General features: G+C 36.8%; 1 protein-coding gene across 3 annotated transcripts; it reads right to left on the bottom strand.

The window, feature by feature from the left end:
* Positions 1-22,107: 22,107 nt before the first annotated feature.
* On the bottom strand, positions 22,108-47,329 carry Rnpc3 (RNA binding region (RNP1, RRM) containing 3). 3 transcript variants are annotated; one of them, XR_012911397.1, is made up of 16 exons: positions 47,031-47,329; positions 46,218-46,265; positions 43,244-43,362; positions 39,590-39,673; positions 39,077-39,188; positions 38,190-38,258; positions 37,142-37,284; positions 33,965-34,090; positions 31,542-31,690; positions 30,045-30,206; positions 28,677-28,771; positions 28,508-28,566; positions 25,701-25,833; positions 25,009-25,080; positions 22,804-23,969; positions 22,108-22,254 (listed from the first exon to the last, which is right to left on the bottom strand). XR_012911397.1 is itself a non-coding variant. In XM_075981556.1 (15 exons), exons 1-14 carry the CDS (start codon positions 47,214-47,216, stop codon positions 25,024-25,026), a joined length of 1,542 nt encoding a protein of 513 aa, XP_075837671.1. In that variant the 5' UTR covers positions 47,217-47,329; the 3' UTR covers positions 22,108-23,969; positions 25,009-25,023. The 3 variants fall into 3 exon arrangements, 2 of the variants coding, with proteins under 2 accessions (XP_075837671.1, XP_075837672.1); XM_075981556.1 differs by having other exon boundaries at positions 22,108-23,969; XM_075981557.1 differs by lacking the exon at positions 22,804-23,969.
* Between the last annotated feature and the right edge of the window lie 24,760 nt (positions 47,330-72,089).

Here is a 72,089-nt window from a genome sequence, read left to right as displayed (position 1 = left end):
CTTTTTTTGGCTGCTTTCAGCAATACAATGGGAATCAGAAACATAAAGCAAAGCGGGATTCAAAAACTTTCAGTTTGGTGAGGAAAGAAACAGCTTAAAGTTGGGACTTAAAAAACTAGTAGCTAAAGCAATTAGCAGCATGAGAAAATAATGAAGACATTCACCTTGAAGGTTTAGTAAAAGTGCAATGAAGGTTTCTCAGGAATTGATCACACATATCCAGAACAAGCTACACTAACTAAAAATATAGAATCGTTGGGAAGACACTGATTTTTAAAGAATTTATCTTTAGATTGCCCGTCTCAAACTTCACATCTCCACACTGAGTTCTCCTGGTTCTCCATGGCTACTGCAGCAGTGACTAATGAGGGAACACATATTGCTCAAGTTTTTAGTAGATATTCCTGCCATCCATATGACAATGGGGGTCTTTGGGGTATAGTGATGGAGACTTGAGTCATACAAACTTCAACCAAACTTTTACAAGAAAATGTGGGAGGCTAGGAGAATCAAAATTCCTCTAATGTAATGATTCAAAAAACATTAAAAAATGAAGTTAAGATGTTATTTAAGAGTTACAGATATTTATGGATATTGAATGTCTGGTGAGGAAAGCACAGGGCATGAACAGAGCCAGGATAAGTTAGTTTGTGTCTGCTGTATCTGGCGAGATGACGGAGATGGGAATTCCCAAGATTTGGAAGTTCACACCACAGTGCAATGTGGTCAAACTGCTAGGTGTAGAGACACAGGATTTGGCGTTTTCTTATTGGGTCTTGTTCTTTCCTTGGTTTTGCTTTCACTATTTTCTATTCCTCCTCTTAAAAATGAACCTTTCACCCCATGGCACCTTACACTGAAAGCGCATAGAGTAAAATTTTCTACAGAGTATCACAGATCAGATGCTTTCTTTAGTTCTCAAAGGAAATTCAGGACTTGAATTTTAAGATATACAGGATGACTGAGATGTTCGGAACTCTTATAGTCTGGCTAAATGTACTTTGAATTTTGATGTGCATATGAATCTGTTGAGGCCAGAAGAGGAAGGTTGCTATTTGAACATATGGCATCTTCCAAAAATACACATATAGTGGAAGTTTCATCCCCAACTTATGAACATATTAAAAAGTGATAAAATAAGTAGGATGGTTACTACACAATGAATTAATCTAGTCATTAGTTATTATTGACAGGTAACATAAAGGATTGCACGGTTGAAGAACAACGTCACTGAGGACATACCTTTGAAGAATGTTTTGTCCGACTCCCTCCTATCTCTCTCCACTTCATGAACATGAAATGAAAAGCTTTACTTCAACTCATGATCTCTGTCATTATTTTCTCCCTCACCACAGTTTACACATAATAGAGGAAGCTGATTATAATGAAATCTTTTAAACTGTGAAACAAAGTAAATCTTTCCTTCCATTTATATCTGGGATTTTTTTTACAGTGATTGAAAATTACTAATGCACTTTTATTATTGGAAATTGTATTTGTATTCTATATTTTTAAAACGTGTTCCGCCAAATTCCGCACTGCATCATTGAAAAAGAATAATGTGTGGTTTTTGTCACTGGGGAAACTTTGGGCTCCTGCTATCAAGAGTGACAGCGAACACTACCATGTATTGAAGTACTCTCTGTTGGAGAGAAGAGAGGCTTAAGTTTGTACATTGTGCTGTTTTATTCTACTGAAAGAACCAGAAGTTTCTTTGTACACATCTGAAATACAATAAAGAATGAAAACTCTAGCATGTTAAATTATTACTTGAAACTTTTAACCAGACTTCACATCTAGCACTAAAACTTACATATTAAATAGTATAGTAATAGAATGATTTCATTTGCTTATGAACAGAAGAAAAATAGGAAATTTTCAGTTAAAAAAAACCCTCACCTTGAAACATATTTTAATTGCTTACTCTAAATGGGCCAATGTGATAAATATCCTCAGCAACTAGTGTGTCTAATTCCTATTGCTTAATAATCAGTAGGATTAAAAGAAAAATAAACTTTCAAGGTCATTTCCTCAAAACAGTGACAAAGAAAATTCATATTTGATTCTTTGGAATAGGAAAATAGTATTACTTCTTCAATACACAGAAAGTTGAAATCACACATTCATCATGATGTGGTGACTATAATGGAACTGAAATTAGAAATATCTTTACATACTCTTTTATAATTCTTGTGCCTTTTTTCTATATTCCATTCTTTCTTATCACCTCACGTTATACTGTCTAAGTCTCCTTTCTAAATTTTTAAATTTTACCTATGTGTATACCCATTTATACACATTCATACACACACACACGCATATATATATATATATATATATATATATATATATATATATATATATACATACATATATACAAATATATCGATTTACATTAAAGGCTGGAACAGAATATGACAGAGAATTTGGTGGGGTTTTTTCCTATTCTTTCTTCCTTCTGAGTTTGGGTCATCTCACTTAATATTATACTTTCTATGCTCAGGCATTTTCTGCAATTTTTATTACTCCATTTTTCTTAACACTTGGATAATATTCCATGATGTATGTATGACATTTCATACATACATACATGACATTTTCATTATTCATCAGCTTTTGATTGAAATCTAGGCAATTCCCTTTCGGTTGTGAGTGTAGCAGTAATAAATATGGATGTGCAACTCTCTCCATGGTAAGAAATGTCACTATTGCCCTACATGCCAATGAGTGGCATAGGTGTAGCCTGCACTAGTTTGACTTTTATTTTGTGAAGAGTTTTCAAGTTAATTTACCTACTAGCTACATTGATTTGCAATCCTGCCAATAGTGAATAAGAGTTTTTCTTTCCCTTTATCCTTTGCCACATTTATTGACAGATTTCTTAATGATCGCCATTCTGACTAAGGTGAGACTCTGTAAAGTTTAATTTATTTGAACACTGAACACTTTTAAAATAGTCTTTGGCCATTTCAGTTTCTTCTGGTGAGAGCTATCTATTTTATTGGCCCATTTGTTCATTTTGCTTCCTTGGTATTTAATTATTTATAAATTATGAGTTTTGGACCCCTGTCTTTTCTCCCATTCTGTGAACTTTTTAAAACTGTTGGTAGGTTTTTTTTCTGTTTTGTTTTGTTTTGTCTGCTGTACATAAAATTTTTTAGTATCATATATACCAATCTGTTGATTCTACTGCATTTTGTATAAAAGTTATAAACATAATCTGCCAGTATACCACAAGAGTAACTCGATCACATCAATAAAAAGTCTGCCTCTGAATATGTCGTCATCTCTGAAATGCCATGCTGTGAACTGATCCATACCTCATTATAATTCTAATAGCCTAGACTATAAAAAAAACTGGCCCCCAACAGACTTTATAGCATGTGACTAAACAGGCATTTGTTAGGGAACTCTTTTAGGAAGATCACCTGAGGACAAACTTATGACTGTCCCTGGATCTCAGGTCAAGCATACTTTCTCCTGACCAGGATACATGGTCCATTTCAAGAAGATACTCCAAGCTGACACTCAAAACTGCCTGCCAAGTAGATTTGTAAAGAAATGTTCTATTCCTTGGCAGCCCCATATCTGTGTCTCTGAATCCCTTATCCAGTCATGGGAATCCCATTTCTCCACAAGTATCTACTTTATCTTTTCGCTTTCAGTATTAACCCTTCATATTCTACAGCCTCAACCATTTTTTGGCTGATTAGAAACTGGCATATCATATTTTTAAGTGAAATAAGACATGTCAACTGTTACTGATTTTAGCAATCATTTTTGGGATGAATGAAGATGGCAAGTTCGAATATTCTGCATATGATGAATGAATTTTAAAAGAATTACAAATATACACTGTATCCTAACTAGATATTTTGAAAGAGTTTCAGAAATCACAGATGGGATGATAAGACATTGGGAAAGTGCAGAGAAACAGAAATCTAACTCAGTACAAAGTGCAAATGCCCCTCAAGGCTTGGCTGCCAAAGGGTTGTAGGTGTGAATGAGATATAACAGAGGCTTCTCGTTCAATGCCAAAGCACATGTTCCTGATGAGAAGCAATTGGCAGTCATGCCCACACCATAAGCCCGAAGTTCTTTAACACCTTGGATCTAGTTCGAGAATTTGATGAAACAACGCTTATTCCTTCAAGACAGTTCTGCAATAAATAGATCAATTTTTTTTACTCCTCTAGTTCCAGAGAGCTGTAGGAGAGTACCATCTTCAGCACAATGTATCATTTAATGTTATACTACTCTAAGACTCTGAAAACAGGGAACAACCACAAGGTAATAAGCACCTGGAAGTAATTTAAATAAAATAAACTTTAACCAAGAAACTTCTAACATAGTTGAAGGTCATATTTGTCCATCAACTTTAAATACTCTAGAGTCTATACTTTATATGAATAATTCACTTGACAGTTGAGATATAAATGGCCATCATCTATTTTTGATGGCACTTAGTTGAGAAAGACATCCTTTTTGTTTTACTGCAAAAGCATAATATGAATGGAAAAATTTTCAGGAGGGCTCAACCTTAGATGAAAAGCTAAAGGCAATTAATGGCAACTGAGATAAGGAAAATTGAACTTCTCTTGTGACAAGTCTCCTGATAGATTAACAAGTGATCAATCCGAAGGACATAATCAAATGAACTCTCTCTCTCTCTCTCTCTCTCTCTCTCTCTCTCTCTCTCTCTGTGTGTGTGTGTGTGTGTGTGTGTGTGTGTGTGTGTGCGTGTGTGTGTGTGTGTGTGTAACAATATAGAAATAAGAGAACATACATTTGAGAACAATATAGAATATACGTGGGGCATGGAAAGAGTTGATGGGTTGAAATGACATAATTACAATAATGATGCATGATATTCTCAATTTTTTTAAAATAAGAAAAGATTCAGCCCCTCACCCATGTTCCTATGTATATGTGTCAAAATAAAGAAAAAGAAGAGCAACAAGGGAGAGGAGATATTTCAGGACTGGGAATGTAGTTCAGTTAGAGTAATGGTTGCCTATCACATTGCATGAGGCCATAGATAACTATCCCCAGCACCACAAAGACTATTTTAATAGTTAATTAGATGAGATCTCCTATGTATACCAGGGACAAGGGGGAGTGGTAAATGGGAGGGGAAGTGGAATGAGAACATGAGGCTATGGGGAGTTGCTGTTGGGGGGAAGAGTGGGAGAGCAGTGAATGAGATACCTTGAAAGAGCCACTATGGAATTAGGGAGAAACCTGGTTCTAGGAAAATTTCCAAGAATTAATAACAATGACCCCATCTAAGACTCCGAGCAATAATGGGAAGGGTATCTGAACTGCCACAACTATACCATAATACTATATACCACAACTATAATCATAGAGCCTCCATCCAATAACTGATGGAATGAGATACAGACATAACCAAGCATCCGGCCGAGCTCTGAGAAACCAGTCAAAGAGAGGGAGGAGGACTGAATATATGAGCAAGGGAGGTCAAGATCATGATGGAGAAATCTACAGAGACAGCTAAACCATTCTCATGGAAAATCGCGAACTCTAGGCTGACAGCTGTGGAGCCTTGACCAAACTAGCCCTCCACTTTATGTGGAACACACTGGTAAAGCTTGAACTATATGTGAGACACCTGGCAGTTGGACCAGGATCTATCCCTGGTGCATGAACTAGCCTGTTGGACACGACAAAGTGGTGGGTAGAATGGTGATGGAGGATTGTGTATGTGAGAACCATGGGAGTGTGAAGTTCTGAGGTTGGATGTCTTATCTGTTTTTCTAGCTGGCATGGATTGCACCTTAGCAGGGTACGTCTGTCCCAGTTGGAGGCTGGGATAGGACAGCATGGGTCAAGAACTGTGAGGGAAGGGATGGCAGCAGATTAAGTCTGTGGGAAACAAGCAGAGGAAGTAGGAGATATCTGTGACTGAGTGGCCTACCTGTTTGTCTGCCTGGAATGCCATGCTGACACACCTCATCCTGTTGGGCTCCACTTACTACCCCACAGGATTAATGTTGTCTTTATCTAAGAGATGAGTTATCTGAGTAGGTGAACAAAGTATCACAAACACGGAGCATCTTAAGACAGAATTCTAAGGCTTCAGATCATGTATTTCTGGTGAACTCTGGGAATTATAAAGACTAAACCTGTCTGCTTTCCTTGCCCCAGGATCTTCCATCTCATGCAAAAAAGAGAAGGTATGGGACCAAGATGGCTTCAGGAACTCAAGCACTACACAAAGACTTGAGTCTACAGAGATCCCCCATTCAACTTACGATGAGCATACCACTTTGAAGTCCCCTGCCCCATGAGGCCAACCACAGGCATTCTGAGACCAAGTCTTTGGGTCTAATGATTCAGACTGCAGCTGCTCAGCTAGAGCCCTGGCCATGTAACCACACCACATAAGCTTCACGGAGTCCCTGTTCTTGTATTCATGTGCACAAATGGGTGCACCTAGAGTTGGAAAAAGAAATAAAGTAAAGGGACTCAGAGGAACCAAGGAGGACTGAGGCTTTTCCCAGTGTATTATGGATCAATTTTAAGCAACATCAGTGGCCTGAGGCACTCTGATGAGATGAAAGGCTGACAGGAGAGCCCCAAGGGTCAGATTCCTGACTGCTTGGAGGGACAGAGGCTTGAGAACTCTCATAAATAATTCCACAGTCTCAACACCCTTGCAAAGGTTGTGCAGGTAGACCTGCGCAGTCTCGTGGCAGGTCAGGCTCTGTTACAGTGGACTGTGACAGGTTTACAGACGGACAGCCTACATTTAGTAACCTCAGATCTCTCCCCATTCTTTGAGGGCAGGGAGAACTACAAAAGACAGTGTGCAAGACCTTAAATCACCTGAAATGTTATCAGAGGGAATGGAGGAGCAGGGAGCAGTCATCCCATCCCCAGGCTGGGGCTTCCTGCTGATTCCTCAAATTACCAGCCTTTCTAGACTGGGATTTACAACCCTGAAGTTTATTGGATCCAGGATCCAGGATCCAGGAACTGATTCAATAGAATAAGGTACACTGATATTGCCTGAGACTCTCATCTCTCTGCCTGCTTGCTCATCTTTCCATAGTGCTGTTTGTGAAGACCTTATATAAGCAGAGGTCTGTGTCCTTTGTGTGTGCATCGTCTGGAGATAGGCATGTGCTAACAAACTGACATATGTATGAAAAGAAGCCATTTCTCACTGCACTCCAGTATCAGGCGGGGCCTAAATACCTATGGATTCGAACTGTATATATATATAGGTAGAAGGAGAGGATCAGGGACATATTCAAAGGTCATAGGTTCAAGATCCCTGTCCTTGCCAGCCTGATAAATAAGTCTAGGGCAATAAAAGAGAGTTCATATACTGAAAACTACTGCTGGTTGTTTTTGTCTTATTTTGCATGTTTTTGTTGTTACTATTGTTTTGAGACAGGGTCTACTACTGGCCTAGTACTTATTGTATAGCTCATTCTACCTCACACTCATAATAATTCTCCTATCTCAACCTCCAAGTCCTGGGATTACAGGCATGCTCTGCTATGCCTGGTGGCTGATGTTTAACAGAAAGACAACTTCTGCAGATTCAAAATGATGGGAGGGAAGAGAAGCAGGTATGAATAGAGAAAGTAGTAAGAAACAGAAGGAGATGGAGAAAGAATCCAGATGTCCATAGAGTATAGTCAATTTGACCCCAAATGAGGTCAGAGGGAACAGCAGGATGTACATGTAGTATAGAAGATGTCCAAGAAGAAAATCAAAACGGAAAGAAGGGAAGATGACCCAAGAAAGGAAGGGAGCCAGAATGGGAGGTGACCAGCGGGGGGAACCATCTGCTCCAGAGGGCACCAGGACCTAGGTTTGGTAAATGCTTCCAACTTAGCCACGTCAGTGAGTGACAGATGGCTTTCCAGCAGGATCCAGGGCAGCCTGCCCTCTGGTCACTCCCCTACCATAGACTGGCAGCCACCCAACCCCAGTCCAGAGCACAAGAAGCCAATTCAGGTCAGGCACCCAGGAGTAAACTTGTCCCCTCAGAAGCGTGTGCACAGAGCAGGGCTTCCATGTGCAGGCATGTGTGAGCTGATGTATGTGAGTAGGCACCTGACAAAGTCCAGTTGGGACCACTGTAGAACTGTGACACCCTTCACATGCCCGGGGCTCCCCAGGAACACTTCTGTCTTGGCTGTATGCTGTATCACTTGTGGGGAGAAAAACTGGTCTGGTTATCTCTTTCTATAGCCCTAGCAGTTCCTCCACTTGACTCTGCAAGGCCTTCCTGTGTGTCCTTGACTGTGTAGCATAAACTCTTTTGACAGACTGGCTGGATTGGACTGGACTAGGTCAACTCGGTTCTAGCAGCCTGAACTCAGAAAGGCCATACATATCTTGCCCTGACAATGAAAGTGGACATCAGCTCACTTCTTCAAATCAGACTACACTGTTGACCCCACTCTATGATCTGAGGTGTGGTACAAGATAGGAGAATCTTTATGCTTATAAGTGTGCATCTTGGAAGTTTCTGTGTCTCTAAGCGTCATGGATGTCGTGAAGCATCCAGAAAGGTGAGATGTGCAGGATACTCAGCCAAGTGTCATGTGGACCCCAGGTGTCATGAAAAGCCACCTGGTGGCTGAAGTGACTACAGTCCTTCAATTCCAGACTTTACTAGCTCAAATGTATCCTCCTCCGCGAAGCTTCCTTAAGACATAGCTAGGAATGAGCACTCTTCCTCTGTGCTCTGCTAGGATCAACAGAATACAGCAATTGGCTCATTTCCAGTGATTTTTATGTATGCAGAAATGCAGTGACGTAATCATATCATCTGCAGGGAGGTGTGAGGGTCCCGATGATCTTGACCTCCTGGTTTTCGTGACTTTGTATAATGGCCCCCAACTCAGAATGTAGATAGTGTCTCTAACTTGCTTTAGTTACTTCATTACATCAGGTTGAGTAGAGCTTGGTCAATTTCCCTCTAGAAATTCTCCTTGCAGGCCTGAAAAAGGAAGCATCCATGTTGAAAATTCTGTGTGATGAGGACAGAAGGCAGTTTTGAGAAACTGTGGATGGCCTGCACCAACATCCCATTAAACCTAGGCCCCTGGGTCCTATGACAGCAAGAACTCCAGTGAATCTCTGCTTGAGTTTTTTGCCTGATCTGACTGGTGTGGCCTGCAATTGAGCAAGAAACGTCTGCCTTAGTTGGGAATTGTGACTTAGCAGCTGAGTTAGGGGTGGGGAGGAAAGTGGCGGCAGCTGATCCGGTCTGTGGGAACTGAACCAAGGGAGTGGGAGAGTTCTGTGTGCAGGTTCCCTACCTGTTCTTCTGACTGGTATGGCCTTGAGCATGGGATGTCCACCCAAGTTGGTGGAGGGGAGCAGCAATTTATTTACTGACCTCTCAAGCCCCTCTTTCAGTACTTAAGGCATATCATTATACGGCCTTCAACAACATCAAATTTTTGCTCAAAAATTCACTTGTAACCTATCAGTAGGTTAATTTTACAAAAGTCATTTATTTGATGCTAATTTTAATAAAGTAATTGCAACATGCCTCAGGGTAGGCTTGTTATATTTAAGTTCACTGGATTCTTTAAGTTTCCTGTATTGGACTGTCCAGTTCTTTCCTTAGGTCTAGTAAAGTTTCAGTCATTGTTATATCAAATATGCCCTCCCTCTATTTCTCTGCCCTGGAAATTTTGTAATGTGCACACTGCTTCATTTTATAATGCCCTATAAGTGTTTTAGGACACATTTACTGGCATTGCTGAAATATTTTCTGAATGTCTTTAATAAATCAATTTCATGTGTGGCCAAGAGACTGCAGATGAATATGAGCAATTCCATAACAACCAGATCAGATTATGAAAACAAAAATGCACCTTGCATTGGCATGTAACTGTGGCAGAAGTGTATTCATATGTAGTTCCAGTTTGTTGACTTTTTCAGTTCACAGTGCTCTGAAATGTTATAATTATAATCTGATCTAAAACATTATTTAATAAATCAAAATTAACGATAAAATAATATTGGATTAAATGAGATATAAGAACAAAAATTTCTACTTTTACTTCTAATTACAATAGTTCTTACTTTCAGTAGTTTCAGACAGAGTGAATCTGTTAATAAAATTACTCTACATTATTAAAATTATTCCCATAATATTTAAAACAGCTTGACAAATCCATTTTTAGAAATATGAATCTTGTCCTTGCATACACACTATAAATTCATTTTATATTATCTCTAATGTCTTTATTTTAAATTATCTACATAGTAAAAATTTAATTTCCATGAATTTGAAATCAAGACATTAAAAGGTTTGATATTTGCAATAGGCATTCACTTTGTCATATCCTATTAATCAGGCAATACTGTTTGACCAAATGACAGAATGTGGAAAGCAAAAGATTTTGGCACTTTACCACACAATATGAATACAAGCCTTTTATGACAGTCATAAAACGTACCTTGGATTAATATCACAATGGAACTAACTTTCAGTACTTTTTTTTTGAGACAGGGTTTCTCTAGGTAGCCTTGACTGTCTCGGAACTCACTTAGTAGACAAAATTGGCAGAAATCTGTCTGTCTCTGCCTCCCAAGTGTTGGGATTAAAGGTGTGCACAGCAACCACCCCACTCAATACAATTTTTTTAACATGACAATTAATCAAATCTTGATTAGACATTTTTGAGAAATAGTTTTTTAAACTATTCTATTTTGAAATTATAAAATGATTATATAATTTACCTATTCAATTTCGTCCACTCAACCCTTCTATATACCGCTGCTTGCTTCTTTTCAAATTCATGGCTTGCTTTTTAAATGCATATATGTACACTCACACACATCCATCTCAGTCTAAATAAAGTTACTTGTTAATGTTTTATTCAAATATTACTTTTCAGTTTACATACAAACCCCAGTTTCCCCTTCTTCCACCCCCTCACTTACCCCTTAACACCTCCCAGCCACTCCTCAGAGCTGATAAGGTCTTCCTTTGAGAGTCAACAAAGACAGGCATACCAGCTTGAACCAAGCACCTCACTCATGTATCAAGGCTGAGAAAGGTATCCTACCATAGGGAATGGGCTCCAAAAAGCTTGCTCATACACATGGAATAGGTCCTGATGCCACTACCAAGGAACTCCCACCACAGATCAAGTCATATAACTGTCACCCACATTCTGAGAATCTGGTTTGGTCCTTTGCAGGCTGCCCAGGTGGCAGTCCATAGTCCCTGAGCTCTGACCAGCTTGGGTCAGCTGTCTTTCTGGTTTTGTCCTTCATGCTTTTGAACCTTGTTTATATGATCCCTCCTCCCTCTCTTCACCTGAACTCCAGGAGCTCAGTCCAGTGCTTCTTGGCTGTGGTTCACCACATCTTCCATCAGTTACTAGATGTAGGTTCTATGACAATTAGGGTAGTCATTAATCTGATTAAAAAGGAAACATCCCTTCCACTATTGCTAGGAGTCTTCTCTGGGGTCATTCTGTGGATTCCTGAGAATTTCTCTAACACCAGGTTTCTCTCTAAACTTATAATGGCTCCCTTTATCAAGACACCTCTTTCATTGCTCTCCCATTATGTCCCTTTGTCAACTTGGTCTTCTTGGTCTCTCACGTTCCCATCTCCCATCTTCTCACTTCTACACCACTCCAGTTTACCCAGGAGATTTTATCAATTTTTTTCTTCCTGGGGCCCTCCATATATGTCCCATTTAGGCTCCTCCTTTTTACTTAGCTTCTCTAGGATTGTGGATTGAAGGTTGGTTATCCTTTGCTTTACATCTAATATGTACTTCTAAGGGAATATGTACCATGTTTGCATTTCTGGGTCTGTGTTACCACACTTAGGATTTTTTTTCTAGGTTCATTCATTTTCCTGCCAATTTCAAGATGCTGCTGAGTAGTACTCCATTGTGTAAATGTATCTCATTTTCTTTTTCCATTATTTTTGGTTGAGGGGCATTATAGGTTCTGGCTATTACAAATAAGACTGATATGAACATGGCATGTCTTTGTGGTATAATGTAACCTTTGGGTATATTCCCAAGAGTAGTATTGCTGGGTCTTGATGTAGACCAATTACTAATTTTCTGAGAAACCATCATACTGATTTCCAAAATATCTGTACAAGTCTGCACTCCTACCAGTAATGGAGGAGTGTCCCCTGTCTGCACATTCTCACAAGCATAAGCTATCATTGATGCTTTTTTTTTTTTTTATCTTAGCCATTCTGACAGGTATACGACGGTATTACAAAGTCATTTTGACTTGCATTTCCCTGATAGCTAAGAATGTCATGAAATTCCTTAAATTTCGTCCGGACATTTGAGTTTTTGTTGAGAATTCTACTTAGATCAGGATGCCATTTTTTAAAATTTGATTATTTGGTATTTTGATATCTACTTTCTTGAGTTGTATATTAGAGATCATCCCTCTTATTCTGTGGGCTGTCATTTTGACAATGTCCTTTGCTTTACTGAAGATTCTGTTTCAGGAGGTTCCATTGTTTGTTGCTCTCATAGTCTGTGCTACTAAGGTTATATTTAGGAAGCAGTCTCCTGCGCCCAATGCATTCAAGGCTACTTCACACGTTCTCTTCTATCAGGTTCGGTGTATCTGGATTTATGTTGAAACCTTTGATCCACTTGGACTGTGTTTTGTGCATGGGGAAAGATATGGATATATTTGCATTCTTCTACATGTCAACATCCAGTTAATTCACAAACATTTATTGAAAATGCTTTTGTTTTACCACTGTACAGTTTTGACTTGTCAAAAATCAGGTGTTCATAGGTGTGTGGATTAGTATCAGGGTCTTTAATTCAATTCCATTGATCCATGTGTCTGTTTTTATGTCAATATCAAGCTGTTTTCATTACTATAGCTCTACAGTAGAGCTTGAATTCAGAAATGGTGATGCCTTTAAAAGTTCTTCTGTTGTACAAAATTGTTTTGCTTATCCTGGGTTTTTTGTTTTTTCATATTAAGTTGAGTATTGTTCTTTCAAGGTCTGTGAATAATTATGTTGGAATTTTGATGGAGATTACATTGAGTCTGTAGATTGCACTGGTAAAATGGCATTTTTTACTATGTTAATCCTACCCATCCAAGAACATGGGAGATCTTTCCATTGTCTGATATCTTAAAGTTCTTGTGATACAGATCTTTCATTTGTTTGGTTAGAGTTACCCCAAGATATTTTGTTATTTGTGGCTATTGTAAAGGGTGATGTTTCCCTAGTTTCTTTTTCAGCCCACTTATCATTTGTGTATGGGAGGACTACAGATTTTTTTGAGTTCATCGTGTATCATGGCACATTACTGAAGGTGTTTATCAGCTGTGAGTGTTCTCTGGTAGAATTTTTGGGGTCACTTAAGTATATTATTATATCATATGCAAATAGTGAAAGTTTGACTTCTTCCCTTTCAATCTGTATCCCCTTGATTCCCTTTGTTGTCTTATTGCTCTAGTCAGAACTTTGAGTACTATTATAAATGGATATGAAGTGAACAAGCTTTCTCTTGTTCTTGATTTTAGTGGGATTGTGTTGATTTTCTCTTCGTTTAGTTTGATGTTAGCTGTTGACTTGCTGTATATTGCCTTTGTTATGTTTAGGTATGTTTCTTGTATGTCTGATCTCTCCAAGACCTTTATCATGAAAGGGTGTTGGATTTTGCCAAAGGCTTTTTCAGAACCTAATAAGATGATCATGTTTTTATTTCTTTCAGTTTATTTATAGGGTAGATTATATTGACAAAATTTTATATGTTGGAACATCTCTGTATCTCTGGGCTGAAGCCTACTTGATCATAGTGAATGTTTTTTTTTATGTGTTTTTGAATTTTATTTGCTGGTATTTTATTGAATATTTTCAAATCAATGTTCATGAAGGAGATTGACCTGTTATTCCCTTTTCTTGAATCTTTATGTGATTTGGTTATCAGGTAACTGTAACATCATAAAGCGTTTGGCAGAGTTCCTCTCTTTCTATTGTGTGGAACAACTTGAGGAGTATTGGCATTAGCTCCTCTTTTAAATTCTGCATGGAAACCATCTGGCCCTAGGGTGTTCTTATTGTTGTAGTTATTGTTGTTGGGAGAATTCTGATGATGACTTCTATTTCCTCAAGGGTTGTAGATCTACGTAAATTGTTTATTTGGCCTTAATTTTGGTATGTGGTATCAAATCCAGAAAATTTCCCGTTTCTTTTAAATTTTCCAATTTTGTGAAGTACAGGTTTTCAAAGTATGATCTAACTGTTCTCTGAGTTTCCTCAGTGTCTGTTGTTATGTCCCTGTTTTCATTTCTGATCTTGTTAACTTGGGTATTCTCTCTGCCTTTTGTTTAATTTTGATAAGGGTTTATCTATCTTGTGGATTTTCTCAAAGTACCAAAACTTTATTTCATTGATTCTTTGTATTGTTTTTATTTGATTTCATCCTTCAAATTGATTATTTCCTGGAATCTACTCCTTTTGGGTGAGTCTGCTTCTTTTTGTTCTAGAGCTTTCAGATATGCTGTTAAGTCATTAGTGTGAGATTTTTTCATTCTTTATGTAGGCACTTAGTGCTATGAACTTCCCTCTTAGCACTGCTTTCATTATGTCATAAGTTTGGTTATGTTGTACTTCTATTTTCATTTTCTAGGAAGTCTTTAATTTGTTTATTTCTTCCTTGACCCAGTGCTGATTCAGTTGAGCATTGTTCAATTTCCATGAGCTTGTAGGTTTTCTGCAATTAGTGTTGTTGTTGAATTCTAAGTTTATGCCATGGTGATCTGATAAGATGCAGGAGGTTATTCCATTTTTTTAAATATCTGTTGTGGTTTTCTTTGTTACCGAGTATGTGGTCAATTTTTGAGAAGATTCCATGAGATGATGAGAAGGTATATTCTTTTATGTTTTTTTAATTAATTTATTTATTTATTAAAGATTTCTGCCTCCTCCCCACCACCGCCTCCCATTTCCCTCCCCCGATCAAGTCCCTCTCCCTCATCAGCCCAAAGAGCAATCAGGGTTCCCTGACCTGTGGGAAGTCCAAGGACTACCCACTTCCATCCAGGTCTAGTAAGGTGAGCATCCAAACTGCCTAGGCTCTCACAAAGCCAGTACATGCAGTAGGATCAAAAACCCATTGCCATTGTTCTTGAGTTCTCAGTATTCCTCATTGTCCACTATGTTCAGCAAGTCCGGTTTTATCCCAGGCTTTTTCAGACCCAGGATGGCCTTGGTGAGTTCCTGATAGAACATCCCCATTTTCTCAGTGTGTGGGTGCACCCCTCGCAGTCCTGAGTTCCTTGCTCGTGCTCTCTCTCCATCTGCTCCTGATTTGGACCTTGAGATTTCAGTCCGGTGCTCCAATGTATTCTTTTATGTTTGAATGAAATGTTCTATAGATATCTTTTAAGTCCATCTGAATCATGACATCCATTAATCCCCTTATTTCTCTGCTATGATTCTGTCTGGAAGACCTGTCCAATGGTGAGAGTAGGATATTGAAGCCTGCCACTATTAGTATGTGGGGTTTGATATGTCATTTAAATTTTAGTAATGTCTCTTTTGTAAATGTTTATGCACTTGTATTTGGGGTATAGATGTTTAGAACTGAGACTTCATCTTGACAAATTTTCACTGTGAATATGAAATGTCCTTCTTCATCTCTTTCAATTTTAGTTTGAAATCTATTTTATTAGACATTAGGAAAGGTACACCAGTTTGCTTCTAAAGTCCATTTGATTGGAAAGTTTTTTCTTAACCCTTTATCCTGTGTTTCAAGGAGCAGGGCTCCTTGTTTATTCCTGCCACCCAGCTAGCTTGGCCCCTAAAATAACAACATAGAAACTATATTAATTTAAACACTGCCTGGCCCATTAGCTTTAACTTATTAGCTAATTCTTACATATTAGTTTAACTCATTTCCATTAATCTGTGTATCGCCACATGACTGTGGCTAACCGGCAAGTTTCTAACCAGCGACCCTCTCAGGCAGAAGATCCGTGGCATCTCTTACTCTGCCCTTCTTCCCAGCATTCAGTTCTGTCTTCTCTGCCTATCTAAGTTCTGCTCTATATACCTAAGTTCTGCTCTATCAGGCCCAAAGCAGTTTATTCATTAACCAATGAAAGCAACATATGAACAGAATAACCTCTACACCAATCCTGAGGTAATGGTTTGTCTTTGAAATTAACATGTTTCTTGCATGCAGCAAGTCATTCCCTGTTTTTCTATCCATTCAGTTAACATGTGTCTTTTTAAGGGTTGAGTCCATTGGTATTAAGAAATTATTAATGATCATTGATTGTTAATATGCTATTTTTGGTTTTATTGTTGGTGGTGGTATTGTGTGGCTTTCCCTTCTTTGGGTTTCGCTAGTGTGGGATTATCTATTGCCTGTATTTTCATGGGTGCAAGTAACTTTTGGGGTTGTAGTTTTCTTTCTGGTAGTTTCTGTAGGACTGGATTTTTTTTAAAAATCTGGTTTTGTCATGGAATATCTTGGGTTTTTTTTTTGTCTATGGCAATTTAAAGCTTTGCTGGCTATAGTAGTCTGGGCTGGCATTTACAGTCTCTTAGTGTCTGCAGAATGTCTGTCCAGAACCTTCTGGCTTGTAGAGTTTCTGTTGAGAAATTGAGTGTTAATTATAATATGCTTGCCTTTATATGCCTCCTAATCCTTTTCAAAATCCTTTTATGGCAACTTAAAACCAACCTTCCAAACGCATTTCTATGGGAATCATTCTCACATTTTCACTCAACCACAGGTCCTTGGTTCTTAGAATATTGTCATAACAAATGAAAAGTGTTCATTAAAACTGTTTGTGTTTTATACATACTTACATGTATTATAGGGCTTTAAAATAGTTAGTAGTATGACTGTATGTGACTTTTGCAGATATTGTTATAGTTATTCTACCATGTCCTGTACACTTTTCTCCCATCTCTCTTCCTAATGAACCCCCCCCCCCACTTTTCCTACTTTGCTAATCAGATCATTTGTACCATACTATTCTTTTCTATTGATCCCACAACAATGTACCATTGCAATGGTCTCATTTCCTGGTTTCTGTAGTTACTTCATTATCATTATTTGTACTCACATCTAGACTTAGAGCTAGGAGACTCCCAAGAGAGAGAACATGTGACATATGTCTTTCTGAGGGTTGCATCACACAATATGATCCTTTCTAGTTCTATTACTTGTAAATTACATGGTTTTATTTTTTTAACTGAATAGTATTCCATGGTGTATAGTCACATTTTTATTATCGACTCCTTGATTGAAAGACATTTCAGTTGCTTCCATTTGCTATTTTGAATACAGAATTAATGTAAATATGTAAAGCTATAAATTTCTCTTATGAGTTTGCTTTCAATGTATCCCTGAGGTTCTATTTCTATTCATTTAGTTCCAGGAAACCTTTGCTTTCTTGATTTCTTTTTTTACACTCATCATTTGGTAATATTTAATCTCCAAATATGCATTTATTACAGATGTTTGCTGTCAATTTGTTTAATTGCACTTTTGCCAAGTAAATCATTTCATTATCTTTGAATTCATAGCAATTTGTTCCAGGATGTAGTCTATTATAAAAGTTTCTATGTGCTGCTGGAAAGAATATATATTCTTTGGTGCTTGGGTAAAATTATTTTGTAGACATCTGCCAAGTCCGTTTGATTTTTGTCAGTAAGTCTAATATGCTTATTTTTTTTCCCACATGATCTGTCATTTGGAGAAGGGAATTGAAATCACCTATTAATGGGTTAGTATTAATCTTTGTCTTTAAATTCAGTACTTGTATGTTTTTAATGAAATTAGGTACCAAAGAGTTTGGTGCAGATATGTTCCGGACAGTAGTATCTTTTTGATTAACTGTGCCCTTAATTAGAATGAAGTTTCTTTATCTTTCCTGATTATAGTTTGAAGTCTATTTGTCAGATAAAAGGATAGCAACACCTACATGCTTCCTACTCCCATTGTTATCCACCCTTTTACTCTAAGGCAGTGCCTATGTTAAAAGCAGTGGTAGACAGTATATGGATTTTTCTTTCATTCCTTATAAAATTTAGGTTAAGTATAACATTCTCTCTGAAATTTAGTAGTTGGGGAACATTAGAGCAATAATAAGTGTGATTCTTTTTGGTAAAGTGTAACTCCTTACTTTTTCTAAATTAAAAGTAGGACACTGCTATATTTTTCCCATAAATGACATATGTTCTATATTAGAAATTACTTTGTAAATTTTGTCACACAGAAACTGTAGATTTGTGTCATTTAATAAGTAGCAGTAGTAACAGATGTTTTATAAATTTATGTGGACAGTTCACACCTATTAATATGGAAATAATGGTTCAGAGAGGTATGAAAGGAAAGAATTAAGACCAAAAAAATTGCATTGACATCTGCAGATACAGGCAAAATGCTCCTATTAATAGCAATAGTAACGACAAATATCCTCAAATGGGCTTACAAAAATAAAAATCAGTGATCAGTCTGCCTAGCCACCAAAACTGAAGATACTTCATATATAAAATAAATCACAGATTAAGAAAATCCTTAAAAGGTATACTTAAAATTACTTTAAATGAGGGAGAAAATTATGTTTAATAAGCTTGGTATCTCATAACGATATCCAAGGCAAATCAAAGGTTTTCATGGGAAACTCTATACTACTTAACACAAGCATATACACAAATCACAAAAGGCATAGAACAGGACAAATGAACTTTATTACGTATATACATATTAAAATACTGTTTGATCTAGTTTCGATACAGTACCTTTATAAAGAGAACTATAATATAAAGTTATAGTGTCCCAAACTCTCAAATAATTTTACACCCAACTTGTTCATCTACATTTCAATTGAGTAGTTATGACTTGTGTATCCTAGAGTCAGCCTTCACAAAAATTTTTGAAAATGCTATGACAGTAAGTTTTAAGCTTGTTTCCTTTATAGTTACATTTTCCAAAGGCATGTGATGTTTAGAAACATTGCGTGCTTACTTGCTGCAATTAGCCCTTGGATTAAGTGTCTATTAATTTTGTTCCTCAGTTTTGTATGTGTTGCCCATTTTCTGTTCTTTCCTATTTTGATTCCTTTAATGTTTTAAATAAAATTGCCATGAAATGTATGCTTTACGAAGATTTTTTTCTCTATATCAATTACATTTCCTTATTAAGTGCTTCTGCAATGCAAAATTACTGTCTGAAATTCACATCTTAAAATGAATCAAACAATTGGTGTTGTATGACCCATTGCTTAACTGGAGTCAGTGATTTTTATCTTGTATTTTTAAGTTTTAGTCTTCCATTCTACAATAGGCACCATCTCTTGAATATGTTTTTGTGTGAGGGATATATATGTTTTTTATATGGGTGTTCAAATATTCCATTTGTGCATAGATGTATTTTAAAAACAACAAAACACAACTTTATGTCTACTGAATAGGCATCTCACTGTGTCAAAGTCCCAATTGACTGAATATATGTGAAATAAGTTCCTGAAATTTTATTACTTATATCTTTTATTCTGAAAAAAGTCATGTGGATGACTTTTGGACTTATTTGAGTTATTCTGTCAGCATAAACATAGTATCTAACTAATATTTGAATGAGAATGAATCACAGGAAAAAAACAACAAAAAAGTCTTCGGACTAATGTACATAGTATATCAAAAAACCACATTTAATACATGAAGTCATCAAAGAGCAGTGGCACTTCTGCATACTATCCATAATATTTAATTTGCCAGTCTTTGGAATTTTAAAATGCCATTGTACAGTATCTTATTAAGACCTTGATTTTATTTGAATAACTAATAAACATCTTGTTCCTGAAATGTTTAATAGTTCTCACTGGATGGGTCTACTTGATATATTTTTTGCTAATTATTTGATATTTCTAATACTATCATTTGATTTCTACAGTCTCAATCTTTTTTTTGTTTGTTTGTTTGTTTTTGCTTTTTGAGACAGGGTTTACCACTATAGCTCTGGCTATCATGGAATTCAAGTTGTAGACCGGTGTTCCAAACTCAGAGATCTGCCTGCCTCAGGAGTACTGGGACTAAAGGCCTGTGCCATCACCCAACCTGTCTCAACCTCTACTTCACTTTATCCCTTGGACTATCCTTCTTAAGTTCAAGACCCTTGTTCCTTTTCAGCTTTTGTTATAGGAAAATCTCATCTTTGATTAAATTCATACCCTGAACCTGTATTCAAGGACAGCACTTAGGCATAACTTAAACATTCAGTTCACAATTTTGTAAAGTACTATAAATTTTTAGAGGGGACTTATATGAAAAAAAATTGATCACTGTGGATTGTTCTTGCCATGGTCTTTCCAAGTTTTTGTCTTTAAGGTTTCTGTCTGCTGCAATGTAGCAATTCGTTCCTAAATGGCCTTCAAACACGCTGTACTATCTGACCATAGGCCCAGAATTAATGGGAGTCAGCAACTTTCTGAGACTTTAAGACAAAATAAATCTTTCCTCCTTTAGGATGATGATATTCTAAGGCATTTGCCATGTAAATATAAAAGTTGACATAATTAATATCAACAAAAACGTAAACATGGTCTATCAAAACTAAAAAAAATCTAGACTGAAAATTTGCCTTTCACATTATTAGTTTTTATGAGCTACTTGTTTTCCTCTTTAAAACTATCCTATTAATATGCAAGATTCCTCATTCAGAAATATTTCTTTCCTTTCTACAATGTTTCTTCCTTTAATCAGTCCCATTACCACAGTTTCCTTGTCAATCTTTGAATTTTTTATTCATTTGATATATGAACCATAGTTCGCCCTCCCTCCCCTTCTCCTGCTCACTCCCCTAACCCACCTCCATCCCCTCCTCAAAAAGGGTAAGGCCTCTGAGTCAACAAAGCCTGGCATATTAAACAAAAGCAGAACCAAGCCCCTCCCCCCACCATCAAGGCTAAGCAAGGTATCCACCATAGGGAATGGACCAGGGATAGATCCTGGTCCTTGTCAATCTTAAAAGCAAAACAAAAACTTGTTAATAAATGACCCATTAAAGACTTATTTCTCTTGTCCACTTAAAAGACAAATTTTAGGAGTTATCTTCTGAATGGATGAGATAATGCAAGACAGTATATGCACATATAATTTTGAAACAAAAAGTTTTAGACAACTAAACATACAAGGATTATTTACCTGAATGAACTGCTCTCAACTTTCTTTTAAAATCTTCTCTTCCATTTGACTGAATATTATTTCTCATTTCATCCAGCCAACTAGTTCATTCTGATCCAGGTCATGTGTACAGCTAAACCTTAATCTTAACAACTCATCGTTAGTGACTCACTGAGGAATTACTGTATTTGTCTACTGTCTGCATCAGATCAAGATTTTCCTTTTTGTTCTCTGTTTATGGCAAGCTAAACATTATCAGCATGTCTCAGGATTCTTAATTCCTATATTGAATTCTTTTATTCTGCCCATTTTGCAATGCCATAAAAACAAAGGAAACAATTATAATTCTCAAGGACATATCAATGAAGGCACCAGCCTTTGGAGAGCAGATCTATCTATCTATCTATCTATCTATCTATCTATCTATCTATCTATCTATCTATCTTTCTATCTATCTATATATATATCTTAACATATATGTGTGTGTGAGAGACAAATAAAAGCCTTTGTAAAAAATCTAATTCTTCTATTAAAAATTTTATCAAGTGAAAGAAATAATTAATTATGAGAAACATCTTTAACTTTAAGCAATATTTCTACAGAAATTAATTTTAAAGATATAAAATTCAAATTCTAGGTTAGAAATGATCACAAATATTAATACTTTATAACAGACAAATCTACCATTATCAAAACAGCAGGCAATAGTATCAGTAAAAACTGAAACTCTTCTTAAAATAATTACCTAAATAATATTTTTAAAAGATACGTGTAAAAGTGCACTGTATATAGGTAGAAATGGAAAATAGGATTAGGACGTATAAAGGAAAATGTATAGCTAGTACTAAAAAATTAATTTATAATAATTACTTTATAATTAGTTAGTTTATATTAATTGCTAAGTTACACTTCCTTAGCCATATAGGTTAAGTAATAAAAAATTATGGACACTGCTGAGAAGAAAAATAATTTATTATATATGCAATAAACTATTATAAAGTATCTCTTTCAAAGTTGTTACGCACAGTTCCATAGTCCAGAGGGCGAATTTCTTCTCTCATAGTTCCACAGTACTCGAAAGGCAGAGAATTCAGAAGGAACCTAAAACACCATAAAATTCCATGAAAAATAATTCAATTCATTAACTTTAAAAAGCCCAAATACTTATATGGAGAAAATTAGTGAATCATGTCAATACAACAAAATAACTGCTACTTATAATATTTAAATCTAAATATTTAAATTGTATATATCAAGTGACTATCATCTCAGTTTTGGAAAGCTTCTACTATTAGGGTGACAAGAGAATTTCGAGTAGTTTTACACAATTATATTAGCACCATTTCCCACAAAATGTTGAGGATTTTTATTTTACCACTGAAATAATATTGTATGCTTTATTAAGTTGGTATACAATGGTCAATCACTTTAACAAAGTATCATCTAAACTTCTCAGTGGTCCTTTCTATTACTAAGGGAACCATTCAAAATATATTACTGGAAGTTATTCCAAGTGATTTTTATTTATTAGCTCTATAATAAAGAGTCTAGAAATATTTATACATAGAAACTCTTCCATGGTGGTTCTTTCTACATCAGTAATACACTAGAATCAAACTCTAACATAGAAAGCAGGTAATTCATTATAACCTAATTTAAAGTTCTCAGGATTTAAATGTGCAGGAAAATTTGAGACCGATTGTTCAGAGAGATTGTAGTTATCATACAGCCTGAAATCATTGTTCTTAGTTCTAGAAAAAAATTGACTAAGCTATCTGAAGTCTAGTATGTCTTATCTGTTATTCTTTTCAAATTTATATATATATACGTATGTCAAAATTTGAACACACATATATAAATTTTGTTTTTGAATTTTTCACTTTTGTTTTGAAAAGACCAAGAATAAGGAAAATCCTTTCAATTGTCAAAGACATTTCAGTTAGACTTTCAATGTGATATGTTACTCTACTGTTGAGAATTTTATAGAAATCTTATTAGTTTTCAATATATTACTAAAGAAAAAAATATCCTTTCCCAGTCAAATTTTAGAACATATTATTTAGAACTGTGCTAGATAGTTTTAACTGTCAACTTGACACAACACCAAATAACCTGGGAAGACAGTCATAATAAATACTATCTAGGCTATGTTGGCCTGAGGACATAACGTGGTCTTGATAGATGTTAAGACTCGGCCAATTTTGGGTAGCACTGTTCCTTAGGAAAGGGGACCCTGAGAGGACTAATCAAGAAAGGATCTGAGTCTATTCTCTTTCCGATCGACTGTGGATATTATACTTTAAGTTCATGCCGTGCCTTCCCCACAACAATGAGCTGTAACTTGGAATTATAACACAAATAAATCCCTTCATCCCTAAGTTGTTTTTTGTCAGCGTATTTGTCATAGCAACAAAATGAAACTACAACAACACCTAAATGGGATATACCATGAAACAGAAAGCATGTTCCTGAAGTAGACTGAGGAAATTCACATATAGAAGAATCTGTAGTAAAGCATATGTATACAGTAAGGGACCTGATTCACTAACTTTCCTTGAACAAAACTCCTTGATTATATGATAATGTAGAAAATTAAACAGTCAATCTAAAATACATGTAAAATATTTGTTCAAGCTACAAAACTAATTTGAGAAATATTTCATTTGATTATAAAAAGAATTGCTTACTCTAGATAGATGGTAGACAAAGCATTTCTAGAAAACAAAATGAAACAAAACCACTGCCCCAAAAAGGATACAACAAGAAAGGATACACTTGTATGACAGTATTACAGCAGTATTTACGCAGGAATGCTTCTAAGGAAGAACAGCAGAATGTAGTTTATTTTCTTTGCTAATCGGTAGCAGTAGATTTATAAATGATTTACTGAAATACAGACTAAAATTCTTTTTCTGCACAGTATTTAAGACATCTGATTGTCTTGAAAGTAAGTTTAAATACTCCAAGAAACTCACAGAGATTATAAAGTATGCAAATATTCCTATTTTGATACCCCCCCCCCCACAGCAATTTTGAGTGATTATTTTTACATGTTCTTTCAGGTTCTAAGAGTACAATAACTAAAAGTAAACTGTCTCTAGCTCATACCCCAAAAAATCCTGAATGGATTATTTCCACTCGTTTCTCAAAGTAACATAATTTAAAATCTCTAACTCTATCCTTTGAAATCATTTACTCACTTACATAAGTAGTGACTGTGTTGCAAAAGATTATGTTGCAAAAGATTATGCCACAAAATCATGTTTGAAAAAACTGATGATCATTCTAAATACATAGCACTAAAGCATTTTAGTAACTGTTTTCCTTCGGTTTTCAGTGAGGTCCCTAGAGCAATCACCTCATTGTCATTCACGAACTCAATGACTACAACTGGAATGGTGCCAGTAAGAATACCCAATTAGTCCTGGCTTCCCAGATACTGTCACTTTCGGTATTGCAATTACTAAATGCTGAGAAATTCCTTAACCATTGGATAAATGGGACTACCTGTCACCCACCTCAGAACTACTGACACAGAAAATCTTGGAGGGAAGGACCAGCAACCTGTTTTTATCAAGCTCTCCAAGTCATTACAACAACGGTTAGAAATTAAAAACATCATGCAAGGAATATATACAAAGTAAAAACCAATACATTCCATCCACAAAATTTTCTCTAAAAGTTACATACAAACTAGTGACAATTTTGAAGCTAATGAGAATCGACTATATACACAGAAATTTTATTAAAAAATTATAATATATGTCTAAATAGTAGTAATCCACAAGACTTTTATGCTTCCTTGCTTTTACTCCAAGTAACCATCGTATCTTTCACTGTTTTCTCCAAACTTACCTTTATCCATTCCTATCATTTTCGTTTTCCTTCTTTAGAGTCTTGTTTTGGTCTAGCAGATCGAGCAAACTGCTAATGCATTAAAATTAAGGGCCCCATCGTGAACATGAAAGTGCTATTTTTATCAAGATCTAATATATAAAAATATATACTATACAGTCCTAATATCTAATGCAGAATAGAAAATATCATTAAATTTTTCGTAAATCTTGCATAATGCTCACAATCTGAAAAAAATTAAAAAGTATCTGCTCTTCTTTATAACTGTCACATTTCTTAACTGTACCCTCACTAATTTAAAACTTGATTTTACTACACGACAGCTGTGTAATGATAGATATATTTTGGTCATTGAAATTCCAAAGTAGAAATGTGAATTACAATAACTCTATACTGAATCCCTTCAGTGACTCCAAGTATATTTCTAGATAGTATGTTTTGACCTTAACATAAAATAATTTAGAGCTGAATAAATGTATAAACTTGGCTGAACTTTCCCTTAAATTGCTAGTTAAATATTTTCCAATGATTAAGGAAATTTGTCACCTGACTGAGCTAATGCATGTTGATCTGTAAGTAACAACTCAACCTTGAACAATTGTTGATATTATTATAAATAACAACTTGAAATTATTTATACCCCACTTATAAAAAAACCCCAAGGTTTTAGAAGGGATTGATTTAAAGGATACAACCACCATGGGTTTTCCAAAAAGAACATAGCCATTAGCTTCTTTTAAGGCTTTAGCTGCGGCTTTTTCATTTGGAAGTCCAATAAAAGCTTGTCCTTTCATGCGTCCTTCTTTCATCAAGCGAATATCAAACCTAGAAGTAAAAGAAAAAAACCAAATAGTAATTAAAATCATGAGTCAAAGGTCTTAACTATTCAAAAATATACTATTTCAATGTAACAAAAGAGCTATTAGTAAAATATTTGAATTAGATATTCCAAAATTATATTCCTTTGTATTGTTCTTTTTTTTAATTTTATGAAATTCTCATTTATTTCCCACAGTATGTTTTCTCTGCTGCTCAATAAGTACTGAGTAATGATAATGATACAGAGCAAGGAGATGGTGTGGGATTCCCCTCTGTATGCTGTGAATATGTTTATTACCATTGGCTAATAAAGAAGCTGTTTCAGCCTAAGGCAGGGCAGAATAAAGCAAGGGGGGAAATCCAAATAGAGATATTTAGAGAGAGTAGGAGGAGTTAGGGAGTCCCCATGTAGCTGCCAAAGGAAACAAACACTGGAAACTTACCAGTAGGCCACAGCCTTGTGGTGATACATTGATTAATAGAAATGGGTTAATTTAAGTTTTTAGAGTTAATAAGAAGCCTGAGCTAATAGACCAAGCAGTGTTGTAATTAATATAGTTTCTGTGTGATTATTCGGTTCTGGGTAGCTGGGAAATGAACGAACAGCCTCTATTTAGAAAATGATGCCCAACATAATCTACATAAAGCCTAAGAAAGTCTTAAAAAAAGGGCTTCTAGACTCATAGAAACAGGAGTCAACTGGAGCTTCTTGTTAGTAACATTTTTTTCAGATAGGCTCTGTTTGCTGGCAACGAGCAGAGGTGTGGCTCCTTTAAGAGAAGGCCTTTGTATTGTTCTTAACAAGCAACAATTGTGCTATGCTCATTGTTTTAAAATTATATCACTAGCATGGATAAAAGCAAACTCTTGATTTCTTGTTTTACTATGATCCAGGGTTCTAGTATAGTTATACTAACAACAAAGCAAGCTAAAAATTTTTAATTCATCTTTTTACACACATCTTTCAATGAGTTCAATATTATATACTCAAGTGATTAAAAAAAGAATAAAAGGCTAAAAACTAATTTAATTAAGTAATTGGTTTACAATATTGAATTTACATTATTATGAACATTTACAAACTTTTACAGTAGATAGAAGATTTGCTAGATACTCAAAGCTATCATTTTATTAATGGTACATGGACAAAGAATGACTCTTCCAAGCATAGGGATAATGTTACACATTATTCCTAGTATACTCCCCCAGTGTCTTATTATTCTACAGTATAATTATATAAACATTTTGACATAAAACTATTTCAAAAAGCTATTTATAAAAATGAGATTGCAAACTACAACAAAAACATGATCCAGTATTATAAACTCAAAAAGCAAACAAAAGAAAAAAAAAACATACAGTATCAACTGGCAGGCCTCGTAAGAGTACAGATAGAAACGTGTTTACTTTGCTTGCACAAGAGCCCAACTTCAATCTCATAAACTCTCATTAAAACAAACAAATAAGCAAAGAAACAAGAGAAAAGACTGGGCATAGTGATGTAATGCTTATAACTGCAGAAACAGGGAGGTAGAAACATATGGCCCCTGATTTACTGGTCAGCCAGACTACCCATTTTCACAACTCGGTGAGTATCAGGACAATAAAAATACTTGTCTCAAGCACAAACACATAAAGAGAAGGGTGTGTAAAAACACATACAGGTGCATACACACACAAACAGGTGTAACCATCCACCTGCATTTTTCTGCAGTGAAATTTTTTTCAACATTACTTCTCTCAGAAGAAATAGTCATGGGGGAATCTACAGCTTTTCCTAAATCCATATTTTCTTTTACCCCAAATTATAATTATAGGCAAGATAATACTGGAAATACAATCTTTATAATATATATCTTATATGTACTTATACATATGAACATAAAATATATCCAAATGACATACAGGGCAGGTAAGATTTTAAAAGTATTGATTTCACTTAGAAATAAGATAAAATTAAATAGCTAAAACCAATTTTAGAAATGCAAATCCAGAGCTCTGACCAAACTAGAAAACCTATTTTTGGAGATGGGCCAATAAAATCATTGAACCAAGATCTCCACATAGTTCTCAGGCAACATAAAAATAAATAAATGAATAAATAAATAAATTTTAAAAGGAAGCTGAGGGGGCTGGAGAGATGGCTCAGAGGTTAAGAGCACTGACTGTTCTTCCAGAGGTCCTGAGTTCAATTCCCAGCAACCACATGGTAGCTCACAACCATCTGTAATGAGGTCTGGTGCCCTCTTCATGTCCAGCAAGCATACAAACAGAACACTGTATACATAATAAATAAATAAATTAAAAAAAAAGGAAGCTGAGTAACAATACTTTAGTGTCAAAGGGTTTCAACAAAACTTATCAGAAATACTGTACATACAGGTTATTTAGCAGAATATAACAATAAACATTTCTTTACATATAGTCAATACAAGCTTTCATACTAGAAAAAATTGAACAGTTGGAGGAAATATCTGATTTAAAATTTTAAAAATTTTTATTTGCTCATTTACATAGAAATATATCTATTCCTGTCCTAGACGAATAAAAGGACATTTACACAGGAGAACAAATGAATTACCATGTGAGTTTCAGCACTAAAGAAAAAAAAACAAGCGTAACAAAACATGGTGAATTTGTAACAGATAAAACACAATTTGCAATTATGTCTGCCACTTACATTATCCGCTGTGTTTCTGAAGAAAAGTCAACGTATCTTCCAAAGATAAATTTAAGGTCCTAGAATTTGAAATTAATAATAATAAAAAAGGGTAAGAAGAACATAGACAAGTAAGAAAACCAGGGGGGAAAAGCAAAACAACAAAATCAAATTGCAAATTTCACCTTACCTTTTCTTGAACTTGTCTAGCTAAATTCTTTACATAAATTCGGCAGTTTGGTTCACCAGGTTCGTAACTTCTGAAAACTGAAAGGGTTTCCATTTCTTTTTAAGAACAAAGCAAAATAAAAATATAAAATTAAAATACCTTTAGCAATTTTAAAAATAACATTCAATTGTAACTGCTAAAAAGGCAAAAAATAAGCTTTATGAAAATGTTAACAGATAGTAATAACAATATTTCACAAATTTATATTAAAATCTAAAATGAATTATATTATTTAAAAAATTGAACCTTTGCTTAAAATTTCTCAACTATATAGAATAAAAATTTGATCCACAATCCATTTGAAGAGTTCTACCAAAATAAAAGAGAAGCCATTTTACTAAAACTCCTAAACATGTGAGGAAAACCATTTATTAACTATTCTGCTAAAAATGCATTTCCCAAATCATTAGTCACTGTCATGTTCAAATGTAGGAATAATGGATTCAAAATTTATAGCCAAAAATTTCAGACAAAGGTCTCCAAACCTTTTTATGGTTCCTCATATTTATCTGCTTTGGAAAACTAGATTTTATATTCAAAGATATTAATTGAAGGCTAATTCCTTATTATTGTGAAGAAAGGTATTAAAGAAATACTAAAATTAAAAAAAATCATAGTATGTTGGTTTGAATAGGGGCTAGGAGCTCCTATGTTTGAACACAAAGTCACCAGTTGGCAGAATTGTTTAGAAACAACTAGAAGGTGTGGCCTTGGAGGAGGAGGTGTGTCACTGGCAACAGGCTTTGTGATTTCTAAAGACTTGCGTTATTCCTATTGTGTTCCTTCTTCCTACAGCTTGTGGATACAAACATGAACATTTAGTTGCCTCTACCATGTCTTTGTTCTGCAATCATGAAGTCTAAAGCTCTGAAAGCAATAACCCAGTTAAATGCTTCTTTTGTAGTTTCCTTAGTCCTGGTTTTTATCACATAGAAAATGGTTAAAATATATGAAAAGAATTTTAAGAATAATGTTGCTATATAAAATCCTAAATTCAGATTTCTAATCACTGAATTTTAATAATGACCTTGTATCTACTTTAGATATTCTATGATAATGATTTTTCAACTTTTTTATATACACAATATGTAACTTAAACCCTTGTGGGACTTACTAATTACCAAACATTTACTGCAAACACTGTATGGTAAGGAACTTCCCCAGTATGAGGTGAGTTTTTAAAAAAAGAAAGACGTGTCATTAAACTAATTCTAGAAAGATACTAAAGTGTCTATCTTAATGTAAATGACCTGTAGAGTTATAATTTCAGTAAGACATGAGACACAAAATATGAGATGGATTATGAGTTGGTTTATGTCATTATATTACCTTCTCTAGAAATTCGGCCCTTTTCCAACTCCTTTCGAGAAATACATTCTGAAGGCATTTCATCAGAATCGTCTTTAACCTCTTCTGTGATGTTCAAATTAGGTTTGGGGAAGATTTTTCCAAATCCTGTATTTGAGTCATCAAGTTCAGTGTCTGGTGAATCTAAGAGTTCAACATTAATATCAGTCATAAAAATAAAACCAAAAGAAAACAACCCAACCGAAAATCCCTTCATATTTCAAAACATATTTTAGGTTTCTTTTCCTGTTTTCTAGTTACAATTTACAAAAGTATCATTTGGTAATTTAATGTTTCTCAGTATTTCAGAACAGAAGCAGGGTAATCTTTCCTATAAATATTCAAAGAAGAGTGTTTTAGGGTTTTGTGGGCCAAGGCAAGACTTTGGTTTTGACCCTTCAGTTCTGTTATTGTAGCATGAAGGCAGATATAGACAACAGCTAAAGAATCAAACGCTTGATTTGCAGTGCTTCTTAGGGGAAAAAGAGGAAATAAATTAATTAAGCTTTAGCATATTCTGTTTGATGTACCAAATGGGAATCTGATGAAAATGCTCAACATTAGATAACTGAGTGTGTATATTGATTGGTATGTAGCAATTGATTGTTTATCCTACTCACTCTAAAATAGTAGTAACTATATGTTAAGCTAAATGTGCAATTAGTTAAATTATAATACTGATAATATTCTAGCCAAATACAGTGCTCAAGATAATCTAAAATGGTTATAAGAATTTCAGAAAGCAACATCAAAATGCTGTTAAACAGCTTCACTCCTTTCAACATAAATTAAAAGATTTGTGTCAACATGTTAGTCTGGAAAAAAAATACAAAAGATACATGTTTGGGGATACAAACATTCCATTAACCTCCCTACCCCTCGATAATCAGCAAAACCCTAAATTTCATGGAGATGTTATCACTTGCAAAAAATTAATAAGAAGAGCCAGGAATTAATAAACACAGCCTTGATGTTTAGCACTTAGGAAAGGAGAACTCCATGGGTTTTAACCTGCTTTGGTATGCACAGAGAATCCTATCTTAAAATACCAGAAAACAAAAAGCAACGTTAACAATCTTTCCACTTAGCTTAAATTTTATGAAGTAAGAGTTGAAAATGTTAGTCCATGATATTGAGACTCACCTAACCATATATATATTAATGTTTGATAATTTTTTTTTTACATTTTGGATGAAATCTAATTTATTCCACATTGTCCTCCAACCATTAGCCAAGGACGTCCCCAAACTTCTGACTGCCTCCGTTTCACAAACATTGGAATTACAAGCTACATTACCATGCTCAGTTTATAAGTACTGGGGACTAAACACAGAGTTCCATGCATGTTCTCTATCAAATGAGCTACAATCTCAGTCTGCAACTGCATACTTTTAAGTAAAGCTGACAAACACTACTATAAAATTTTATTTTAACATTAAAAAAGGTTGAAAAGTATATGAAATAACTAATTTCTCTTACCAGATTTCTTTTCCTCATTATTCTGCTCCTTCTCCAAATCTTTCTTAAATGCCGCTGGCATGTTGTTAGATATATTAAATTCAATTTTTTTATTACCTACAGGTTGTGGTTGGTCAAATACATCTGATGGTAACAGCACAGGATGCAAACTGGTATTTAAATAAAAAAACAATCACAACATATGATTATAATTTAAAATAAAATTCTAAGAACATTACTTCAGATATTCTTTAAAAAGCTAATGATGACAAATAAAACATTCTATACATTTTAGGGACTACACAAACTGACTAGAGTTAGTAGTCCAATAAAGCTCAATAGTTGGTAATGATAATATTAAACACCTAATTTATAGATGAGGAAACTAAAAGTAATCCCAGCACTCGGGAGGCAGAGGCAGGCGGATCTCTGTGAGTTCGAGACCAGCCTGGTCTACAGAGCTAGTTCCAGGACAGGTTACAAAGCCACAGAGAAACCCTGTCTCGAAAAAAAAATAAAATAAAATAAAAATAAATAAAAGATGTTCAAAGTTTAAAGTCATTTGGTAAATGAAAAAGTTAGGACTTAACCATTCATTTTAAACAGCAGATTTTTTTGTGTTTTACATGTATTTTGCATATTTTTACATCAGAAGACAAACTGTGAGTTATTTTCTTCCACCATATGGATATTTAGGATCAAACCCTAATTATCATCACTAGCCACAGGAACCTTTACCCAGGGAACTACTTTGCCAGTCAATTTAAGACAGGCTTAAGCTTGGTTTATATAGTAGAGAATTACTTTGACTTCTAATCATTCTGCGCCCTTCTCCCAAGTGCCAGGATTACAGCTATATACCTCATCATCTGGCAGTGCTTTTAATGCAGTATCTATTGTACACTGTGTAATCAGTGATGTGGTATGCAACTCAACAGTCAGCAGCTACATGCAATTAGTGGATTTCTGTAAAGAAAAATGTCTAACTGCTCAGTAACTTTTTTTATACAGATTGTATGATGAAATACTTGAGTATAAAGGATTAAATAATTATCATTATTGGCCCTGATTTGTTCATTTTTTACTGTATAAAACAGCTACCAGAAAATGTGGCTTACAGTGTTTTTGCTATTTCGCAATGCTATAAGAGTTAAAAGCAAAGAAATGCCCTATCAACACAGAAAGAGGTTAAGATGTCATAATTTATACATAAGATTATTTCTATTAAAATGTTTTTTTTTAATTTATTTATTTATTAAGGATTTCTGCCTTCTCCCTGCCACCGCCTCCCATTTCCCTCCCCCATCAAGTCCCTCTCCCTCATCAGCTTGAAGAGCAATCAGGGTTCCCTGACCTGTGGGAAGTCCAAGGACCGCCCACCTCCATCCAGGTTTAGTAAGGTGGGGAGCATCCAAACTGCCTAGGCTCCCCCAAAGCCAGTATGTGCAGTAGGATCAAAAACCCATTGCCATTGTTCTTGATGGGGCACTGAGCTGAACAGAGAATTCTCAACAGAAGAACTTCAAATGGCCAAAAGACACTTAAGGTCATGCTCAACTTCCTTAGCAATCAGGGAAATGCAAATCAAGACAACTTTAAGATACCATCTTACACCTGTCAGAATGGCTCAAATAAAAAACACCAATGATAGCCTTTGCTGAAGAGGTTGTGGAGAAAGGGGTACACTCATCCATTGCTGGTGGGAATGCAAATTTGTGCAACCACTCTGGAAAGCAGTGTGGCGGTTTCTCAGGAAATTTGGGATCAACCTACCCCTAGACCCAGCAATACCACTCTTGGGAATATACCCAAGAGAGGCCCTATCATACAACAAAAGTATATGCTCAACTATGTTTATTTCTATTAAAATGTAACTTGCAGAAGAGTGAAATGAAGTTAAAACTGCAATCACTAGTAAGAAGTAGTAAATATGCCTGATAAGAGAAAAGATGCTAATCTGAAAGTGAGTATTATCAAGTGCTGGTAAACAAATGGATTTTAAAAACTCTGTGAGTTTGACAAACAGAAACCCAGTAACCAACCATGTGCTATCATGATCAGTTTTTTTAATACAAGTTTTTAGAAAACTTGATTGCTGTGAAATTTCATACTATGTAGTATATGCTTATACTTTCACCTGTTTACTAGAAAAAAGCCTAGTCTTTAGCCACACCCACCTTTTGATATAACTTGTTATATGCGTGTCTATTTTAACTGCAAGTTTCATAAATTTCTGAGAGAGCTGTTTTTAATTGTGATAGATACCAAAATATCCAAATAAGATCCATACTAAACATTAACTGCCCAGAGTTGTAACAGAAGAAAAGTTGTATATGATACCAGTGATCAATTGACAAACTGTCAGACTGAAGAATAACCTGAGTTAAGTGAATACACAAAGCACATACAAACAACCTTCATTTCATAAGTATACATAAAGCTACCTATGTGAAGTTGATGAAGGTATATTCAACATGTCCTTTAATTTTCGCTTTTTTCTCACTTGGCGTGGCTTTGTGGCTTTGGGTCTTTTGGGCTGAAGATTTGCTAGCTCCATTAGTTTGTTCATTCTGTTAAGAAAACGAGGAGGCAAATAAGAGTTGGTATTCTAGAATATAGTTTTTATCTTTAATAAGAAATATATTTAAAACTAATTAGGTTAAAGCCATCAGTACACACATAATCGATTTGACAAAAATTCACATCTTAAATTAACCTGTACCATTTAAATCTTATTTTTAAAATATTGGCCAGATTTTACATTACCAATTTAAAAACTTTCATTATGAATATCAGATATTCAAATAAAATGCCATAAAACTTTTATAAATACACAAATATATTGTATTATTTGTGTCTTTTATTTTAATTTACCAACAGAACATAGCCAGGTATATATAGCAAATTCCTAGCAGCTAGGGCTAAACAGCTAGGGCTTTTTCTAGAAGTCTCCAAACCAAACACAATAAAAATGTTATTAAAAATGCAAACATTTAGCCAGGCAGTGGTGGCACACGCCTTTAATCCCAGCACTGGGGAGACAGAGGCAGGAGGATCTCTGTGAGTTTGAGACCAGCCTGGTCTACAAGAGCTAGTTTCAGGACAGGCTCCCAAACTAGAGAAACCCTGTCTTGAAACCCCCCTCCCCCCAAAAATCAAACATTTAAATATTTAAACTACACATCAATATCAAAATTATGCACCAAAAATACACTAACCTTCTAAAGCAAAACCAGGCACATAATAAGACATTAATAAATATTTGACAACTAAATTTATTTCTTAAAAATTATTTTGTTCCCAGAAAGTAATAAAAACGTAGCACAAATTCTATTTGGTTTTAATAAATAAATCCTGACTAACCTGTAGTCAGATATTAGGGCATGAAAGCTGAAGGAGCAGAGAAGCAGTGCAGCCAGCCACCAGAGACCTTTTAGCTCTATCAGCCATATAACTCTGGTCTCCACCTCCCTAGTGATTGGATTAAATGGCGTGGGATTCCCAAGTGCTGGGATCACCTTTGTGTGAGTTGTTTCTCTTCAGAGTCAATCTCATTTAGTGCACGGTAGCCTTGAACTAAACAAGAGCCCTCTACTTCTGTCTTGAGTCCTGGGATTAAAGGTGTGTACCACTACTCCTTGGCCTCTAGTGGCTTAGGTCTGCACTCTGATCACCAGGCAAGCTTTATTTATTAAAATTAAATAAAAACATGCATTAGAAACTGGTTTTGTTCTCTTTTAAGATTCAAGATTAATTTTGGGCAGAATTTCATACGACATTTCTAAATATAAACTTATAAAAATTAAATCGAGTTTGGTCTAGAATATGACAGCGTTTCTAATTAGAATCACTATAATTACTTTTTAAAGTATTTCTAAATAGCACGACAAGTTTACTAAATTTTTTTAAGTTATCTAAGGGAATCGTTAATAAAATTAATATTTTATACTACTCTTCAGTTTGCACATAATAATCTTTGTATCCAATTTGGAATTCTCTGTATTCCAGTGTTTGTATATATTCTGCCAAACAGAGCACTGCTAGCTCTTAGTGAGACAGATTACTATGAAGAACTACCTGCTTTGCTAAACATCTCTCTTCCACTATATTCTATCTATTCTTACTTGGTAGTATGAGTCCCACCTGCAATTTAATTTTTCCATGGAGAGGAAAATCACTACTTAGATGGGCAATGGCTTAGTAAAATTGTTACATATTTTCAAAATCTCTGTTTGAGGCCTGACTCATACTAATACTTCCTTTTAGATCTGACTTCATGCGTAATTAGTTAAGATTCACATCACTTACTCATTGAAGGTGGGTGTTGGTCCAAGGATCAAATCAAGCTAGTTATCTGCTCTTGCATATACATAAAGTTTTGCTGGAACACAGCCACTTCTATTCATCAACTATAAACATGGCTGCTTTCCTGATAGGAGAGTAGAACTGAGTTACAGTGGTGACATGTGGCCAACACCATGCCTCACTCACAAAGGAAAAAGCATTTATTCTTTTGGACTTATTAAGAAAATATTAAATTATATGCCAGGAAATTGCTAAGAAATTCACAATCTTTTTTTTACAGAATCTTTACATAAACATGTAGAATCTCAAGCTAACGAATGAAGGGAGTTATTTATTGGCAGTATTAACATGTAAGTTCTGTAGAGAACGTGTAAGATTCCTCTAGAAATCATTCTGAAGACAAGAGTACAGGGCACTCAGCTGTTTAAAACGTGAAGCCAATTAATGCTTATTATCTAAGAAGATATCTTCTATGATGTCACGGCAAACACTAAATTAGTGAATAAAATACTACATCAACAGAAGTGTGATTTATTGTCCTGAAAGACACAGCTTAAAACATTTGAACATGAAATATTTCCTAATATGGTAGAACCCGAGGACCCTTGGGTTACTTAGGATATACTCTGAAACAGGCTGTGGGACCATGATTTCTTCATTTCTCTTTTGTTTTTATAGTACTACTGTGCTGTCTTGTGTTCAGCTACGATGGACTGTTTAATCACAGAGCTAAAGAAATGGGAACTTGGCTGGTCATGGACTGTACCCTCCCAAACTGTAAGCCAAAATAAATTTTGTTTTTGGATGTTAACTCCCAGGTACTTCAGTATAATGCTGATACGTTGAATAGCAACTGGCTACTTTATATCTCATTTGGGATCTTATGTGTCAAGTGACTAAAATTTTTCAGCATTGTTTATACTTATATCTATGAAACACCTTATTAACAAGCCCTTGTAAAGAAAAATTATGAGTTAGAAAAATAATTCAATTTTTTTAAAGAAAAAGTAATTTTAGAGCTACAAAACTTTTAACAAGCAAAATAATAAATATGGAACCATAAATAATGAGGCTCCATTGCACTCTGTAATTCTAAAAAAAAAAAAATCTAAAAAATTATTCTTTATCCAAACTTTTTTTTCCAAAGACCCTAGTATTCACTGAACTACTATATATATGTTCAAGATCTTGGGGAGGTTTGGAATACAATTCAATGCATTCTAATTTTGAGTAAGTATATGTGAATGAAATATAGGAAGAGCATGTCTTTCTTTTCCATATTCTTTTTCTTAGAGCAAATATGTCACATCACAAACCTCTGCCGGTCCTCCTCATCACTGCTTTCATATTCTGATTCTTTACTAGATAAATCCTCATCCTCGTCTGGCAAGGGAGGTTCCTCAGGGGGTTGAGGCGATGTAGGTGGAAGGGGTGCATGCAATGGCATATAGTCCTCATACTATTTAAAAGAACAAAACAGATACTATGTAAACTAATGATATTTACACAACAAACTATTTTATATAACTTCTTAACCGTAATCAACAGAATCTCATTCAACATAAATTCTTGAGTCTCTCTTCTTTGATACATTCAACATACATTCAGGGAATATCTGTGGTAGCAGACTGCTAGATGGTAACAGTTATTATTATTGTTTTTATTCCCTAGCCATCAAAAACTTGGAAAAATACCTTATAGTTCACCATGTAAATTACCCCATGGAATAAGAGCATAAGAACTTGATGTGTAATCCTTCCTTTGTTTCTGACCTACAGTATGTCCTAACCAGCATGGACAGGCACGTAATAAAGACAACCTGGGTCTTGTGAATGACTCAAACACCCCTCCTTCCCTGTTATTTGAAATGGAATAGCTATGACAAGACATAACTTACTGTAATAGTATCTAATATTACTTTCTAAACAACGAGTACATGTTGGTATTACAATAGAGTTAGGGGAAGTTAATAGTTCACGGAATAGTAGCCAACTACAAAAAAACTCAGGTTTACCTCTATGTTAAAAGAAAAATAATTTTGCATTAGTATTACTAATAAATACACAGTATCACAGTGAAAAAACCTCAAGATCAGACACCCTACTATTTAAATTATTGAACAACTTTTAGCAACCTTATCCTTTCCAAATGAAGCTACCTGCATTTGGATCAAAACCACAGCAACAAATTTTTAGATAATTCAGTTAAACACAATTATCTTACATTTATACTTACAGATTAATATAATATCATTTGTGATTCTTGGGATTAAAGAACAAAAAACTGGAAGAAATTACAAAATTGATAAAATTTACCTCTCAGGAAAGAAAACCATGGTTCCTAAAATTTCTAAGAATTTCTTACCATAGGGGGTCGTGCAGTAATAGGTCCAAATGGTGTGGGCAAATTCATTTTATTCATAAGATGAAGCACCTTAAAGTAGCAAAATATTTAAGTAACATAGAATTAATGTCATGATTAATCTCATATATTTTATATACGAAAAAAAAATCTGGAAAAACATTCTTTTATTTTGAGAAAGTTTCACTATACAGACCAAGCTGATCTAGACTCAGAGAGATTCTCCTGCCTCTGTCCTCTGAGTGCTGGAATTTAAGGCAGGTACTACCACACCTAGCATGTAAACACACATGATTAATGCAATAAAAACCAAAGTCACTCTCTGACCTTCACAGTTCTTAAACCAAGAGAAAATAAGGCACCAGTATCTCAGAACCTTAATCCTCCTACAATATGTCATTTCTACAAATACATTGATTTTAATTCCTAACACTAAGAATATAAAGGTGTTGTAGTGTAAAAATCTATTGAAAATGTTCTCATATAACTGCCCAGTTTACTGTGACTATGAAACAAAGAAAAAAGAAAATATATACCGCCTATATTTTATAATTCTGAGAAGTAATATTATTATCAAGGTTCTCAACCATTTACTGAATCAATACTTTTTCTTTAAGGATTTCTATAAGCCAATGTTATACTCAGTAACAATTATAACAAATTACATCTTCAAATGTAGCATCAGTCTCCATTCACTGTATTTATGAAGTTACTACTTGAGAGTAGCATGTGACAATCCATTACATTTAAAAACACTACATAAAACACTGTCTCTCCGGAATTCGTAAGATTCCTATGTTACAAAAATGTTATGAGTATCAGCATCAGCAAAGTATCTATGGTACCAAGTTATAAACTTTATCCCATAAGCAAAAGTTGATTCTGCATACCTGTACATAGAATTTGGGCACACTTGCCAAAGCATTTACTATATTTGCAAGGATTGTGCTTGAAGGTGGCGGGTACATATATTTGAGGCATGAATTCAGAGGAAAAGTCAGCCTACAAAAACAAAATAAATTACGGAATATGCTTATTACATTTTAATAACTGCATATCAGTAACTCACTTTAGATAATCTATTATTAACCCATTAAAACTGCCCAAATGATTTAAGTCATGTATTTATCTTATCCCTTAATATACCTATTACCTTAAAGAAAATAGCAGCATCTACCAGAGCATTTATTGGAGTTTATCTACAGACCTGAACACTTTAATAGACTTATGCCTTATTCAACGAAAAAAACCTCATACCTCAAAATTGAAAACATTAAATTATACATGACATACTAAAATGCTGACTTTAAAAACAATCTTATTTATAACATGTATGTATAATATATGTATACACACATACACACAACAAAGACAGAATAATAAAAAATAACAAAAATGCAAACCCATGATTTGGTGCAATTCCACTTTCTATTGTTAAAAAGTCAGGTTCTTTCTTCTCTTTATCATCTTCCACAATGTCATCTGACCTAGAACAAAGAGAATCACAAATGATATTATCTTTGGAAAGAGTGCGAAACTGTATATAGAAAAGAAAACACGTCACTACAAAACCAATTTCATTTAAAAAAAAAAAAAGAAAAACACAAAACCTTTAAAGGACTTCTCAAACAAGCACCACTGAGAAAAAAAGGAGAACATACTTAAACTCTACTAATCCCTACACTTAGATTTTAGTCAGTTTATGAACATGGTAGGACAATTCCAAATGATCCCAAGGAAACAAAAACATACATTATTTTATACATCTGTATTAGGGAACTCAAGTCTTTTTAATGTACATCTACGCATAAAATTAGAGACTTGCAGGGCCTTACTTCTTTCACCTTCATCTCTGAAATTTCTGATTCCAATAAATTTAGGTTTTACATTAAAAGGCCTAGGATGCTGCAATTCAGCCAAGTTTCTAGAAGACGAAGAATTTTTTTTTTTTTTTTTGCATATTCCATTTTGAGGTCAACTACTGTAATGAAACTCTGCAAAGGCTAGTCTTGGAACTAAAATCTGCTCTTTAATTTGCTTTTATCAGTAGGAGTTTTTTTCTTATACAATATATCCTGATTACAGTTTCCCCTCCTCCTCCTCCCAGCTCCTTCCCTCTGGATCTGCTCTCTTTCTGCCTCTCATTAGGAAAGAACAGCCTTCTAAGAGAGAACAACCAAATATGACAAAATATAGTAAGGATGAAGGAAAAAACCATTATACTGAAGTTGAACATAGCAACCCAGTAGGAGGAAAAGGGTCCCAAGAGCAGGCAAAAGAGTCAGAGAAAACTCCATGCCCACTGTTAGGAGTATAACAAACACACCAAGCTAACAACCTCAACATATATGTAAAGGACCTAGCACAGACCCATGCAGGATACATGATTGCTGCTTAAGTTTCTGTGGACCCCCAAGGGCCCTGCTTAATTGGTTTAGTGGGCAGTGTTCTCGTGGTGTCCTTCAAATTTTAGGAGCTCCCTTAGCTCCTCCACCTCTTTTGCATGATTCCTTGAGCTCTAAAGGGAAGCGATTTGGTGGTACTGGGAGCAGCTAGAAACCAGAGTAGAAGAATCACATTACAAGAGATGAGGTAGAAGGAGAGAGTTGGGAAAGAGACAGCTGGAACTAGGGGATCACTGGCGGGTGGTGTGGAAACCTAGTGCAGTGGAAACTTCCTGGAATGTGAGGTGATCTTAATGAAGACCTCAGTAATGGAGGACATGGAGTCTCAACTAGCCATCTTTTGTCACCACACAAGGCTTCCAGCTGAGGGACCGGGTTACACTCAACTGGTTGTTGGCCAACATGGTCCCATAGAAATTCCCAAACAACCCAGGCTGTTGCTAAAAAAAAAGGGTGACTTTCCACAAACTGACAGTGGGGTCCCAATGTCAAAGACAACACTCAGTGAGCAAGGAGGGGGAAACTGAGCTGTTACCTTATATTATAATGTCTTTGGTGCACTAAGGTACTCTGCAAGCTTCAAAAAGACAAACGTGGAGACCAACCCAGCCACAAAACCTTTGACCTACAATCTGTTCTGCCTGCAACATATGCTAGGGCAATGGTGGTACAGAACCTGTGGGAGTGGCCAACCATGTCTGACTTGACTTAAGGCCCACTCCACAAGAGGGAACCTATGCCTGATACTACTTGAGCAACCAAGAACCAGAGACTAGACAGCCCAAGGATCTAGGGTAAAATCAAACACTACTGGTATTAAACAGCTGATAGTAGATATCAATAAAATGACTCCTGATGATATCTTGCCATATTCATAAATCAGTGCCTAATCCAGCCATTATCAGAGACTTTCTCCAACAGCAGATGAGAACAAATGCAAAGATCCACAGGCAGACATGTTGCAGAGAGAGGATCCAAATGAGAGGCTAAAGGAAAAAAGCCATGCCTATTCAGGATACCCTGTTATATCTAATAAAGAGATTCCTATAAGATGGAATCTGAAATCTATTGAAATTTGAAACTGTTTGAGGCAACATGTTACAAATTAGAAAATTCTACTGGTGGCCTCATGTAACAGATCACAAAACAGGGACACACTAAAAATATTATATAAATTACTTTCAGGCAACATATACAAGGCAGATATAAAACAAATGAACTCAAATTTTGCCTGCAAAAGGATGGAAATAGAAAACACTATCCTGAGATAACCCAGACCCAAAGATATGAATATGGTATGTACTGTCTCATTAGTGGATTCTAGCCATAAACAAAGGACATTGAGCCTATAGTTGGGAATCCTAGAGAAGCTAAGTAATAAGATGAACCCAAAGAAAAACATATATAGATCCTCCTGGAAAATGGAAGCAGACAAGATTGCCAGGCAAAAGTTGGAAGCACGGGATGGGGGTGGGGGAGGAGAAAGGAGAGAGAGAAGGGAGAAGGGAAGGGTTGAGGAGAGCTTGGGGGAGTGGGATGGTTGAGATGGAGGAAGGACGGATATGGGAACAGGGAAGAAGATATCTTAATTAGGGGAGCCATTTTGGGGTTGGCAAGAGACTTGGCTCTAGAGGTTCCCAGGTGTGCACGGGGATGTCCCAGCTAGGTAGGATCCTGAGCAGTGGAGGAGAGGGTGCCTGAACTGGCCTTGTCCTGTAGTCAGACTGATGACTATCTTGAATATCACCATAGAAGCTTCATCCAACGACAGATGGAGATAGAGACAGAGACCCACATTGAAGCACTGGACTGAGCTCTCAAGGTCCAGTTGAAGACCAGAAGAAGGGAGAATATGAGCAAGGAAGTCAAAACCACGAGGGGTTGGTCCACCCACTGAGACAGTGTGCCTGAGCACACCAAATGGGAGCTCACCAAAGTCAGGTGGACTGGGACTGAACGAACATGGGATCAAACTGGACCCTCTGAATGTGGCTAACAATTGGGGCTGACTGAGAAGCCAATGATAATGGCACTGGGATTTGTCTCTACTGCATGTACTAGCTTTTTGGGATCCTAGTCTATTCTGATACATACCTTCCTAAGCCTGGATGGAGGGGGGAGGGCCATGGACTTCCCACAGGGCAGGGTACCCTGCCTGCTCTTGGGACTGGAGGGGAAGGGGATGGGTGAGGGAGCAGGAGGGAAGTGGGAGGAGGGGAGGAAGTGGAAAGTTTGAATGGTATTATTTATAAAATAAGAAAATATTAGAAAAAAATTAACTCCATGTTTAGGGTTGGGATTAACATTTCAAAGCTAATTAATCATGCATTTGTAAATATTCGAAATAAAATACTATTTATCCCAAACATTTCAGGTAATGGATAATTAACCTATAGTTGCCCTTCCACTAAAGTAGAATGCATCCACTCTACTTCCTTTTTTCTTTATTTATTATCTCTCAAGACTCAGTCCTCAACACAACTAGAAACAGAAATACTGCTTTACTTTACAGATTTACTAGAGCTACATTTTATTAAGCCTTTCCACTTATTTTGTCAATCAACAATGCAGTTAAGTATAAAAATGACTAGACAAACATGCACACACAAAGGCACTTTTCAAAATGGGAGTAAAACATGAATATCTACAAACCTTTTCTTTTTCTCTGTATTTGAAGTGGGACAGGGGGAATGAACTCGATCTTGCTCTTTTGCAAATTCAACAACTAAAGTATGACCTAGAAGTTTCAGCTGATGGAGTCTTGTCAACGCCTTTAGGTACAACAATAAAAAAATACAACAACAACAAAAAAAAAACAAAAGAAAAATCACTTAAGTCATCTTAATTGAACAAAATTTATAGTTTTTTTACTACTAATATTGTACATACTTCCTTCTCAGGCTGTTTTATTACCATTACTTCTCAACCTACTGTTCTTTAGTAAAATGAAATCTGACTTCAATATTCTGCTGTTTATACCTAAGCTGAATACAGATTTAAAAAAAAAACATAATAAATACACACTAATTTCAACCACAAAAAGCTCATGCTGACCCTTACTGACCCCAGACAATTATGTATCACAATCTTGGCATAAATTGCACTGATATCTAAGAAAAATTTCTGTACGTTTTTGTTTTCTCTTAACTGTAACCTCAGTCTCTTATATCTTAGCATAGCACCTTGAGTCCTACTTTGAGACAAATGAGCAGACTAAATGAGAAAACTGTGAACTTTAACTCTCTATCCCTAGCATTTGTATCCCATGTTCCACTTTGCATGTGTTACTACAAATTAACTGTTCATATTCTAAATCCAGCTGTTAGTGACGAAATTCCATCCTCTATCATTTCATGTCTTTCTTTAGCTACTCTTTGGACTAGTGGTTCTCATAAGCTGAGACCCTCTAATACATTTCCTCATGTTGTGGTTACCCCCAACCATAAAATTATTTCATTGCTACTTCGGCCAAGCTTTCGTAATTTCTTAGTCTCGATGTCATTATTTGTGAGCTTGCAGTACAGAGAAGCCTTGCTACAAGGGAAAATGCTATCTACATTAAGATTTACATCTTTATTCAGGTACATGAACTATATTCCCTAAAAACAGTCATACAAAATCATTAAGACAATTATAGTCCAAAACATGAATGCAAACAACTTTAATATCTCTGATATGTCTGGGATCTGAATTCAAGATTTTTGGTTTCTTTCATCTTTTAAATATTTGCAGTCATAATCCAGCATCATGCAGTAACATCTAAGTCTTAACATGACATTTACTTACATCATACATGACACACTTAGACTGAAGAAATTTATACTTTTCATGTGTACAGTTTGACTGTAGCCTGTTAACTGAGACATGGTTTAAACCTTCTTACTTGTAATAAGTTTAAAAATACAGTATTATTCCTTAATGAAGATTTGGGCTATTTCTGCTTTTTCCCCGTTTTATAAAAAACAAACATTATTTCTAGTTTTCCCTGTTTTTTTGAAGAGTATGGGCAGGGTGTATTTTAAGCCCAAACTCGAGAGGTAGAGAGAGTGCCAAGGTACATCTCTGAGTCGGATGCCAGCCTAGTCTAAACAGTGAGCTCTGGGCCAATCAGGATCCCATTGTGAGATTCTGTTTCAAAAAAAAAAAAAAAAGGCTGATTAACCCTGATTAGTAGATTATGCTCATTTCTCAGTTGTCTCATCACAGCACAAACTCTCTCCCTAATTTCTTTTTCAATCAATATACCATGTTTTTCAGTTTTCTTCCTTTGTTTCTTTTTTTAAAACGCAACATTTCTCTAGGTTTTTTTTTTATCTCTTGACTAATCTTCCCTTGGACCATCATAGCCATTTATATATTTGAAGAAGCTTTCTTAACCTTACTCAGCTCAAGAAAATATTTTAAAATGTTCACGATTTTCACAGAAGTACTCCAAAGATTCCTCAAAATAAATAGACAACATAAGAATTCATTACATGTCGATGTAAAGATCCTCATTTTTTTTGTCATATAAGTTTATCCAAAGATCACAACTAGGGTTAGAAAGATAGCTCAGATGGGTAAAAGTGCTTGCTGTTAAGACTGATATAATCTTAGTTCTATCCCTGAGACATATGCTGTGGAAGGACACACCAACTCCTGTCCTCTGACCTCTAGTGGCATCTAGTGGCAAATGTGCAAATAAAACGTGCATGCACACACATATAAATAAATAAAAATGTAAAACAAATTAAGAACCCGAACTACTCTTTTTGTTCTACGTATCTAAGACCTACAAACTTTATTTCTGTAGATCTGTGGTTTCAACTCAGGCCCTGTGTATTTTATGCAACACTTTACTGAATTACTTCTGTAGTCTAAGACCCACAAACAATTTCTCTCCAAAGTATACACATACTTCTCTCCCTTAATTTTCTTATTGCCCTCTTCAGATTCATATTCTTGCCTTGGCTTCTAAAACAGCATCCCATGTAGTCTTCCCAGCTCCAATTTTTCTCTACATCTACCGCACTATTTAAGTGTATCAACCCAATCAGATAGTTTTCATGTGTCTAACCATATTTTTGCCTTCTCAAAATAATCAGTTCAGTTAGGTCACCTCCTAAACAAAATTTACTACCACTCTTCTACATATATACTCAGTTTTTTATTCTTATTTCTGCCACTGCATTTAGAGCCTGGCTGACTTATACCATTCCATGCCCAATTTTACTATTTTCTAAACCCGAAATAACAATTTGTTTTCTTCTCGAAATTTAATGACTCATCCGAGGCCTAGCTCAAAGGTGACAGCTTTACAAATGATTCCTTAGATTTATACCTTTTAATATTAAAAAAGTACCATAAACATTACAAATAATTATCTAGCTAATATCCTTTCGAATTTTTTAAAAAATTATACATGACGTTATCCTTACCTTGCTTAATAATCTATGATTCTTATATCTCAGTATCAAATCACTGGACAAGCTTTAACATCTGCCAAGTCAACTGTAGCCTTTTGGGGAAAGTCTTGGAACACAAATGATTTTGCTTCTGAAAATGACAGTTTACTATTACCTTCCACTCTGTCCTAAGAAGGGAAAAGAAATCTCCGAAAGCTTTAGTAATAAAGAAAAATGCATACCTTTACTGCTGCTTTTTCATTAGGGAAAGTAGCAAATGCTGTATGTTTCTGAAATAAAATGAAATGGTCTTAGTATATTTTAGACTGAGCCAGAGAATATTTTTATTTCCATTTGTTAGAATTCACAACACTGTAAACGCTCAAATATCGAGGTCTTTCTTGTAAATCAGCAATTCTCAATTTTGAGTACACAATCCAAGTCTCCTAAAACTTTAAAACCTGTCTGGCTCCATCACAGGCTATCATCTTTTGTTGTTGTTTTTTGGTTTTTCGAGACAGGGTTTCTCTGTAACTTTGAAGCCTGTCCTGGAACTAGCTCTTGTAGACCAGGCTGGCCTCGAACTCACAGAGATCTTCCTGCCTCAGCCTCCCGAGTGCTGGGATTAAAGGTGTTCACCACTGACATTTTAAAAACGTAGAAAAATCAAACACCCGCACCAAGAAAAAAAAAATACCTAAGCATTTCACAAGGACTTTCAACTTTCAAAATACCGTTACCTTGGGGGATGTTTTCTGTCAAAAACAAGCGACACCTAGCTCACTCGCTTTTCCGAAAACAACGTAGTCCCTGCTCTACAAACACGAGTTTTCAAAGAATCCTTTTTCAGACGTCTATAACCCTCGAACAGAAATATGTTCACGTCTGGGGGTGGGTGCACAAACGGCACGTAAAGGGGCACTGGGTCGGGCAGCGGCTGGGCAGCAGCCGCCGTCTGCTCCAAGGCCATGATCACAGCACAACCAGGGACGCCGCGCACGCGCAGATCGCCTTCACCCCGGCCGGGCCCTCCTCCCCCGCCATTCCCCGCTTACCAGGCGCCCCTTATCGGACAGGACGCGCACCGACTGCGCCCCGAAGTACTTCAGCAAGTCTTCCTTCTCCTCGGCCGTCAGCTCGGCCGGCAGGTGCCTGACGAGGAGGGTGCGGTCTCCCCGGGGCGGGGAGAGCGAAGCGGAGCCTGGGCCTCCTCGCGGCAGCGGCGGCTCGGGCCCCGCCATCTTCCGCGAAGCAGCGGCCGGATGAGGGTCGCCCGGCGGGAGCTTCCGTCCAAACGGCGGCGTCCGCGGAGGCTGAGCTGCAGGAAGGTTCCGCCTCGCGCTGAGGAGTCCGGAACCCGGGAGATACCGCGAGAGTTGGTTGTCTTCTCGCGAGAACGGCTTCCCGGCCACCTTCGCTTCTCTTCTGGGTCGCCGCCCGGTTGCGGGGAGAATAGTTAGAGCCGCTGTTCAAATTCAGTGAGTCATTGTCATCAAACAGGGGCGAAAGAGACGCCATTAGGAGGCCACAGGTCTAATCGAAGAAGAGGAACCTCAGTCATGTGAAAGAAAAGGGGCTGCAGCCCCCAGGACCGAGTACTGACGGAACCGTGTACCGGCTGTTGCTGAGAACGTAATGCAGGTTTTCAGGAAATCAGTGTGGCTGGCGGAGGGAACTAACTCTCTGGAGACGCAGACTGTGTTCTAGAATTTGCAAGTGGTGAAAAACAGGTAGCCACAAAAACTTTATTGCCAGTTGTGGTTCAGGAAATACCTACATCCGAATAGCACGTGAAGGCACCAGGCTTACCATTAATGCTTTCCACGTGGTTTTCATCTCAATTTGGTTTTCATAGATCTTGTCCACGTCAAACCTATTGAGAAGCCTTCTGAACAGCCTCAGGCCAGTACAATAGACTGCAGCGTAATTTGTCAGGCCCATTTTTACGCTGTATTTTGGCCGTTCTGTGCAGACTATCATATCCCCTTCTACAGGCAAACACATCTGGAGATGATATCTCTGTTAGTTACACAAACTTTCACCCTGTGTTTGAGTGAATTGTACTTATTTTTGTACTGGATCACCAGTCGTTTGTGAGCATAGGAGTCAGTTTTACCCTCTCATTGCCTTCTGAATCTCACGTGATTTCTCTTAAAGTAGCCCTTATTCTTGCCAACTTTCATAAACCCCATTCTGAGAAAGAGAAACTCACAATTTCGCTTCCACACAGGCCTGCAGGCCTGGTGACACTAGGTGGGGAAAGAATGGAATGTCGTATACCCATCATAAGCTACCTCTCCCTTCAAAAAGTATTCTGTTTTATAATGATCTATTGAATATCGCTTTTTTGCCCTATCACTTAGCTTACATATTCATTTTGGTTTCTGCTTTGATTTTTAAACAGTAACTCCTAGAATTGGGAAAACAGCTCAACCCATAAAGTGCTTATCTGGAAAGCAGGTAGACCTGAGTTTGAACCCAGAATCCAAATTGTAAAGCTGAGTGTTGTAATTATACTGTGATCTTAAAACAAAAATAACTGAGCATGGTGATTTGCTCTAGTAATCTCAGGACCAACAGATCCATGGGACTTGTTGACTAGTCAGGGTTCCCTAAAGTAACAGAACTTACAGAATGAGCCTCTATATAATTACAGAAAGGGGATGTATTAGAATGGCTTACAGGCTGTGGTCTAGCTAATCCAACAATGACTGTATACTGTATAGTCCAAGAGTCTACTAATTGTTCAGTCCCTTAGTTGGGATGTCTCACTCCTCAGCATATACTAAAATCCCAAAGAAATGGGCTCTAATGCCAGTGAAGGGATGGACTTTGTGAGGTGAGAGTAAGCAGGCAAAGAGCAGAGGCTTCCTTCTTCCACGTGTTTATATAGCTTTCCAGCAGAAGGTGTAGCCCAGATTAGATATGAATTAAAGGTGTGTTCTCTTGCCTCAAGATCTCTATTAAAGGTGTGTTTTTCTACCTCAAAGATCCAGATTAGAAGTAGCTCTTTCCACTTAAAATTAATCAAAAAATGCTTCACAGCTGTGCTGTCTTTTTGTGTTTTAATTCCAGATGTAGCCAAATTGACTACTAAGAATAGCTATCACAAGTGCACTCCTTGTCAACTTCACGCACAATCATATCTCATGTAATGATTAATTGCCAAATGAAAACAATAGCCAGGTCATAATAACACCTAAACATGATACAACTAGCCCATGTACCATCACAAAGGCATTTCATATTTAACCAGGTCAAAATTACACCTAACGTGGTATACCTATACCTCCACAGCACATTGTAAATTTAAAATAGGTGGCAATGTCCCTTGAGGGGCATTTCTTTAGTAGCTCAAACTTAAAAATTATATAACCATTAATATTCTCTTAATTGATATCACATGGTAAGTTGAGGAAAGAAAGCATAAAGACCTTTCACACACATACTTAACAAAAATAAGAAAACCTCATGTCAATTTTAATCTCTGCAACTGGTATGTGGCCTTAGCAGGTGTTTATAACTACTTTCCTCTACTGTCCATTCTGTATTCCTTCCACTGTTGACAAGCACCTCATGTCTTGGCACTTTTTGTGGAGGAGTTGCCCATTCCTTAATTCCTGATGGCTGTGTGCTCTTTGTCAGCCCGCCTGGGATAGACTGTTGTAATGTCTTTGAGGTTTTTTTTTTTTTTTTTTAATTTATTTAACTTAATTTTATGTGCATTGGTAAGAAGGTATCTGATCCCCTGGAACTGGAGTTACAGACAGTTGTGAGCTGCCATGTGGGTGCGGGATTTGAACCTGGGTCCTCTGGAAGACCAGCCAGTGCTCTTAACCACTGAGCCATCTCTCCAGCCCCCTAGACTGTTGTAATGTCTCACTTTAAATCACAGGACATGGTAGCACCAAGAGAAACCCTAAAGGATCTCCTGCACTCCAGACATGAACTTTCTTTTTTTTTTTTTTTTTTTTTTTTTGGTTTTTCGAGACAGGGTTTCTCTGTGGTTTTGGAGCCTGTCCTGGAACTAGCTCTTGTAGACCAGGCTGGTCTCGAACTCACAGAGATCTGCCTGCCTCTGCCTCCCGAGTGCTGGGATTAAAGGCGTGCGCCACCACCGCCCGGCTGACATGAACTTCCCTACCTCCATTGTGTAAAAGCAATTCAGTTTCACCATGGTAGTTGTAAAATGGCACAGGTGGAACCCCTGCAGAAGCCCCAAAACAGGTAAGGGACAAACATGGCCAGTCAGATACAACTTAAGTGGGAAGTTTTATTGAGATAAAGGGGGTGGGGAAAGGGAAGGGAGAGGGGAAAGAGAAGAGAGAGACAGAGTGAAAGAGAAGAAGAGATAGGAAAAGTCCTGCCTGCCCCTTCAGATGAATAGCAGAAAAGAGAACAGGAATGGCTGGAGCTTATCTCTTAAAGGGACCTTTTCACCTTGCACCTCCATACAGGCTATGTAGTGATGTAGCAGCCAAAGGACCGTGGGCTGGTCAGGGTCCTGCCTAAGTGCATCCTGCCAGAGGACAGAGCAAGCCAGCATAGTGCCTGAGTCCCAACATTCTCATCTTTTTCTTACTATGAAAAGTTGTGGAGACTAAAGGGGATCCAGATTCTCAAGACTTCTGGCTAATCTGTGGCATTGAACTTCTTTGGGGGACCCTAGAAGGCTGGGATGCTGGTCACGTCCTGCAGTTTCTAGTTGATTCACTTCACTGTCCAGGCTATGTGGAACCGTCTGGTGCCTCTTGGACCTGACAAGGTGTTGGTAGAGCACAGGATAAGGTTAAGGTAGGGAAAATTTTTTTCTTAAGTCTGGTGAGCAAAGGGGAGTGTTCAGGATTAGGGGTCCTAAGATCAGGGAAAAGCTGAATGATACTTATCTTAAGTGAATCTGATCTGTTTATTTGGGTCCAATTAAACTTTGGAGCTTACAAGAATGTTTTGAGTTTGTGAAAACCTAAGTTTTTGACATATTATTAGCATTTCCACTATTTATAATCTCTTCTGAAATTTGCATTGTAGAAACAGCAGTATACTCATGTTGGAGATGATTTTGGTTGAAAGCATTCACACTCTCCTATCCATCTAGAAAACTGTGACAGATATTTTTTAGCACAATGAAAAGCACCTTTTAAGTCTACAGTTAGAAAATAACCAAAAAGAATTTGAAATTTTGAGCTTGTGGCTGTAATGACAGTGGTATAGTATGGTGTTTAGTATGCTGTCAGAGTTGGGTTAATAGCTTATTAGAACTTTGCTGATTAATATTAAGTCTATGAACAGTAGCATAATGAGAGAGAGAAATCTCATAACATGCATTTGCACAGATTATGTCACTTTCTTATACCCTGAAACATTCTTCAATCCTCATATCTTAAGCTTCACATCTTAAAACACATTTTATTTAAACAAATAATTGACTTTTTTATTGAACACGTCTTCAGCTGAAGCCAGCTTTAGATGAGCATTTGCATAGGACGCAGGTTTCTTCACAGCCTTCACCCATTTGGAGAGATCTATCCACATACTTCTTCACCAGATGTCTTTCTCACCAATTTTCTAATGATGTTCTTTCCAAGTCCCTGATCATCCGGCCAATCCATGGGCTACAACCCAAGAATTAGTGAACAGTCACACTTATGGCCATTTCTCCTTCTAAACAACATGCATGAATATGTATACTACCTAAAATTCTGTCCACTGTGAACATTTCCCTTTACTGGTGTTTCTCAGGGTTATTCCAGATAAAGCTTGTAATGCTGCCTCTGTCCACTTTGAGTGGTGCCTACATAATGTGCAAAAACATCAGTAAATGAATTCGAGACCAGCCTGGTCTACAAGAGCTAGTTCCAGGACAGGCTCCAAAACCACAGAGAAACCCTGTCTCGAAAAACAAAAACAAAAAAACAAAACAAAACAAAACAAAAAATCAGTAAACCATTCCCTAGTCTGCTCTTCCTCAGTCAACTGATCATATGGCACACCCAATGAGGCTATAGATACATGTTTGGCAACCAACTATGTTGTAAATGTTTCTATTGCTGTGAACAGACACCATGATCACAGCAACTCATATAAAGGAAAACATTTGATTGAGGTTGTGGCTTACAGTTCAGGCATTCATGGTGGGCAACATGATGTTGTGCCAGCAGACATGGTGCTGGAGAAGTAGCTGGGAGGCCTACATCTTGCAGGCAACAGGAAGTCAACTGTTGTATCCTGAACATAGGAAACCTTAAGCCCACCCCAACAGTGACATACTTCCTCCATCAAGACCACACCTACTCCAACAAAGCCATACCTCCTAATAGTGCCACTTCCCATGATATTATGGGTGTCAAATACATCCAAACTACCACAGTAACTAAAGTAGAAACTATAGGCATTTGGACAACATTTTAACTATGTTGTGCCTCAGGACCTGCTTAGCCTGATCATGTATAATATCACTTCCATTTGATAATAGATTGATGCCGGACTTGTTCTACTTTATGGCTTGGTTGGTCAGAAAACTCCCAGCTCATGATGGGTAGCTCAGGTTACATGGTGACTTGGTAGCTCATTATCAAACATTCTGTTTCTACTGAATAGGCCCAATAATGGGCTGAGCTATCTTTCGAAGAATAGTTGCAGATGATGGTAGAGCCTTGCTCCAAATTTCCAAAGGTCTCTTCTGTGATTCACCTATAGGGGCCTGCCAAACATATGCCAAATAGCATCCCTATTTGCCACTGACACCACAAGTACCATTACATCTACTGGAACATGTGGTCCAAGAGGTAAAGCAGCCTGCACGGAAACCTGGACCTCTTAAAGAGTCTTCTCCTGTTCCAGATACCACACAAAACTAATAGCTTTCCAAATCATTTGATATATAGGCTGGAGTAATACATTCAGGGAGGGAATGTGCCATCTCCAGAATCTAAGTAAATGTAGTGCTTCTGTCTTGGTGGTGGGAAGGACCAGGTGAATCTATCCATGACCTTAGAAGGAATATCTTTGAATGTCCCATACCATTGGATTCTTAAGCCATTAACTGAGGTAGAAAGTTAGTGAATTTTACTTGGATTTATTTCACATCTGATGTACATTTGTTTTACCAATGAATTCATGTTTGATTTCTATCTACTGCTCATTTGATCCAATCAGCATAGTGCCATAAGTATAATGCATCAGTGAGATATTTTGTGGAGAAGACATATGAGCAAGATCCTTTGTAATTAAGTTATAATATAGGGCTGGAGAGTTAATACATCCTTGAGGTATACCGCAGGCCTTGACAACTGAAATCAAATTGCTTCTGGTAGTGCTATGACAGTTACTGAAGAAAAGGGCATTTGGTAGAACAGGAAATGCATATGTATTAATCTCCTCAAGTAAAGATATCACATCTTATGCAGCACCTACAGTTGGGATGACTACCTGATGGCATTTTTGATAGTCATTCTCCACCATCCATCCATCTTCTGCACTGACCAGATAGGAGAGTTAAAAGGAGATGTGGTAGAAACAACCACCGCTGCATCTTTCAAGTCCTTGATGGTGGCTCTCATTTCTGCAGACCTCCCACAGGTGCAATGCTGGTTTTGATTCACCAGTTTCTTTTGCAGGAGCAACTCTACATGTTTCCCTTTAGCCTTTTCCTTGCTCCATGGGTCAGGGAACCAATATCATAATTCATCCAGCTTTTAAGTATTCCTATCATAATTACACATTCTGAGACTGGGGAAATAACCACAGGATGAGCTCAGGGACCCACTGGACATACTTTGAATCAAACATCAACCAAAGTTACATTAATCACCTAATCTCCATAAACCCCTACTTTAGCTTGAGAGCCATGGTGATTTTTAAGATCTCCCAGAATTCAGAACCCAGCAGACCCCAGAAAGAAATTCTTCTTCTTGAAAAATACATCCTGATCTTGTTTTAGTTTCTTTCTACCATTATCACACACTTTTAAAATCCATTTCCACATATATTCCCTAGACTTCTGTTTGAATGAATTGGTAAACTAATTAAGCTCTTTAGTAATATAGCACCCCTCTTGATCTACACTTTCTTCTTCCACCTAGGAGCCTGCTTTGCCTTAAATCTGGTTATACATCTGGAGAAAACTATTGGTAGACCCCGAGGGACATCAGTATTGTCTTGCCTGGCATTTCCTTCAGAGAAAGTTACTGCTGGTTTCACAGATGATGAAGGATTAATTTTTCTCAGTCAAAAGTGAAAAGGGCAGTATTTCAGGGGGTGACTATGTGAGTTCTTCCTCTGTGGAGGCTAGAAAGATCACTTCCTTAGGAGATAAAACCCTTGAGAACTGGAGGGTTCAAAGTTCTCAGCTTCAGTTGGGCCCTCCCACACATCACATCACAAGTTACAATATCCTGGTCTTTAACAATTAGTGTCCTTACTTTAACTGCCATCACCTTCCAAGGATAAGGCTTGAATTTTTCATTGTAATTTAGTCAGCTTCTAATGAGGGCTTCAGTTTGATTTTCCACCACTTGACCCCTGTGGCTGCTGGAGAGATCTCTTTAAGGACACACTTGGAAAGCTTTAGACTGTTTGTGCACATCTGGAAATGCTCAATATTATCACTAAGTTCATTGTTGTTCTTCACTGCATTTTGAGATGCTAGAAGTTGATTAATTTTTCTCATGAGTTCATTCCTTTCCTGTGTTAATGTATCCAAAGACGCTAAACGCACCTAGCCAGCATCATTATTTTTCTTGTTTTTCCACAAGCTGTCAAAAGTTTTATAAACAGAGTCACCAAATCCATTGCCTATGACAATTGGTGAGGATAACCAAATGCATGCATCTCCTTAAGTTCATAAAATAGCTCACACCTTGGGCTTTTAGTACTTCTTCATTAACTGAGAAGCTTTGGTAACAGGTATTGGCAAATTGAAAAGCCTATTCCAGATACTTAAAAGATTCCTCCTTATACTTCTATTCCTCTAAAACCACCCCTGGTGCCAAAATCTGTTAGTCAGGGTTCTTTAGAGTAATAGAACTCATAAAATGAATGTGTGTGTGTGTGTGTGTGTGTGTGTGTGTGTGTGTGTGTGTGTGTGTGTGTACGGGGTTTATGAGAATGACTTTTAGTCTGTGGTCCAGCAACCCAACAGTGACTGCCTATAAATGGAAGGTTTAAAAATCCAGTATTGTTCAGTCTTCTAGACTGGACATCTCAGCTGGTCTTCAGTATATGATGAAATCCCAAAGAAGCAGGCTTTAATACCATTGAAGGAATGAGCTTTCTAGTGAGATGAAAGCAATGAGGCAAAGAACAAAAGCTGCCTTCTTCCATGTCCCTATGCCCTGTATTATATACTATAGAATATACAGGCTTCTAGCAGAAGGCATGGCCTACATTAGACGTGGATTTTCCTGTCTCAAAATGTTTGGATTAAAGGTGTGTCTTCTTACCTCAAAGATCTCGATTAGGAGTAGATCTTCTAACTTCAAATAAAGCAAAAATCTCCCACAGGTGTGCAATCCATTTTGGGGTTTTAGTTAATTATAGATATAGTCAAGTTGACAAGCAAGAAATAGCCACCACACTTGCCAAACTAAAGTTTATGACTTTAGAAAATACTTTTTGGTACAGTCATTTGAGTTACTTAAGCAAAAATTTACAGTTTACACCACCATAGCTTTGTACCACATTTCTTTAAAGTACACCTTAAAATTTTTGATTTTTTTTTGTTGTTGTTGAAGCAGAGCTAAATCTATCCTGTAAATGAGTGAAGACTAGAATAGGACCATAGCCAAGTGGAAGACAAACCTGCTTTTCTTCACACTACTTCTGCTGTGGGGTCTAAGGGACAACAAAACAGACTCGGGAACTGACCGCATCCCTGAACATTCATGGCAGCAAGTATTTACACACAAAATGCACAACTGTGCTAAGTTACAGTTACATTTTTCTTTCAATCAAGATTCAAACATTAGGGGCTTTCCTAGGAACATATGCTTGTGGTATACTTTTCTTGCCATCATTGGTTGGTTTACTCAACTGGGGCACAGTGACTTGCCCATGTCTCAGCTTGCCAACCAGGATGTCATTGATGTCAGTTACCCAGGAAGGTCTGGGGGCAGGGTGGTCTTGGGACCTTAAACTTTGTTTCCCTCTGCTTTTCAAGATGGAAATTTAAAACACCCCAGTTTGGTTCTTTCTTACACTTGTAAGCCAGTACTAAGAGCCAAAGGTTACAGCTTGTTGGTTGGTTGATGATTGACAGATAGATGCATGGGTGATCTTAAGGTTACTCTCTCAATGAAGAACCCATCTTAGTATGGGCAGCCAGCAGGCCACAAACTACATCCTCAGAGCTCCCTTTGTGACTTGCACACAGCCCCACTGGTCAAGAGTCTCTTCTCGAGTCTCCTCTCACTAACAGTTGTTACTGCTTATATAGCCTTGGGAAGATCTTAAGTGATTTTGTAAGTTCTAGAGCTTACTAAGATTTTTTTTTACCTTTTGAATCAAAACTGACCTTCCTCTAGACAAGACTATTTTAATTCTGAGGAAATAAAGTTTCAGAAGTCCAAGCCAGGTCTAGTGGCTCACCGTCTCATCCTGCTGCCTGTGGATCCAGATGTAAAACAGCCATGTCTGCCTGTATGCCACCATGCTTCTCACTATGATGATACTGGACTAAATTCTGAACTGTAAACCAGTCCCAACTAAATGTTTTCCTTTATAAGAGTTGCCATGGTCATCGTGTCCCTTCACAACATTAAAAATTAAAACTAAGCCAGTTAGTTTCCTTTCTCATTTGTATTTATCTGGTTGTTCTGTTAAGTCTTCTTATCTCAGTTAAACTATCGTAAATAATCCCTAGCAGGAATGCCGTATGGTTTTGCTCTTACATGACTCCACATCATCTCAAATTGACAATCATTATTAACCATCTCAGCATCTAGTCATTTACAATGGTTATACCTGCTTGATGCGTTGTTATGACTAACATTTGATTTCAAAACTACTTACCATATTCATCAGAATAGATTGCATTTTATTAACAGACTGTCTTACAGCTGTTAACTGTAAATCTGTGGGTGTTTTTGGCATTGAGCTATGTTTTCTGGAGACAAGAGATAATCGGATTTAGTTTTTCAATCCTGTCAGTCAGTATGAGTCTCTGAAGTGGTGAATTTTGAGGCTACTTACATTTAATGCTGTTGTTAAAAGATGTTTACTAATAGATAAAATTTTGTTAGATGTCCCTAGCATGATTTTGATCATATATTTCTCTTTTGAAATTTCTTCTTTCTTATACTTCATACTGTTTTTCTTATCTGTTAGAATATCCCTTTATTATCTTGTGTAGTACTTGCATGGTGGCTATGAACTGCCCAAGCTTGTGCTTTCCTTGAAATGACCTTATTTTTCCACCAGTTTTAAAATACAGCTCTGCTAAAATAGCAGTATTTCTTGCTAATTATCTACTGCCAAGACTTAAAACTCACTGTTCCGTCTTTCCTAGCTTTGTAATTTTCAGCTGAGAGACCTGATGTCATTGAAGTGTCTAACTTTGTGCTTGATTACATATTTTAATTTTATCCCCTTCTATTTATAACATCTTGACTGATATATTCCCAAAAGAGAGTAGTCTCTGGTTATTATGGCTAGTGTTAATCATCAACTTGAAAAGATTTGTACAAGCTAGGAGGCCAGTTTCCCTGTATACCTGTGAGAGATTACCTTGGTTAAAGTAGCTTCTGGGTAAGCTGTAGGGTTTCCTTGATTAGACTTGTTGACTTGGGGAATCCACCCGCTGGGGCTGACACCATCCCCTGTATGGTATGCTGGACTGTTGAAAAGCTGAGCTAAGAACAAATATTCCTTGCAGTCTGTGTCTTGATTGTGGATGCAGCTCCCTCAGGTTCCTGCAGTCTTGACTTCCTCTAAATGATGTACTTTAAACTGAGCCAAAAGAAATACTCTATTAAGCAACGTTTATATTTATTATTTTTAAGTTCCTATTTATGTCCATATTTGTGTGTTTGTCTGTATTTGCACCATATGCACTTTTGGAGGCTAGAAGATGGTGTTTGAACACCTAGAACTGGAGTTACAGTCAGTACACCAACGTGGGAGCTGGAAGCTGAGCCCTATCATCTTCAGGAGTATTAAGTTATTTTACCTGCTAATACTTCTCTCCCAATCTCATTAAGCTGGGGTTTTGTCAGGGTATTTTTATCGCACTAAAAAGAAAACTAACTAAAACCCTGGTCATGCTTGTTTGTGTTGTAAGTGCCGCATCCCTGGATATTCATTTCTTATCCTAGATTTGTGTCATTTTCCACTATAATTCACTCAATAGTTTCTCTCTGCATTTAGTTTACCTCAGACCCTTTTGTACTGTAGATGTTTAGGTTTAGTGTCTTGACCATTTATTAAGGTTTCTGGATTTTGTGGCCATCCCACCTTCCAACATTAATATTTGAATATTGTATTTCATAACCTTGTGATCCATTCTTAGTATTGTTCTCACTCTTTGTTGAGTCTAGTGGTGATACTTTCCAATGTTGTTTTTATTTGAGATTTTACCTACAACATTTCTGTATTTTTCCCCCTGAAAATCTGTTTCCTTCCTGACTTTTTCTTCATCTGTGTTAGTTCTCTCATCTACTTTGTTGAGTTTTTACTGTGTGTGGATGACTTTCCTTTTCAGGTCCTAGTTTGGATTTATCCTCTTATTTGTTCCTTTTCAGGTCATTAGTTGTTTTACTTTGTAAAATACCATATTCTGCATTTGCACTGCTCTGTCACTAGATGGCAATCTTGCCCAGGCAACATAAATGCCAGCTTCAAGCTTTCATCAATTAAGCATGGCTGATAGGGAAATTCTCAGGAACCCACAAGGATGACCCCACCTAAGACACCTAGAGATACTGGGGAGGGTGGCTGAACTGGCTTCCCCTATAATCAGACTGATGAATACCTAACTGACATCATAGGCCTTCATCCAGTAACTGATGAAACCAGATGAACAGATCCACAACCAAGCATCAGGCCGAACTCCAGGAATGAAGTTGAAGAGAGGGAAGAGGGGAATATATAGTAACCGATGTCAAGATCATGATGGAGAACTCCACAGAGACAGCTGAATCAAGTTTGTGGGAACGCATGAACTCTGGACCACCAGCTGTGGCGCCTCATTAGGACTAAACTAGGCCTGCATGTGGGAGACCATTGTATAGCTTGAGTTTTGGAGCCCATTCCCTATGGTTCGATGCCATGCTCAGCCTTAATACAGGGGGGAGGGGTTTGGTCCTGTCTTAACTTAATGTGTCAGACTTTGTTGATTCCTCATGGGAGGCCTTACCCTATGGGAGGAGTGGATGGGAGGTGGACTGGGAGGGAAGCGAGGGGGCAGGTGGTAGCAGGAGTTGGGAGGGAGAACTGTGGTTGAAATGTAAAATAAAATTTAGAAAAATATTAAATCACTTATTTATTAAAGAATAAATTAATTAGGCCTGGCTTCCAATAGGGGTAAATGTTGAATATGTTTTCTTAGACTGGTAAAATCATAGAAAAAGAAGGACAGTTTACTCGTGCAACACCAACCACTTACGACTTATTCTTGTTCATTCCATTTCTTTCAGTGTCTTCCTGACAAGTTCTTCTCTTGAATAATGATGTTGTTTTATCATCTCTACTAACTTATAACTATATTAACATCTATCTAGTAAAAATAAAGTTTTTAAATAACATTTAATATTTCTGGATCCTTTCAAACCTGGAGACCTTACTACTTGTCCAAAATACATTTTCATTTTGACTGGGACATAAATTACCTAATGTTATAGTTCATATCTAATCTCATATACATGTAATAATATAAACTGTGATATAATGTAATGCCTACACTATAAAAGAGTCTACAAATAACATGGTAATTTTACAGGTCATTTTGGAAATTATTGATTCATCTATCAATTACAGAGAACTGGATATGCTTTGACAAATTTTATTTATCAAATATTAAAATTGTGGTCATTTACAAATAACAATAATACTGTGAGACAGTAGTAAAACCTTTAATTATAGTAATATTTAAAGTTATTATACTCACATTTACTTTTTAATTCATCTTTTGAACTGTGTACACTTATAAATTTAACTTTAAAAATACTTTTTATGACTAGATAAAGCCCAGAGCTCGGCCCAATGTTTGGCTGTGGGTCTCTGCATCTGTTTCTGTCAGTTACTGGATGAAGACTCTCTGATGACAATTGGAGTATTCACTAATATGACATTTCTCCAATGATGTTGCCACTTAAGTTGTCCATGGTCATGTAAATAACACTAATTTAATGCATCGGTTTCCCAAGACTTGAATTGAATAATTTCTTTAATCTTTTATTGGTTTTCTGTTTGGAGAAAATGGCCTTGTTTGTTTCCCCAAGAAAAATTCACACAGAACTGCTTGGCCAGTTTTCATCAAAAAAGCCATTATTAATCCTTGAGAGTGTAGAAACATTTAACCTCATTTAAGCACCACACTGCATATACATATAGGAAAAACACAGTACTCCACTAATACATATAATTTCTGTGATTTTTCTGTAATTAGTTTAAAAATAAATTTAGGAAAACAGTAAAAGGCAATGACCCTTGCCAGCAAAAATAAATTGTCCTAAAATTTGTAAAAATAGTTGTAGCAGTGTACAATAGTTTCAATTTACTAATTTTAGAAGTTTAAGCTAAATATTTGGTCATCCATTTCTATAATTCCTTTCAAGTTCACTTGATACATATGCTCTGTATACAGCACAGTCATTTAGTGTCATGCAATGCAATGAGTAATGTGAATTCAGCTAATGGAAATTTTATCATAGAAGTATGAAGGCGTAAGTCACAAACAATGCCACACCAAGTTGGGATTATGATTAATAGGGTGATATTTATTTAAAGGGGAAAAACTTACAGATCACTGTCCCAGGCAACAGCCCTCTACGCGACCAGGAGTCTAGTCACCGGCGGAGCAGGAAGTGAAGAGAGAGAGGAGAGGGAAGTGGCCGCTTTTTTAAAAGGAGAGAGACCACGCCCCAAGGAGCTGGTATCTCAGCGGCGATAGGCTGGAGGAGTGGGAGGACCTCCCGCAACACCTCCCCCTTCTGTTTAAATAAGAGAGTTCTAAACCTACTATGAAATTATATACAATAAGTACAAATATCCTATTCTAACTGGCTTAGGTCTTGTATAATAAATAACTTGGCCAAGTCATGAGAGAAAGTAACTACATTTATATAGTCTTCAACCCCATCAAAGATCTGAGAAGGGAAATAATGTTACCTGGGTAATTAGGAAGTTCAGTAAAACAACTTCCAAAACATGCATCAAATCACAGAGACAACTAGCTACCTAGGCAATCACCCAAAGTCACATTAGCAGCGTTGAAGCAACCAACTTTGGCTAAGGCCTAACATAACTGACACACCATTTTCAAAGGCAAGCAACTTTCAAAACTATCTTACCCTGTCTTGGCAGGATAAGACAGCCCTGTTTTATCCATTGATGCATGCTCTGTATCTTTGTCAGTGGTTGAGGTATGGGCATTTCTTTGCCCCAAGGCCAGTTCTGCCAAAAAGAAATGCTCCAGGTGGAGTGTCTTTGGTGCTCAACATTCTCTCGGGAATAGAGTGGTGTTGCCAGGAGCAATTGTGTCTCACTACCACAAAACTCTGAGTTCGATTAAAGGCCATTTTCTACAGCTCTTTGAAGAAGTTGAAGATTATCTATTTATACTGAGTATAATCTCTATATATCTAAAGAACCTGATTAGTCTAATTAGATGACTATTAGTCTATATAATTCTCAATATCTATCTAACTTAAAGATTAAGACAATAAACAACTGTGAAACAAATGAGGACAATGACCTCCAAATATAAACAATGTACAAATATACATTGCAGTAGGTAAATATATATCAATACACAAACATTATATAAGTATCTTAATCAGAGGTAGAAATGTACACTGCAATATGGTAAATAAATACAATATATATCAATACAATATATGTCAATACATAAGAAACATGCATGCATACAATAGTCAATATAATTTAACTTTGTATCAATATACAAGAATCTATATCAATATATTTGTCTAACAACAGTAACTCACAATTACAAATCTATTATCCCATCATCCCTCTTTTTTTTTTTTTTTTTTTTCAAAATGATCCCTGAGCTTATAAAATTCCTCCCCCAACCCTCAATCGTATACTAATTATAATCAACCCCTAAATGATGTCCCTAAACCCAAGGGCAAACTTTACTGGGAGAGGGGATGTCGTCCTCTAAAATTACTTCCAGCTGTCATAGGGGCGACGTTCTTTCTGGGGGATCCTGTGAAAGTAAAATGATGGTTAAATTTCAAGATCAATGTCTTTTAAAATTGCCAATAGTCTCTGAGTATTTTGTGCAGGTCTGGCCAAAATGTTGTATAAGATGTGCACCATTTCAGCTAACCAAGTTGGAACTGTCTTGTGCAGCTGGTACCCAAAGCAGGTCTTGTTGTAGCGCTATCAGTATCATGACGTCATATCAACCAGGTGGAGTTGTTGTTATGGGGCCCCATCTTCTTCCTGGAAACTTCAAATGTCACTTCAGGAAAAACTCATTGTTCATTATGAAAAACTTAAGCATTAATCATATAGACATATATATATATATATATATATATTCAATGAAAGACATGATAGATATATTCAATGAAAAGTATGATAGATATGAAGAAAAGCAAAGATGTTTTCTAAACTCATATTTCTTTCTGTCCCATATCATGGCTCTTGACATGAGACAGAAACTCCAGAAACTCTGGGTTTTTCTCTTACTAACAGGCTTGGAATTGGAGAAGGACTGAGCCAGAGTCCAACTTCAAAACCAGCTTTATAAATTTAGAAATATGGTTTAATATTACTTACACAACCATTTCAGTTTTCTTGATATTTCCTATTGGGCAGGTATTTTTCCATCTGTCAGTATTCAAATATCCAGGGTCCCTTGAATTTTTCAAAGATGAGTGTTTTCCTGTGGAGATAAGAACAGAACCCTGCCCCCATTCTATATGTTTTTCTTACCATCTGTATGAATATCATCATTGTAGATAAGTTGTCATTTCTCCTTTCCAAGAGGTTTCTCCTCTTCAAATCGAAACTTTATTAATTTTGATGGTATCCACAATTTTTCTTCTCCTGTGGAAACAAGAGCAAAACCCCTTCCCCAACGTAGTACATCTCCTGGCTTCCATTGAGAGGTCAGCACATCTTTGAAATAAATCGGTTGATTTAGTTCAGCAGACTTTTCCATTATCCAATGTCTCTCTGCTGCTGTCATTCCTTTCTCATTAGCGTTAAGAAAATTCAAGGTTAATAAGGCATTATGTAATCTATTTCTGGGGGTATTTTCAGTCCCTTTCTGTTTGTTCAGCATATCCTTTATAGTACGATTTGATCTTTCTATAACTGCCTGACCTGTAGGATTGTTTGGTATACCTGTAATGTGTTTTATATTATAATAATCAAAAAAGCATTTCATTTTCTTAGATACATATGCTGGACCATTATCTGTCTTTATTTGCGCAGGTATACCCATGATGGCCATAACTTCCAATAAATGTGTGATTACTGAATCAGCCTTTTCTGAGCTCAGGGCAGTAGCCCATTGAAAACCTGAATACGTGTCTATGGTGTGGTGTACATATTTTAATTTACCAAATTCCATAAAGTGGAACACATCCATCTGCCAGATTTCATTTCTCTTAGTACCCTTTGGGTTACTCCCTGCAGGCAACGGTGTTTGATTATAGAAAGAACAAGTAGGACATCTCTTTATAATGTCCTTAGCTTGTTGCCAAGTAATGGAAAATTCTTTCTTTAGGCCTTTACTATTGACATGATGCTTCTTATGAAATTCTGAGGCCTGCAACACACTTCCAATCAATAATTGATCAATCTCAGCATTGCCTTGGGCTAGAGGACCAGGCAGACCTGTATGGGACCGGATGTGTGTTATGTACATCGGACAAAGCCTGTTCCTGATTATGTCTTGTACCTGGATAAACAATGAAGTCAACTCTGTGTCATCTGGTATAAATTCAGCTGTCTCAATATGCAAGATAACTCTTTCTGCATATTGTGAATCTGTAACTATATTAAGAGGTTCTTTAAAATCCCTTAGCACCATAAGAATGGCATATAGTTCTGCCTTCTGGACAGAATTATAAGGGCTTTGTTCCACCTTACTCAATTCATCTGACTTGTAACCTGCTTTCCCTGATTTATTTGCATCAGTATAGAAAGTACGGGCTCCAGTTATTGGAGCATCACGTACAATTCTAGGAAGGATCCAAGAAGTTCTTTTTATGAGGTTAAGTCTACCACTTTTGGGATAGTTGCTATTAATTTCTCCCAAAAAATTAGCACAAGCTCTTTGCCACGGTTCATTGTCTTCCCATAACTTTTTTATTTCTTCTGTAGTAAAAGGCACTATAATTTCTGCTGGGTCTATACCTGCTAGTTGACGAAGTCTCAGCTTACCTTTTATAATTAATTCAGAGACTTTTTCCACATAAGTTTTTAATTTTTTACTTGGTTTATTAGGTATAAATATCCACTCTAAAATAATATCTTCCCTCTGCATTAGAATCCCTGTAGGAGAAATTCTGGAAGGCAATATGACTAGGATGCAGCTAAGATTTGGGTTCACCCTATCCACATGTGCCTCCTGTAATTTTTCCTCAATCATTGTCAGTTCCTTTTCTGCTTCAGCTGTCAGTTCTCTTGGACTATTCAAATCTTTATCACCATCTAAGGTTTTGTTTAAATGAACTATTAGATCAGGTGTTATCCCAACAGCTGGTCGTAGACTGGAAATGTCTCCTAACAATCTTTGGAAGTCATTAAGAGTCTTTAAGCGGTCTCTCCTAATTTGTGCCTTTTGCGTTTTAATTTTCTCTAACCCTATTCTGTAACCTAGGTAATTAATAGAATTTCCTCTTTGAATCTTTTCAGGGGCAATTTGTAATCCCCACCTAGGCAAGACTTTCTTTACTTCTTCAAACATCCTTTCTAAAGTATCTTTATTTGAATCAGATAACAAGATGTCATCCATGTAATGATAAATGATGGACTTGGGGAATTGTTTACGAATTATTTCCAATGGCTTACTTACAAAATATTGGCACAGTGTAGGACTATTGAGCATACCCTGTGGGAGGATAGTCCACTGATATCTCTTATTAGGCTGAGAATTATTATAAGTAGGCACTGTGAAGGCAAATTTTTCTCTATCCTTTTCTTGTAACGGTATAGTGAAAAAACAATCTTTCAAATCAATAACTATAAGAGGCCATCCTTTTGGTAACAGAGAAGGCAAAGGAATTCCAGACTGTAGTGGGCCCATAGGTTGAATTACTTTGTTGACAGCTCTTAGATCTGTCACCATTCTCCATTTACCAGATTTCTTTTTTACAACAAACACAGGAGAATTCCAAGGGCTGGTTGATTCTTCAATATGGTGAGCATCTAGTTGCTCTTGCACCAGCTGTTCCAATGCCTGTAGTTTATCTTCAGCTAGAGGCCACTGTTTGATCCATATTGGCTTCTCAGCCAATTTAAAGGTAGGGCTGTTGGTACCTCTAAAGGTTTGGTATTTGCTGTATGTTCTTGTACAGCCTGAATGGCTGGTGACCTTTTTCCATAATACCTCATCATATCCTTCCCCGAATTATGAATTCCTGGAAATACAGGAATGTTAATCTGGGTATTCCATTGCTGTAGCAGGTCACGGCCCCATAAATTTATGGCAATATTGGCTATATATGGCCTTAGTCTTCCTATTTGCCCTTCAGGCCCTATGCATTCAACCCATCTTGTGCTTTGTTTTACACGAGATAAGGTTCCAATTCCTAGGAACTGAACATCTACCTCTTGAAGAGGCCAATTCGGATGCCAAGATTCTGGGGTAATGATACTTACATCCGCACCTGTGTCTAATAAGCCTTCAATAAAAGTGCCATTTATACAGACTCTTAGCTTTGGTCTTTGATCATTAATAGAAGTCTGCCAAAATATACGTTTACTCTGTCCTACTGGGTTTTTTGACTCATCCTCCACATGTAATTCATCATTTAGACCAGTATTACTTTTTACAGCAGAAATTGGAGCTTTTAATTTTCTTGGTGAGGCACGTTCTCCACTGTGACTGGGAATGACTGGGCCACTGTTGGCTTGGGGGCCTGCGAGAGGCCCCCCATGGAGTTTCCCGATGATATCGGATTGCCCCGTCTATCTGTTGTTGACCTACATTCGTTGGACCAATGCCTGCCTTTACCACATCTCCTACATATACCTGAAGGCCGAGGTCTCCTATTTTTGTCATTCCCAGAAGAGATATTATTCCTAGAAATTCTTTGCCTGCAATCCCTTTGTAAATGTCCTAATTTACCACAATTAAAACACCTGGCAGTTTGATGTCTCCTCATTGCTTTGGAAATCACTTCTCCTACCCAAGATTCGTCATTATAGCTAAACGTCTCAACATTCATCGTATGCTGAATCCATTCATCCATAGGTGCTGATCTAGACTTTAAAGGCCCAATTATCTTTTTGCATTCTATGTTTGCATTCTCAAAAGCTAGAGATTCAAGAAGTATTCGTCTAGATTCTGGGTCTGTTACCCCTATGTCCAGAGCCTTAATCAATCTTTGCAAAAAGTCAATAAAGGGTTCTCTCTGTCCCTGCCTAATTCTGGTATATGATTCAACCCTTTTTGCTGGATCTTGTATCCTATTCAAAACATTTAAAGCTGCTTGGTGACATAGACACAGTACTTCATCGTCATAAAGAGCTTGGACCTGTGGATCAGCATATTCTCCTGCACCAAGAATTTGATCTTGGGAAACTTCAATACCTTTTGCTCTTCCTTGCTGTTCCATATGTTTGGATTCTTCTCTGAAATAAATTCCAAACATCAAGGAAGGTCCCTTATCTAAAACTGCAGACACTAACTGATGGAAATCATGGGGGATAGCTCTAGCATTAGAAGCCCAAGTCTTTATCATTTCCTTTACATATGCATTGTGCAAGCCAAAATTAACAACAGCTTGCTTAATTTCTTTCAGATCATTCATTGCTATTGGTGTCCATCTAGCTTCTCTGACTCCCTTTGAGCCTTTAGAAGTTGACGCTTTGTCAGAATTAAGTACAGGGTATGTCGCTAGAACCCTGGGTAAGCCAGTTCTAATAGCTGGTGGAGGCATTGTATCCTGTCCTTGTGCCTCCTTACTCTGTTCACCAGCTGCAATAATTTCTCCAATCTTTTCAAACCTTTTTATCATTGTCTCTCTTAAATCCTGAATCTCCTGACCTGTATATATTTCCAGTGATTTCACTGAGGTATCAATTTTTTGGTCCCCATTCTGCACCTGTGATTCCAAAGCTTTAATTTTTTCCTTCAAAGATAACATGTCCTCCTTAGACTTTTCTTGTATATCATGTAGATTCCCATCTTGGAGGTACATTCTGTCTGTTACCTTATCAAAACTTTGTGATAAACTCTGAAGGTCAAATTCAATAGCCTGAACCCTTTCAGGTAACTTTCTAATACCCTTGGATATGGAATCAATTTTGTCTGTCATAGTATCCACTTGTTCAGATAACCTCTGATTTTCAATAATTTTAATCCTGTCAATTAGTTGTTCATTATTAGTTCGTAAAGATTCTATCATTCTTAGGAGTGCCATATTCTTCCTTAATGATAGAATATGGAAAAGAAAACTGAAGCCTAGTAACAAGCAAATTAAGGTATTCCCATAATCATATAGACCTTGTATGATGTAATTCATTGTATTAGTAAATACAAAATTACTAATCCATTGTATTAGTGAAAACAAAGCAGTAAAATTTGCGTTAGAAACGAAAATTGCCATATTACCTATTGTCCAGCAGGTGGCACTGTTGCAGAATCGCGATGAAAACATGGTCCTGTTTCAGTGCCTTAGTAGATGTTAAAAACTGGAAAACGCAAGTTTCTCAACAAAGTAAATGTAATTAAATCAATTCCAGAGACGGAACCAGAAACCCAGAATCCAGGGGTAGAGAAGACAATCTGGAAGCTGCTTATGCCTCCACGTGACAGAGTCACCCTGAGGGGTTGCAGCTTTCAGCAACCGCGTGCTCTGGTTCGCGCCACTTTAAGAGCTGTGCTTGCAAGAGAGATTTAAAAACAATTCAGAAAAGAGCAAACCACGGGAGGCCAAGGCCGCCACTGCAAGGCACAGGCAGCGGCTGAGGAAGCAAGGGCTCCCGCCAAGCCGAACTTGCGGCCGCCAAGCCGAACTTCCGGCCGCCAAGCCGAACTTCCGGCCGCCAAGCCGAACTCGCGGCTGCGAGCCGGGAGAGGTTCTAAAACCAAACGTTGGGTGCCAAATGAAGGCGTAAGTCACAAACAATGCCACACCAAGTTGGGATTATGATTAATAGGGTGATATTTATTTAAAGGGGAAAAACTTACAGATCACTGTCCCAGGCAACAGCCCTCTACGCGACCAGGAGTCTAGTCACCGGCGGAGCAGGAAGTGAAGAGAGAGAGGAGAGGGAAGTGGCCGCTTTTTTAAAAGGAGAGAGACCACGCCCCAAGGAGCTGGTATCTCAGCAGCGATAGGCTGGAGGAGTGGGAGGACCTCCCGCAACAGAAGTATATTTTAAATTTAAGATTCCTCTAAAAATTTTATGAAAATTTTCAAATAGTTAGAAGAACTACCAATGATAAAGCAATTCCACCCTAGGATATCTAAAATGAAATCGATGTATTAACATAATATCTGCACTCCCATGTTTACTATAGCAGCATTTACAGTGCTCAAGAATGGAGACATGTACCTGTCCCTGATGAAAAGATCAAGGAAATGTTCTACATATACTAAATGGAATACTACTAAGCCATAAAGTGAGTGCAAAAACATGGATGAAATGGGAAATCATTAGAATTAAGCCATCACAGAAAGACAAATACTTTGTGTTGTGTGATGAGACTTTTCCTGTGGAGACTCACCACACACATCTACTTGAAACCATTCATGTAAGGTAGTCGCACTAATTGAACCAGTTAAAGATATGTAAGTCCTTCTATTATCCAGCAATCAAGAGCAGGCTCATGGCTACAAGTCTCTTGGTGTTGAAGCTCAGACATACAACATTTTAAAAGACAAAACCATAGTTATATCAGTAATGGGGGGGTGGAGTGGGGGAGAGGATTGAAGCAAAATCTGTAGTTTTGCAGAGCTTAATTTTCCCCCCAGACACCATAAGACAATTACATCTGATTTTCAGTTTCTCGTAATTATTTTAGTTTTGGGTTTTAGCTTGCACCAACATTCTGGTTAATTCAGGATCATGACCAGTCCCAAAAGCATTGCTAAGGCAGGTGTGGCCATTCAGAGTAGGAAAAATTTCAAAAGTATCCAGCAGACACAAAATTAGAGTCAGGACAAGATTGAATTACTTTAGCTATTTCATATCCCAGATAGGGACCCCATTACAAAGTATGGATACCACCAAAGCCCAATTTGGTGAACCCATGAATTTTGTTGGGTACTTACAGGATTATGGGTAAGGGGTTATTTGCAGGTGTTGAAAAAACTCAGCTGATCATCAAATCTCACTCCAGCACAAGTGCTAACTCATAAAAGGTGGAAACCTAGATAGAGCCGACTATACAGCCTGCTAGCAGTTCAACAGGCTGTAGAGGGTCCTTTCCACGTTAACTCTGACCTAAACCTTTTTTAGGCACTCTGGCTGGGTCTGGTCTCCAAATCTTTGGAGTTTGACTTATCTGAGAGTCTTTGAAGCTTGTTCACTCTGGGACAGAGGAACATAGGGAATCTGGTCTGTTTCAGGGACTTCCTGAGGCTTTTTTGAGTTGATTACATTTATTTACATTCCTACTTAAGGAGTGTCTCTGCAGAATGTTAGGTTTCAATCTTGGTATAAATTGTTACACAACACCAAGCAATCTCATCTAGTAATGCTTTTCAAAATACTAACTGAAAATAGAAAGTGACTATTAGAGTTTGGAAAAGATAGAGCAGGGGGCATATTTTGTTGTACCATTCTTATAGGCACAGTATAACAAGAATATACTCTATATTTCAAAAGAGTTAGAAGAAAGGATTTTGCATGATTTGTCATAAGAAATAAACAGAACATGTTTAAGCTGATTTAACATACTATATATTATATATAATATAGTGATATATTAAAACTTTACATGTTACTCCATAAAGATGTACATTTCTGTTTTAGTGTTGATTTACAAATCTATTAATTAACAATAAAATAAACATTTTTATAAGATTCTCACACTATAAATCATCTTTTTGTCTGAATCTTCAGTGACTTTGTATAACTATATCTTCTCTCGGTTAATGTTTCTTCAGTTATTTGAAATTTTACTCTGTATGACTTCAACAATTCTCTCTTTTTCCTTTAGATTTTTTGAGACAAGGACTCAATGTATGTGACCCAGGCTGACTTCAAACTCACAATACTTCTATTTAAACCTTTGCAGTGCCAAAAATACTATTAGATACTACCAGGTACAGCTTTCAAAAGGTATTCAGATATTTTTCCTTTATTCCATGTGACCCCATGTAACCCATGAATGCTTACATGTTTAACAAGGCTCTCTGGGTCACTAGCAGTCAGCTAGCCCAGTTATCTCACTTCCCTTATCATGTTGTCTCCTTCCCACCTAGGCCAGCCTTAGGTGAGTGTGGCAACAGTGTTTTCAGTAAAGACGTGGATCTCACAACCTCGTGTCTCATGTCATAAGAATTATATTTTGTACTTAAGATAGCATATATATACATACACACACACACACACACACACACAAACACACAGTTTTTAAAGAAATGGTTGGAACCCGAAACTAGACAGGGCTACTCCCAGATTTTATAACTTAATTATGCTTACTGAGTGGTAGTCTTACATATTTGTCTGTTCAACTTCCTGTTACAGGGGTCATAGATTATTTAAAAAAGAATGTCTTTGAAATTTCATTTTCTAAGTTCTCATGCCTTAAATCTAATAAACAATTATTTTCACCTTGCATCTTCCTCTAAGATGACTGACAGCTGAAAGGGTGAATCATTTTGAAAATACTTTGATGAGTCTTGACATATATCATTGCTAATATGCAAGAAACATTCATTAGAGAATCTCAAACAGAATTACCCCCCCAGGGGTAGAGAACATTATTCCTTAGTAAATTTCTCAAGGTAGAAAGAATACCAAGTGAGAAGTTACAGTTAAGCAGTCTCCTAATGTCATATTTGTCATGAGTTTTCTTTACCATCTTTACTTCAGTTTTTGTTTTCTCACTCACCCCTGAGTGTAATCTTGTCTCACTTACTTATTTTCAGGAACAAAGATAGGCAGATAGATCCCACAGCCCCACAATAACTTTCAAAAACATCATGTTAAGCCAGGCGGTGGTGGCGCACGCCTTTAATCCCAGCACTCGGGAGGCAGAGACAGGCGAATCTCTGTGAGTTCGATACCAGCCTGGTCTACAAGAGCTAGTACCAGGACAGGCTCCAAAACCAGAGAAACCCTGTCTTGGGAAAAACAATAACAACAACAACAACAACAACATCGTGTTAATCTAAACTTGAATGAGTTAATGTTTTTGTAAGATAAATGTAAAGAACTATGTATAATTTTACAACATGCATTGTAATGACAACATGCTTTTAAAGATTATTTATGCTTCTATTTATAACCATTTAAGATTTTAGCTACTATTAAGTATAAGGCTTTATAAATTAGTAGACAATTTTTTTTCTAGTTTACTAAGTCAGAGAATAGTTATATGTGAATATCAAAACAATGTTGTATATAGTTCTTAGGAGTTTTTATGGTATGCCTACCAGTAGAAGGTCTGAATGTTGTCAATATTTGCTAAATACATATTTTAGATAGTACAGTTATTTATTAAATCCACAATTATCTTGAATCAAGACAGCTGGTAACTTATATTATGTACAAATAAACATGTTTAACATTCAAACTAGGTG

This window comes from Microtus pennsylvanicus, chromosome 7 (genome assembly GCF_037038515.1).
Source record: "Microtus pennsylvanicus isolate mMicPen1 chromosome 7, mMicPen1.hap1, whole genome shotgun sequence".
Classification (NCBI taxonomy): Eukaryota; Metazoa; Chordata; class Mammalia; order Rodentia; family Cricetidae; genus Microtus; species Microtus pennsylvanicus.
Note: the sequence above shows the minus strand (reverse complement) of the source record. Positions and strands in the feature narration are given on the sequence as shown.

Excerpts from the sequence above, each read along its gene's own strand:
- Rnpc3 (XM_075981556.1), bottom strand. The coding sequence starts at position 47,216 with ATGGCGGGGCCCGAGCCGCCGCTGCCGCGAGGAGGCCCAGGCTCCGCT. Across the intron at positions 38,259-39,076 it reads TGCCCAAATTCTATGTACAG|GTGCTTCATCTTATGAATAA; the intron begins GTATGCAGAATC and ends TGCTACTTTAAG. Across the intron at positions 34,091-37,141 it reads GATGAGGAGGACCGGCAGAG|AATGAACAAACTAATGGAGC; the intron begins GTTTGTGATGTG and ends TTTTCTTAACAG.